This window comes from Phocoena sinus, chromosome 2 (genome assembly GCF_008692025.1).
Source record: "Phocoena sinus isolate mPhoSin1 chromosome 2, mPhoSin1.pri, whole genome shotgun sequence".
Lineage (NCBI taxonomy): Eukaryota > Metazoa > Chordata > Mammalia > Artiodactyla > Phocoenidae > Phocoena > Phocoena sinus.
The window spans coordinates 131,992,127-132,064,215 of NC_045764.1; the positions used below are offsets into that span (position 1 = coordinate 131,992,127).

At 41.0% G+C, this 72,089-nt stretch overlaps 1 protein-coding gene across 1 annotated transcript; it reads right to left on the reverse strand.

The window, feature by feature from the left end:
- Positions 1-1,304: 1,304 nt before the first annotated feature.
- Positions 1,305-53,075, reverse strand: GCH1 (GTP cyclohydrolase 1). Its single transcript, XM_032623733.1, has 6 exons — positions 52,611-53,075; positions 27,025-27,134; positions 16,507-16,562; positions 5,361-5,392; positions 4,240-4,324; positions 1,305-3,461 (listed from the first exon to the last, which is right to left on the reverse strand). The coding sequence occupies exons 1-6, from the start codon at positions 52,948-52,950 to the stop codon at positions 3,335-3,337; spliced, it is 750 nt and encodes a 249-aa protein (XP_032479624.1). The 5' UTR covers positions 52,951-53,075; the 3' UTR covers positions 1,305-3,334.
- Between the last annotated feature and the right edge of the window lie 19,014 nt (positions 53,076-72,089).

Genomic DNA, 72,089 nt, shown 5'->3' on the forward strand with positions numbered 1-72,089 from the left:
AGACAGATCCAAAAAAAATATGCTGCGATTTATGTCAAAGAGTGTTCTGCCTATGTTTTCCTCTAGGAGTTTTATAGTATCCAGTCTTACATTTAGGTCTTTAATCCATTTTGAGTTTATTTTTGTGTATGGTGTTACAGAATGGTCTAATTTCATTCTTTTACATGTAGCTGTCCAGTTTTCCCAGCACCACTTATTGAACAGATTGTCTTTTCTCTACTGTATATTCTTGCCTCCTTTGTCATAAATTAACTGAACATGAGTGCATGGGTTTATTTCTGGGCTCTCTATTCTGTTCCACTGATCTATTTCTGTTTTTGTGCCAGTAACATACTGTTTTGATTACTGTAGCTTTGTAGTGCAGTCCAAAGTCAGGGAGTGTGATTTCTCCAGCTCTGTTCTTCTTTCAGCCGATTCAATCTTTAGTGAAAAAACTCAGGAGCAGCAACTTGGGCTTATTGAGCAGCTCATTGTTTTATTGACACGTGTGAGTTGTGGTTTCAGGAATGTTTTAGGAATTCCCTGGTGGTCCAGTGGCTAGGACCCTGCACTTCCACTGCTGAAAGCATGGGTTCGATCCCTGGTTGAGGAACTAAGATCCCACAAGCTGTGTGGTGGGGCAAAAAAAAAAAAAAAAAAAGGAATGTTTCTTGCATTCCTAGTTTAGGTGATTAGGTTCACTACCTACAGGCTACGGGGTCCTTCAAAGAGCAGCAGGCCACTCCACTGGCCCCAGCACCTGGACAGGCTGACAATCAGTGACGGCTGGGGCCTCTGCCTAGGTGGAGCAGGGAATGGGAAGTCCACCCAATAGAGGGAATGATGCGGTCACCAGGCATGGACAGAAAAGAGGCAGCAAAACCTTTGCTCCTACTTGGAAGTTTTGCCCAGGCAGGCTCTTCCCTATAAAAGGGAGGGAAACTCTTCCACTCCCTGCATTGCCCAGCTCCCTGCCCCAGCCAGCTCTTCCCTCCTCAGCTGCTCCCACACAGAAAGCAGTGGAGTTCTCAGGAGCGGCAGTTATGCAAAGTTAGGCTTAGAACAAGGACGTGTGAGCCATTCAGATTCCTTACTCTTAACCCAGATCTGTCCTTCCCATTACTGCAATAGGGTGAGGACAGTAATACCCAAACTGAATACCAAAGGGAAACAGAGAGCCTGGGGTAAATTTATGTCTGGGATTTATATTCTAATAGCTTGATGGCTGAGAGAAGCCCTTACGAAGGGTATCTTTGCTGAAACAATGCAGTAAAAATAATTGAATTTATTGATTTATCTATAGCAGTGGTTCAAAAAGAAACTACTTTCACAAGAACAGTCATAACACTTTAATAATTTGAATAAAACCAACTTCAGGAACAATATACATACAATTTGAACAATTAAACTGAACAGTGTATTTAAATGCATCGAATTCTTAAAAATCCCCCAAATGAGTTCAAGCCCACGGATATGAAAAAGTAATTTTGAAGTACTACAGACCAGAGTAAAACAGACAAGGTAATTACTTTGCATTTATCAATACTCTAGACCAATACTGTGGATACTGTAGACCTTTATGAGAACACTTCTAAGGAATGTTAGAATAAACAGTCATTAAAAAGGAATACAATTGATCTCAGAAAGATGAATTAACAGCTAACAATTTCTTTGGTCCTCCAAGTCACAGGTGTAAAAACTTTAAAATACCAAACGTGAGCTGAATGTTTAATTCTATCTCTAAATGTTAAGCAGGATAATGTTTATATCAGGTTAGATTTTAAAAGGAGCTCAGAATCAACCACCACTCTACTTTAGAAACTCCAAGTGAAAAATATATATATATATAGGAACTAGAAGTAGGGAAGATTTAAAATTAAAAAAACAAAAAAAGTGCCATCTGGCCCTAGCATAAGCCAAATGGCATCAGAGTGGCAGAGACAGGACTACCAGAGTTACAGCAAGCATTGTAGTTAATCCTTGTTGGTAACAGGATAAATCTGAAGAGCACAGTGTCAACCAAATAAGAGACTTCTCCATGGAATAACTGTGTTTGTTTTTGCAGAGAGTTGGGTTTTTTTTCGTTTGTTTGTTTTAATTTGGCCCACACTGCCCCAGTGGAGGAAATTTTAAGATAATCATTAATAAGGCAGCAGCTTCCTGGACTAAAAGACCTATCCCACTTGAACAGTTACACAGAAGACAAGATCCACATGGATCACAAGGGAAACCAGAACACTGGCTTCCAGTAGCTTCCAATCACTCCAGATAATGACGGTGCATTTTTACAGACACCAACAATACAGCTTTCATTAGACATGGGACATAGTTCAAAGCAGTCCACAGTGCAATTCTGCATTCTCTCATATTCACGGAAGCTATGGTTCTGCAGACCTGAAAATGATGGACACTTTCAAAAGTTTCTGTAAATACTTAGAAAAATATTTGATAAGTTTAAAAAAAAAAGTTTTGAGGCATCTACAAGGAACTCACAAAGTAAGCTCCCAAGAAACGTGTAAAGGCAGAACTGTGAGAGCTAGTTATCTGCAAGGTCAGTACTAAGTCTTATAAAATAATGGCTTTTAAAAAAAAGGCAAAGGTATCTACACTCTAAATGGTGTGATATTCTCATCAAGGCAGAGAGTTAAATGTCTAAATCCCTGTATATTGACATGAGAATACACTCGTAAACAACTCCAGGAACTAATTCCCTGTACTTGAATTTTAAAAAGAATAGAAGGTAGAAATTGCTTTTTTAACTCACAGTGAAATTAAAAAACATAGATATTCCACCACCTTCCCTTGGTGACATATGTTACAACTGGAGAGTTAAAAAATAAATATATAAAAAATAAAGTATCACTGGCAGTTAAATAAACATGATTAAAGTGGAGCTGTTGGACTTTGAATTTGCAGAGCAATGCTGCACAGTGTACATAAATTATTTTAAGCACTACGCCATTTTTGTTTGGGGAGGATAAAATAAATATATTGGTCATGGTTTTCTCCCATTCCCAACACACCTGTGCTTCTGAATCAAATTACCATACTCTGAACAAAACACATGCATTCTTCTCCCTTCCCAGCACCCTCAGGTTACCTGAAAGGCAGTGGTTTTATGCAAGTAACTTACACTATTGGCAGTTGGCTTGAATGTTGCCACTAAAAGGTGGCAAGAAGAAAGTAGATTAATTACCCCTTTGTTAATTATCTTTATTTGACTTGCTTTAAATAATTATTAAATACAATTAGTGACAAGGGATAAGCAACAACTGGAAATGGAATGTACAAACAATTAAGACCAAATGATGCTACTAGCTGCACAATCTGTAAACCATGTGGCACGTGCTGAGGCTCAGCTCTTGATGAGAGTCAGAAACTCTTCCCGGGTCTTCGGGTCCTCGCGGAACACCCCCAGCATCGTGCTGGTCACGGTTCTGCTGTTCATTTTCTGTACCCCTCGCATTACCATACACATGTGTCTACAAAACAAGGCAACAAATGTGGCTTCAAGGAGTAGACAGTTGCTGGTTTGGTTTTTAAAATAAAAGCAGCCCGAAAGATTAAATCTGATTCAACTGAGTTCACAGTTACCAAGTATATCAAAATGTCGCTTCTTAGACAAATTTGGTCTAAACTTTTTTTTTTTTTTTTAAGTTCCTAAGCCTTACAGCTCTTATTCTTATCAGTGGTTGAGTCCTTAAGGCATCCAGTCGGAGGGGGAAAAATAGGATTTTCTTCCCGGGTGAAACTAATACAAAGTGTCTACAGAGATACACAACTTCTAGATAAAAAGAAATTCGGGATTCTCACTTGATCCATCTTCAGGACCGAGACAGCACTAAGCTAGCTTAGGTGTTCCGAGAAATACTGAGGCACGGTGGTCTCACCAGGCAGAATCCAGAGAACAGTGACCACAGTGGGTGAAGCTGGATGGCACCCACAGTGCACAGTTCACGCCATGACAAAAGGATGGGTGAAAACTGCCCACAAGATGTTCGCAATTCTCATAATTCATTCTAACTTAAAGAAGTGTCTTCAGTTGCCCTTTGTACCTATTCTTAAGTACAACTCTTTATTTTTCAAATGTGTCACAAAATATTGGGAAAACCCTGCTCTTAGCAACAAAGAGCTAAAGAAGAAATCAAGAGAAGACTGATTTGCACTGTTGTGCAAATTCCCTACACCTAAGTCTATGACCCTCTACACCTCCAGCCCAAAACACCACTGGGACATGATTAAAGGCAAACACGGACTTACGTCGCTTCAACCACTACCCCCACTCCAGCAGGTCGCAAGGCCTCTGTGATTGCTACAGCAATTTGTTTCGTAAGGCGCTCTTGAACTGTGGATGTGACAAGGAGCTCAGTTTAAGAGTCTGACACGAACAGAGACCTGGAAGCTTTTGTGGTCTCTAGAATATTTGAAATCTTAAAAAGCAAGACTTTGGTGAGGTTTAACAGCCAAGACACACCACCTTTTACCAGTTTGCTTGCTCTGCTGTCTGGGCCACAGGATGCCCCTGTTCAGTCCCCTCACCTGCAGTACAGGTGCCAAGGGGAACTAAGGAACCCCCAGTGCCCACCAGCACCACTGGAGGGAACAGATCAGAATGACGACTGTCTCTTTAGGTGTGCAGAAAGACTGACCAGATATTGATAACAAGCACCCCCGTGGAGGCAGAGTAAAGTAAATGAATAAACAGCTTGAAGCAGGGTTAACAAAGGAGCTACAGTCCAATTATTGAATTGTACTTAGAGCAATGTTGAAAATCAACGATTTAACCTAAATAACGTAGTTCCTGTGCTGAATAAACAACATCTTTGAAAACACTAAGTGTTCAGCACTGCCTCTATTTGAAAACCGACAAAATCCCCGAATACCAGAGCAGGAACTGGTTAAATCAAGCCACAGCGTAGCTGTACAATGGAATGCTGAACAGCCAGCAAAATGAATGAGATGGTTACATGTATGTGAAAAAATGTTTAAGATTTGGTAAGTGAAAAAGAAGGTGACACCAATTTTCAAATACTATAATAAAAGTAGATTGAGTTTTTAAATGTTGGTAAAATGTGAAGGAATGTGCAAATACAATGATTTGTTCTGGAGACTTGAAACACAGCAGACTTTCTGTTTTACATTCCTATAAAGTTTTCTTTTCTTTTTTCGGTCACACCACACGGCTTGGGGGAATCTTAGTTCCCTGAACAGGTATTGAACCCTGGCCACCGTAGCGAATGCACCGAGTCCTCACCACTGGACCGCCAGGGAATTCCCTTGATTTTTATAAGCCATATGTATTACACTTGTAATAAGAACAAAAAATACTTTTTCCTTAATAAAAAATGTTTTTCTGTAAATAAAGTAGTTTCAAAGTTTACCTTGTAATCTTCTACTATAGATTTCTACAATCCTAGAAAAGAAAGAATTGTTTTAGTTAATTATAAATTGTTTGAAGTGAAATTGGCAAGGCTTCCCCATAAGTCTAAAGAATAATTGCTTTATTGAAGTAATTGTAGGGTCTGGGCAGGAGATAAATGCTTATAGGAGGAGGATAGAAAGACACAAAAACTACAAGGAAATGAGAAGAGGGAGGGTCTAAAGGAGACCACCAACCATGACACAGTGGTACTTCCGTAAGTCCCCAAAGACAGAGAGAATTAAGTGTAACATTCACTTAGGAAAAACAACAATTAGAGGTGAGTAATTTTCAAGCTCCCATGTCATCAATTTTAGGTCACATCTCACGTGTTCTAATTAATCGTATTGTTTAATAAGAGCTTAAAGCTCAAGTTAAAAATAAAGACTGTTAATTAATAGCAGACAAATATCAACTATGTACCAACTAAACCTATTAGGATAATCAGATGAGAGCTAAACAGACCTCTTCAGACATCTCTTTATAATATAGGTCTATATAAGCACTCAGTAGGATTAACCACCCCCTCCAAATAAAAGCCCCTGATCTTAGCTCATAACACAATCTGTCAAGTGATGAATTTCCCCTTTCAACATCTTTTACTCTGGCTGTAAAATGGCTACAGAATTACACATTTGAGGATTGCAATTCACGTGAAGGGTCTTTTCTTTAAAATTTAGCATTTTAGTCATGAATTTGGACTCAATTTAAGGATCAGCTTACCTATGAGGTATGTTATGGCCCTTTCCCCCACTGTGCCACTCAGACAGAACTGATGACTTGCTTCTTTATACCTCCAACAGCCAATGAAGTCAGTCACAGGTGGGCTGCCTACCCTAACAGGAATGCCTCTAACATTTCACTGCCAGCCCGGGTGCCTGCCTGTTGCTGGCGACTGTGCCACACGAGGGTCATTCGTTACTGAGTGCCTACTGTGTATATGATTATGTGGCGAACAGGGCCCCTATGCTCAGTTTATCATTTCTTATTCCTAGTTTGTTTTTCTTTTTCAAGTAAAGAATAGGTGTCGGATTTCTGTCTTCTCAGCATTAAAGATAATCACATAGTGTATGAAGGCCATTCAAGATGACTGCTGTCTTGCTCTCTCTACATCCCCTGCTTGATGAGTCCCTGCTTCACTCACATGACTATCCAATCCTCTTCATTATAGGGCTTAATCAGTAACTGCCTCCATGCTTGCCCCCTGTCCCAGCCGCTGGTTTCCCTGGTAACTGATGAACCAACCTGATGTCAATTCCCCCTATAAATGGTAGCCTCCTTCTCCCCCGGGTAGTGAAGGTTGTTGCCGCGCACGGTGAGGTGTTGCTCCAGGACCTGGCTTTGGACTAGTAAGATCCTTTTCTCCACTAAACCGCTGATGTCTCTGTCACTGTTTCGGGGCTCGTTCTTCAGTCTTGAGGCTGGGCTATCAATCATAAGGCCTGCAGGCCTTCGAGGCGCAGCCCAATAATTGCTGAGCCAGCCAGGAGGCCGAGGAAACTCCCGTGAATGCAGAGATGTCGGGAAATACAGGTGAGGAACGGAAAGTTGTGGGGGGGGGGCGGCGGGAATCGCGAGGTGGCTGTCCACTAGCCACGTGGGGCCCTGTGGCAGCTGACTGCCATGAGAGATGCCTTCTTCTTCCATTACACTGATGAGAGCCTGTTATCCTCAGAGTCTCTTTCCAATTTAAAAGTAGCAGCCCCGGGCTTCCGCGGTGGCGCAGTGGTTGAGAGTCCGCCTGCCGATGCAGAGGACACGGGTTCGTGCCCCAGTCTGGGAAGATCCCACATGCCGCGGAGCGGCTGGGCCCGTGAGCCATGGCCGCTGAGCCTGCGCGTCCGGAGCCTGTGCTCCGCAACGGGAGAGGCCACAACAGTGAGAGGCCCGCATACCAAAAAAAAAAAAAAAAAAAAAGTACCAGCCCCACACTCATAGCTCATCTGACTGCACTGGGCTGGCTGGTGAACACAGACAAAACTCAAGGACCTGGAATATCTAGAATATATAAGCATACCCCAACTCACCATCCCTAAACAATTACAGACACAGGCTTTAGGGACAGGGGCAGGCTTGTGAGTTGGACGTGCCCAGTTACCTGGGAGGATTTGGTTGGGGTCTGTGGCAACGGCAAACTAATATGAGTACCCATGGGCTTCTGGTCCCAGCTGTGGAAGGGGGCGGAGCAACCATATAGTGTCATGGAACAACAGCCATACGCAGTCTACAGTGCATTACAGTAGGTGGAAGATGCTACAAAAGGCCTACCCGAGTCATCGAGCAATGCACAAAACCGTGATTTGGGGTCTAGAACAGCTGCTTGTGACATACAGGACCCTCGTGGACATCGACAGTGACCAAGGAATCCACTTTGCCAGCTACGAAGTTCAGGAATGGGCTGATAGAAATGACACACTGGCATTTTCACCTGCCCTACAACCTCACTGCTGCCGGCTAATTGAAAGGCTGAATGGACTACCTAACAACTGAGATGGGAAACCAGCTCTCTCAATGCATGGGCCAGGAGGCCAACTCAAGCCCTACAAACTATAACTGAACATCCCAGGATCAGCGGTCCCAGTGTCTACGTCATGTTCACCCAGAGGTAACTAGTCAACACCATCTGAGTTCAGCTGTTGACCACAGAAGGACAATAACTTGCTTTTGCCCTTATCATAGGATCTAACCCCAAGGGGAACACATTATAAAATGGCCCTGGAACTGACAGTAAGTCCCAGGTGGTTTGGGTTTGCCGCCCCATTGGGGAATAGGATTAGAAAGGGACTTAGCGATTTCACCTGTCTCCTACCCAGCCCAACTGAAGACTGCTGAGGTAATCAATCTGGGCCCCTACTGGAGAAAGGCGGCGTTATATTAACCCTGTGGTCGGTTGTTACAGCACCCCTCCAATACTAGGCATGGCTGTGGGGACTGAGGGTGGACACGCGATGTGGTCCTGCAGGCCAGGACAAAACCCGCGTTATCCCAGGATGCTGCTATTGCTTACGTTTTGCTTAATGGTCATGACCTCCCCTGTATTGTGCCTGTTAAACATCTTATATATTTTGTCCCTTGCCTGAGGGGAGGGAATCTGTTCCAGGGCTGGGTGGCAACAGTGGGCTCGCCGCAAAATGAGTCTGATTGCTGGGTCTATGGTGAGATGCCGTTGTCCTCCTCCTCTGGACTTCCATGGTAAATGGACCTGCTAAGCGCCTTGCTTTCTCTTGCTACTCTTTAGCTGCTGCTGTCTGTACTGCATTTGTGGTATCTGGTTGCAGTGCCCCTCGACATACCTGACCCCAGGGACACTGCGTAAGAGGGGTGGACCAAGATTGTAAGGGTCGTGCAGGGCATGTAAGGGTAGAGGGTATGGTCAGGCCACTCACGATGGCTGTCCTCTTGCTTGATCAGTCCCTGCTTCACTCACATGACTACCCAATCCTCCTAGTTATAGGGCTTCATCAGTTACCGCCTTTGTGCTTGCCCCCTGCCCTAGCCGCTAGTTTCCCTGGTAACTCATGAGCCAACCTGACATCAATTTCCCCTATAAGTGGTAGCCTTCTACCCCGAGTAGAGAAGGTTGTTGCCGAGCACGGTGAGGTGTCGCTCCAGGACCTTTCTTCGGACTAGGAAGTTCCCTCTGTCCACTAAACTGTTGATGTTTCTAGGTTCTTTCTTCAGTTTTGAGGCTGGGCAACTACAGGGCTTGCAGGCCTGTAAGGTGCAGCCCAACATATAGCTTCACTGAATTAAAAAAAAAAAAACACTTTATTTTGCCCTCATCTGTCAACTTGCTGAGAGGTAATTATTGGGAAAAGAATTCTAGTTTGACACCAACATTTATCTGCCTTTCAATACTGCCACAGGCAAATCAACGGTCAGTCTAGTTGCTGTTACCCTGTAGGTAACACTTTTCTGTGTGGCTGCTTTTATGGTATTTGAGTATGTGCACTCTTGCCTATGTTGTGTCTAGATGGGGGTTTAATTTCATTTTCACTATTTGGCATCCATTAGGCTTCCTGAATCTGAAGACTGATAGGCTGCATATGCTCTAGAAACATCTCAGCTATTAACTTCTCTAACACTACACCTACCCCATTGCCTCTTACCCGCAGGAATCTCAATGAATGGCATATTATACCTTCTTATTCTTCCATGTCTTACACTCTCATTCATACTTCCCACCTGTCTGTGTTGTATTCCATGTAGTTTCTTCAGACCTTTCTTTGGGTTAACTCATTTTCAGCTGTGCCAAATCTGTTTGAGTGTACTGGACTTCGGATTCCATTACCACATCTCTTTTTCCTACAAGTTATATTTGGTTCCTTTTCCAATCTGTCTAGTTAATTCTGAAAGTTTCTTGCCCCTTTGTCAAACTTTCAGTACTCTTTTTTTTTAAATTTTTTTTAGGAGTTTATTAACTTATTGATTTTTGCTGTGCTGGGTCTTCGTTTCTGTGCCAGGGCTATCTCTAGTTGTGGCAAGTGGGGGCCACTCTTCATCACGGTGCGCAGGCCTCTATCGCGGCCTCTCTTGTTGCGGAGCACAGGCTCCAGATGCGCAGGCTCAGTAGTTGTGGCTCACAGGCCTAGCTGCTCCGTTACATGTGGGATCCTCCCAGACCAGGGCTCGAACCCGTGTCCCCTGCATTAGCAGGCAGATTCTCAACCACTGCGCCACCAGGGAAGCCCCCTCAGTACTCTTATTTTTCTAGCACACTTGTATATTCTGTCCCTGATAACTCTGGTATCTGCCCTATTTGACCAATTGTTTTAAGCTGAATCTGGCTCATGGTGACTTTCTTTTACTTTCAGTGAACACATGCTCTTAGGAACATTTGTCGGAATTCTTTGAAGCCTGGATAAAAGTATCCAAACATGCACTTGTTTCTGCTAGGTGCTAGAAGGCTACCTCCTTAGTGACATCTTAAATAATTGCCTTGGGTTTTTTGAGGACCACACAGGTAATCTGAATTCTGACCCACACCTAAGTGACTATGTGCCTAGGGGTGGTTCTTCCTGCTCTCCCCAGAATATTTAGGGGAAAATAGGGAGGACAAAACCCTGATTTTGGCCCCAGTGCTGGGTAATTCCTGTGGATTCTTACAATAACTGCTTCATATTTCCCCCAATGTGTGAAATGTTAATACACATTATATCTTAGTATGCTACACCAAGATATCATTACAATCTAGTTTACCATACTCTTGGAATCAGTAGTTCTCAAATTTTAATGTAACCTGTTTTTGTATTCTTGAAGTAAAGCTCCTTGGATGATGAAAACAGTACCTGTAGCCTACTGAAGTAGGTTTTTTGATATTTAGGATTTTTATGACTACTCATAATTGAGGGTAGTCTATAATTAACAGCTTTATCAGGCTTTGTTATCAGGGACAGACAGCTTCATCTAATTAATTGTATAGCTTTTCAGGTTTTTCCATGCTCTTGAATTACTTACACAACATGAAAACTAGTGGTTACTTAGAAGTTTGAAAGAATGCCTAGTAAATTGACTGGGTCCAGCCCCTTCCCCTCCACTGCTCTCCCAACATTAATTTTACTTTTTCTAATGGTTACTAGCTGATCCAGGTTTTCTAATGCTTGCTTCATTCCTGTCCATCTTTTTCCTTAACCTGTTTATTAAAGTTTTTAAACCATATTCTTAGTTACATAACCCCTCATTTCTAAATAGAATTATTCTCTCAGACTTATAAGCAACCTATGATAGATTTTCATACTTTAAGCTTGTCACCATTGAGTAAGATGTTAGCTGTGGGCTTGTCATATATAGCCTTTATTACACAGGCAATGAGGTAGGTTGTCTTTCTAATCTGAGTTTTTATCATGAATGGATATTGAATTTTGTCAAATGCTTTTCTACATCTAATGAGAGATGATTTTATCATTCATTTTGTTCGTATGGTGTATCACATTGATTGGTTTGCAAATGTTGAACCATCCTTGCACTCCTGGAATAAATCCCACTTGATCATAGTGTGTGATCCTCTTAATGAATTACTGATTTCAGTTTGCTAATATATTGTGGATTTTTGCATCTATATTAATCAGGGGTATCGGCTTGTAATTTTCTTCTTGTAGTGGCCTTGTCTGGTTTGGTATCAGGATAATGTCTTGAACAGAGTTTGGAAGGGTTCCTCTTAAATCTTTTGGAAGAGTTTGGGGAGGGTTGGTGTTAGTTCCAAAGAATGGCTTTGCAGTAAAGACTGTATATAATTTATATAGTGTTAGCATCATGATTTTTTATCATGTCTAAGGAATTTAAAAAATTTTTGACTTCTAAATAGTTGGGTTTTTAATCTTGAATTTCTAGTTTTCTTGTTACACAACAGCCTTTTCAATTTTTTTAAGTTTAAGCTTACCTTTTGGCCAAAATTCTATTACTCTGCTGTGTATATCTTTTTTGTCCACTTCATAGACTGAGAGGTAATTAGTGTTCCTACTCCTTTCAGGTTTGTCAGTTTCTCTATGCATTTTAGCCAGTTCATGTTTTATTTTGAACTCATTTGATGAAGATTCGTGACCACTTTTATTATACAACCTTCTCAAAATAAGAGGATTCACTTTATCCCCTTTGATAAATTTTGCCTTGATTTTTATTAACATTTTATTATTTTAAAAGGGGGACATGGTTGGATACTAGATTTAACCCAGTGGACAGCTTATTTAAATAGCCTACTTACTGGTCTTATAACATCTGTGCTCGATCCTCTGTTTTCTCTTGCATTATTATGCTTTCTCTCCTCTTCCTCCTCTGGCAACTGGGAAAGTAATCTGGTGATACTTTTGCAGGAAGAACCCGTGGATGGTATAATTTAACCCTTGCAAACCTTCAAAGTGTTTCTGATGCCTTCACATAACTTGACAAGCTAGACTTGACACTGGGCTGCAAATTCTCAAGTGTGGCTAGAGCAAAAAGTGAAAGAAGAGCAGCCAGATCACAGTGGGACTTGTCAGCTAAGGTAAGAAGCCTGAACTTTATTAATGCTGCCCCTTCGCAGGTCCATAGCTTTTGTCAAATCCACACTTGAGAAAGAACATCCTAGCAGCATATGAGAGCAGATTTAGGGATCCTAAGAGATGAGAGGACGGGAGTTAGGAGTTTAACACATGACCCAGGAGGAACATGAAGGCCCAGAGAGTGGCAGCGAGGATAGCAAGAAGGCAGCGTGGTGATGATGTGAGGGAAGTGGAGGTGTTACAGGGGGTCAGTGAGCATACAACAGCAATGGATGGATTCCCTCTTACTCTTTGCCCCAAAGTACATTTCCAGATGAAGCAAAGATCTAAATATAAAAATAAAGCCATAAAAATAACCCCAAAATACATGAGTTTATGGTTACGTAGGTTTTAAACTTCATGAAAAATACTACTAGAAAACAGACAAATGACAAGCCTGGACAAATTATTTGTAGCTTTAATATTCAGAGAGCTCATACAGATCAGTAATAAAAAGACAACCCAATGGAAAAATTAGCAAAGACTAAGAGCAGGAAGTTCCTGAAAAAAATCAGCCTCACCCAATTAAATGCAAATTAAAACAACAGGTACCATTTTTTACTTACCTGTTTGGGTTTCACACTCTTCAATGTTTGCCAGTGTTGGCAAAAGGGTAGAGAAACACACACCTTTAATCTATTATTAGAGTATAGTTCAGTATGATCTTTTCTGGAGAGCAATTTGGTAATATCAAAAAGTTAGCTACCCTTAACCCAGCAAATCCGACTCCAATCTTACAGACTCAGAGTAAGGAAATAGATACGACGTGTTCACCAAAGTTCTTCTTTTTCCCATTTTTGACAGTAGTCTCAAACTGTAGGCTATACTTATATCAAGGACTGGTTAAATGAATTATATTAAAGAAATACTATGTAGCCATTAAAAGGAACTTTTTTAGACTAAAAGACGTCCAAGGAATTTCAAGGTACTTTAAGTTTTTAAAAAAAGTAGTATAGAATATAGGATATGATCCCCTTTCGCCTTGTTTAGCTAGTAGTTTTGAGGCTACATGTTTGTGTTTGCACTGAAATCTTCCAGAAGGATAGTGAAAGATCTCTAGTGGGGAATGGAAATAGGAAAGAAAAGTTTTCCCTCTACTCACTCACTTCTATTTAAGTTTAACTGGTATGTTACTTTTATAGCATAGAGAAACAAGAAAATGTTCCCTTTGTAATCTAATGTTCCCTTTGTGATCTAATCTACCCTTGTTCACTATCTCCCAGTCACCTCTGCCTAAATCTCTTGTATCAATCAACCTGCTCCCCATCCACTGGGAGATGCCTTGCTCCTACCCTCTCATTTGCCTTTGTTTATGCATTAACTATACCTACAGGAATTTCTCTTCTGTTCAGAATTCTGTTCAGCCCTCTACCTCTGGGTCTCCTCAGTCCTGCCTGGCCACAGCCATCTTGGCTTCTCTGAACTCAGACCTCCTAACCAGGCACGTCTGTGGCACCTGCTGCCGAGTACTGTCCACTCTCCTTGAGGGCAGTGGCTCTGTCCTACTTTCCTCTAGCAGCCATGATAACTGGCACATTGTCCTTTCACAGTAGGTGCCCAACAGTTGAACCATGGCTACCTGAGGCACTCCAATTCTATATTCAAGATTTAATTGTGTTCACTCAGTTTTCTAATTCAAGAAAATGAATACATGTTCAATGGATTTTCAGCAACAGAAGGAATTTCTATTCAAACTAAATTTACTCTAGAATTCTACTAGAGTTAAACCAGATCAACTCACTTTTGGCATTTTCTTGTTACTTAAAGCTTTACTGTTTGATATTTGACTTCCCTGGCACTGAAAGGTCATTCGTTTAAAGGCAAGCATATAACAAACTTCACATACAAGATTAAAATGAGCAGTGAAGTTTTGCTAAGACATTTAACCTTATTTATTCCTCTTCATTCCCTAAATATTCCAACTTCTTATAAGGAATAAGCAGTTGGATAATATCTTAGTCTCCTGTTTCATTTAATAGACCCTTTATTCAAAATTTTTACAAAATATCTGAGTTCAGTTCTTTGGTTTACCGCTCCATTTTTTTTCTTACATTTTAATCCTATTAGTGTAAGGACAAATCCCCATGCTAATAATTAACTCCTTTGTATTGTTCATAAAAGCTTAATTATTGGAGAGCTTTTCTTTTCACTAGGAAAGGAAATAACCAAAGGCTATTCCCTTCTATCCCCAAGTCACCACTTTTTCCAAGATCTCACTAGATTACTCTCGAATCCATTTCTCTAAAGTGTTACCCACGGCCTACATAGTGTGGTCTTCTAGAGAAGACTGCTTACATCAAGACCATGGCCGAGTGTGGTCTGCCAAGCTTTTTATAATATGAAGACTGTCTATGCTACACCTTTCACACGTGGGCAGTCTGATACAGGCAGGAGCAGTGCCAGGATTTCTATATAAGGTGGAGGATTAGCCATCTTGCTGGAAGAGGGGGAACCAGGGGAGTGAGCCTACAGCTGTGTTTGCACAGCAAGCCTGCTGATCTTAGACTATGTATTATAAAACAGTAAGAATAACCAATTATAATAAAGACACTTGTATTCAGCTGATATAACTTTATCGCTTGGGAGTAAGTTATTGGAGAGGAGGTTGCTAATAGAAATTATAATAAGGTTGATTACCCCCAACACCACCAATACTATTTTTCAGCCACTGCTTGGCACTGCCATTGGGTGCAGATCACTAAAGGCACCAACATGTTTGCGTTTGTATTAAGAGCCTGACTGCAGTGAAGCAATTATATTTATGATGTAAGAACATCCTTTCATGCTACCAAGTAGTCCTGTCTGGTAGTGAGATTGCCAAGTAGGAATGAAACTAGGGAAACTAGTCAGAAACTAGGGAAGTTAAATTTCTCTCTTCTACCTACTTTCTCCTTAATCCCTAGAAGAAATGAGTAAGAAAGTGGAAGTGAAAACAACGTAAAACAAACAGCTGTGGAGAGCAGGCATCAGATTGCAGGGGCGGTGTTTACAGAGTCCAACACAGAATTGAAAAAGATCTGGACCACCATTTCAGGATTGTCTAAGTGGAGAAGAAGCAGGAACATATCAGAGCCACAGATGTCAGTTGGTCACAAAGGTATGTTTATTCCAATTTTGATATGGTCACTTTCACCTCAGTCAAGTTATCCAAACCTAGCTTGGTTTATTTTTAGAAGGAGGGGGACTCTTGATGGCATTTCATTACCTACTCCTTCATTTTAACTCTCCTTTAACACATACACCTCCCAATATTTCCCCATCACCCACAACTCGCTAACTCTATACAAGGAAACTACACAAAAGGGTATTTAGGTCTAGTCCCCAATATTTTATTGTCCCTATCAGAGGTATATGAACACTGACCCTCAACTTGACTTCTAGTTAAACACAGGAGACCATGCTTGTATATATCACCACTCTTTCCTAAAACTCAAAAATGGTAGCAAAGGCCAGAACCCACAGGATAAAGAATGAAAAAAGACTGTAGCAGAAAGAGAAAGAGAGAGTTAGTATTGTCTCAGAATAGAGCTGAGGGGGGGAAAAAAGCTGAAAAAGCCGAGGAAGGCATGGTCTTGGGTCTGTAGGAGCAACGGAGCCAGACGTGAACCAACTGGCCCTACAGGATGCAGAGATGTGTGGAGGTACCCAAGTGGAAGGCAGGGTTGAGGCCCCCACTTCAAAGAGCAGTGCAGTTAGACCTCTGTGCCGGTTTCCTCTCCCCCGCAGTTAGCTAAACCACCCTTAAAGAATGGGGACTGAACTGAATGCACCCTCAGGTCCTCTCCAGTCAGCGAAGGCTCTACTGAGAGAAGTGTGAGGTAAGGCTTCAAAGGATGTGCAGGAGGGAGGTGGAGAAGGCAGGCAGGCAATAGGGGAGCGAGAAGGAAAGGGCATTTGTGTTTTCAGGTCCTCTTAGTCTGTCTTAGACTATACATATTGTCTATATATTGTCTCTGCAACTATAAAGTAAGTTGGAATGTACCTTACAAGTTAGATCCACATTGATCGAGAGACAAAGCCTGATAAGATTCTCACCATGTAGGGGCAGGTCCTATAAACCTGTCCTCTTATTCACTACACAGTCATACTTACCTAGCAAGTTTGCTGAGGCCAAGAACTTGCTTGTTAGGAAGATAACCGATATGGACCTTCAGAGAAGAGACAGAAATCATGAACTAAGCGAAAACACAGTACTTCTTTGTGACGAAAGGAAACATAATACAGTATACTTACAGTGTGGTTCAACACAATGCAAACATTTTTAAAACATCTAGAAGCTTTAAGACATAGAAAATGAAGCACTTACATAAGCAGTTTAAAAATCACATAAATTAAGTAAAAGGAAAATAAGAATGACTTAATAAAATGACAAATTTGAAGTATAGTTGTGGTATTTCCTGGTGAAGTTAAGCTCTTGATACAATTCTTAAAATCTTTCCTCTGTTGAGGGGAAACTTTCTCGGGAAAATGCTCATTATCCCACAGCAACATTAAAATGTAGCTAAGAAAACCTCCTTTAAATGGCTGAAACTGTAAGTATAAATACTGCCATTCTACACATCATGGTGGCCTTAAAAACCTTGCCCTGTTGCACAGAAAGAGGGTCTCTGTGCTCATTGTCATCCTGGGCAGTCCCATTTCTAAGCTGCTAGAGAACACCATCCTCCTGACAGGAAGAAAAGGACACGGCTACAAGCTGTGACTCAGAAAAAATCTGGATCCTAAGGCCTCAGTTCTTGTAGGGCTTACTATAAGGCAAAGCCATTTCTATAATCTTAAAAAGCACTGATTAATATCTAATATGAAAAAGTTACATGTCTTTCAGCCAAGTGTTAAGTATGAGAGATTAGTTCTCCAAAAAGATTAATAAATGGTCACTTTTAGGCAATCAATTTACCTAATAGAAAATGATCAGCTCATTTGCATCATGGTTTGCCAGCATTTGTTGCATTTGTTCACCTAATATTTACTGTACACTTGAATAATCCAGGAGTAATTCGTGTTTTTTCCATCTATCAGGCACTATGCTTTGGGAGTCTGAGAATACCAATTCATTGCCTTCCTGCTCAGCAGAAGGACACAGTTATATAGCACCTGAACATTGGGTATGTCAAAGAAAAATTAGAGTTGAAACTTTCCCATAGAACCAAGGTACAGAAGTACCACTTGAAATTTATACACTTATATACAGAGCTATAATTTATTTGTTTATACTATTTTTAGTCTTCCCAAAGATCCTGTCATTTAAATGGTCACTTTTTATTTTTTTTGGCCACGCCGTGTGGCTTGTGTGATCTTTGCTCCTTGACCAGGGATCGAACCTGGGCCCTTCGCAGTGAAAGCGTGGAGTCCTAACCACTGGACCACCAGGGAATTCCTGTAAATGGCCACTTTAGGCAATCATCACTGAACAGTATGTTTAAAAACCGAGTTAGTAAGAACACAGACACAGAAGTAATCAGAGCAGAAGGTAGGAGGATATAGTGGAGAGAGGCTGAGTACAGGGCTCAAGTTCCTGGGTCTGACCCCAGCCAAGTCACTAACTCCCTATGTCCTCTTGGACAATTCAGCTTCCTGGGCCTGGTATTCTCACTTAAAATAAAAGGTAGCCATGAGCTCAAAGGTTCCCTCATTTCTGAAAATACATAGCCCTGCTGTCACGGCCCAGCATCATTAGTTGTGTGACTACCAGACCATATATGCCTCCTCATGTGATGGAATACGGAATCGTCAGCACCCCGATGAACTACTCTTGTCAAATATGTTTAATCTTAAACTTAGGAAGTTTTAGATCTAATCCAGTTTATAGAAAAATGCAGAGATTGAATGGAGCAAATCCAGAAACTGAGACACTCTACAGAGCAACTGGCCTAGTTTCTCCGGTAAAGAACGTCATTGGGGTGGGGATGGAGGTGGGGCTGGCAGAGGAGACTATTGTAGATTAAGAGACTTAAGATGCATAACAACCAAATGCAATGCGAGTGCAAATGTGTAACCCTTATTTGGATTCTGGTTTAAACCAACAAGACAGCTGAGACACCTGGAAACATGTAAATATCAGTTATTAGATGCTATTTAGGAATTACTGTTACTTTTGTCTATGGTAGTGCTACTGAGGATAAGTAAAACTATTTTAGAGATAGGTATTAATGATTAGTAATGAAGAGTCGTGTTGTCTATATCATACTTCAATATATTGAAGGATTTACTGCCAACTTTTTAGGTTGATAATCAAATCAGTTATGTTTCTTAAAAAAATCCTTATCTTTTAGAGAAATATGCTGGAAGAAATTATAGAAAAAAAATGTTATCTAGGATTTGCTTCAAAATAGTCCAGTGGGGACATATATAGAACAAGATTAGTCCTTTACTGATAACTGTTGAAACTGGTTGATGGGAACATGGAACGTTATATACTAATATACCTATTCTTAGATATGTTTGAAATTTTCTGTAATGATATGTTTGAAATTTTCTGTAATAAAAGGTTTTAAAAAGAGATACCACTACATACACATCAGAATACTAAACTTAAAAAGACTGAAAGTGCCAAGTGTTGATGAGGATGTGAAGTGACTAGGACTCAGCAGCACAAGCACCTGGATTCCTGCAGTCATCACACCCTGGCCCCCTGCACCAGCCCCCTCCACATCACAGCCTAGAGCTAGGCCTGGGATGAACACAACGGAGAAAGGGTCATGGCCTTGGGCTGCTGCTGACACCTGTGTGGGCGGTGCCTGGGTTCACTGTGACCATGTGGGCTTCACCTGCTTCAGCAGCCACATGCTTTGAGACAGGGCATGCATTCAAGGAACATGGAGCCTTACTGAACCTGACCCTCTGGGCTTCTGCTCCAACAACTGGGGAGCACACCCCACCCCGTGTGTGACAGCCACAGAGCAAAGAGGAGGCCCCACCCAACATCCAGCTCAGGCTCTGGACATGCCACCAATCACATCCGCTATCAGGAGGATGACGGCCAGTACACTTTGAGGAAAGACGTGGCTGGCATGCATACCAAAAACAGCCCTTGCATCAAAAATACTGGACTCACACAGTCTACGCAGCGACACTCCCACATTAAAACACCCCTTCAAGACCACAGTAGATTAACTTTATGAATTTAGGAGAAACAGTTAAGTAAAATGAAAAGGCAGAGGAACTATTCCCAATTAAAAGGACAAGAGAAATCCCCTGAAAGAACTAATAATGAAACAGGCTTTACCAGCCAACTAGACCCCAAGTTTAAAATATAGGTAATAAAAATGCTAAAGGATTATAGATAGAAATGCAGATCACTATAATGGAACTAGAAACTATAGAGGAACCAATCAAAATTAGGTAACTCAATTCCCAAGATAAAAAACAATCTAGAAGCAATAAAACAGAACAAATAAGTGATCTGAGAGATAGAATAATGGAAATCATCCAATCAGAACAGCAGATGGAGAGACAAACAAAAAAAAAGAAAGCACCATATGAGAACTATGGGATAATAAAAAGGGTGCCAACCCACTCGTAATGGGTTTCAGATGGAGAAAAGAGAGAAGATCAAAAATGTATCAGAAATTATGGCTTAAAACTTTCCATACCTAAAGAATGAAATACATTCAGGTACAGGAAGGATAGAGGGTTCCAAACAAGATGAACACAAACAGACCCAGACCAAGATATATCATAATTAAAGTGGCAAAAGTTAATGTAAGGATTCTAAAGGCAACAAGAGAAAAACAGTCAGTTACAAGGGAACCCCCCATAAGGCTAGCAGCAGATTTCGCTGCAGAAACTTTACATGCCAGAAGGGAGTGGCATGATATATTCAAAGTCCTGAAAGGGAAAACCCTGCAACTCTACCCAGCAAGAATGTAATTTAGAATAGGAGAGATAAAGAACTTCTCGGACAAGCAAAAACTAAAAGAATTCAGCAATACTAGACCTACCCTTAAAGAAATATTGAAAGGTTTTCTCTAAATAGCAGAGAAGCAAGAATCTATAGGGGGACTTCCCTGGTGGCACAGTGGTTAAGAATCCACCTGCCAGTGCAGGGGACACGGATTCGAGCTCTGGTCTGGGAGAAATCCCACATGCCGCGGAGCAGCTAAGCCCGTGCGTCATAACTTCTGAGCCTGTGCTCTAGAGCCCATGAACCACAACTACTGAAGCCTGCGCGCCTAGAGCCCATGCTCTGCAACAAAGAGAAGCCACCGCAATGAGAACCCCGCACACTGCAACGAGGAGTAGCCCCCGCTCACCGCAACTAGAGAAAGCCTGTGTGCAGCAATGAAGACCCAATGCAGCCAAAATTAAATTAATTTTTAAAAATGTTCTCAATTAAAAAAAAAGAATCTATAGGATAGGGAAAAATCACAATAGGAAAGCAAATATATGGAACTTCCCTGGTGGTCCAGTGGTTAAGAATCCACCTTCCAATGCAAGGGATGTGGGTTCGATCCCTGGTCAGGGAACTAAGATCCCACATGCCACAGGGCAACTGAGCCCATGCTCCACAACTAATGAGCCTGTGTGCTGCAGCTACAGAGCTTATGCGCTCTGGAGACTGTGTGCCACAACTACAGAGAAGCCCAAGTGCCGCAATGAAGAGCCTGCATGCTGCAATGAAAGATCCCACATGCTACAACTAACACCTGATGCAGCCAAAAATAAAATATAAAAAAAAGAAAAGCAAATATATAAAAGGACTGAAGATCACTTAAATAAGCCAGTACATAGATTAAAAAACAATAACTGAATCACTGTGCTGTACACCTGAAACTAAGATGACATTGTAAATAATGTTTACACTATTTACACTGCAAAAAAATCAAAAAAATTTGATTTTGCAATTATAACTACAATTAACAGCAAAAGAATAAACATGAAGATGTAAAATGGGACATCAAAGCCATAAAATATGGGAAAGGAGAGTATAAAAATGTAGATCTTTTAGAACATGTTCAAACTTATATGACTATCAGTTTAAAGCAAGTAGATATAGTTATGGGTCAACATACTTGAAAACCAGGATAACCACAAATCAAAAACACATGACAGATTCACAACAACCAAAAAGAAAGGAACTCAAGCATAATATAAAAAAGAACCATCAAACCACAAAGGAAAAACAAAAAGAGAGGAACAAAGAAGAACTACAAAATCAACTGGAAAACAAGGTTTCAAATGGCAATAAGTACATACCGATCAATAATTACTTTAAATGTCAATGGACTAAATGCTCCCATCAAAAGACATAGAGTGGCAGACTGAATAAAAAGAAACTAAAATGCGCTGCCTACAAGAGATTTACTTCAGGGCAAGATACACACACAGATTGAAAGTGAAGGGATGAAAAGAGATATTTCATCCAAATAGAAATGACAAGAAAACAGAGGTAGCAATATTCATACTGGACAAAATAGACTTTAAAACAGAGTCCATAAAGAAAGACAAGGACATTATATAATAAAGGGATCAATACAAGAAGAGGATATTATACTCATTAACATATATGCACCCATTTTGGAATACCTAAATATATAAAAATACTAACAAAGGGAGAAAGTGACAGGAAAACAATAATAGTAGGAGACTTTTAACACCTCACTGACATCAATGTATAGATCCTCCAGACAGAAAATCAATAAGGCAACAGAGGTCCTAAAATGACACTAGACCAGTTGGCCTTAACTGATATCTATTAGAAAAAAAATTCTTTTCAAGCACACATGGAACATTCCCTAGAAGAGACCATATACTAGGTCATAAAACAAACCTCAACAAATTTAAGAGGACAGAAATTATTTCAAGCATCTTTTTTGACCACAATGATATGACATGAGAAATCAACCACAAAGAAAAACAGGAAAAAACAACAAAAAAACACATGGAGACTAAATAATATGCTACTAAAAACCCAATAGGTCAATGATGAAATCAAAGAAGAAATCAGAAAATACCTTGTGACAAACAACAATAAAAACACAACCTTACAAAAATCTATGGAATGCAGCAAAAGCAGTTCTAAGAGAGAAGTTCATAGCAATACAGGATTTCCTCAAATAAGAAAAATCTCAAACAACCTAACCTATCACCTAAAGAATTAGAAAAAGAAGAACAAACAAAACCCAAAGTAAGCAGAAGGAAGGAAATCATTAAGATCAGGAAAAAAATAAATAAAATAGAGATTTTTTAAAAATAGAAAAGATCAATAAAACCAGGAGCTGGTTTTTTAAAAAGATAAAATAGACAAACTTCTAGCCAGGCTCACCAAGAAGAAAAGAGAGAGGACCCAAATATACAAGAAGTGAAAGAGGAGAAATAACAACCAATACTGCAGAAATACCAAAAATAAAAAATAAAAATAACATAAGACGATACTATAAACAGTTGTATACCAACAAATTGGACAACTGGAAGAAAAGAACAAGTTTCTAGAAACCAATGGCCTGCCAAAACTGAGTCAAGAAGAAAGATACTTTGAACAGACCAATTACTAGAAGTGAAACAGAATTTGTAATAAAAAAATTTAAAAACAAAACCTCCCTGCAAACAAAAGTCCAGGACTTGATGGCTTCACTGGGGAAATTCTACCAAACATACAAAGAACTTCCACCTATCCTTCCCAAACTATTCCAAAAGACTGAAGAGGACGAAACACTCTCAAATTCATTCTAGGAAGCCACCGTCACCCTAATACCAAAACCAAAGACACTACAAATAAAAGAAAATTACAGGCTAATATCTTTGATGAATATAGATGCAAAAATCCTCAACAAAATGTTGGCAAACTGAATCCAATAATATATAAAAAGGATCATACACCATGATCAAGTTGGATTCATTCCAGAGTTGCAAGGATGGTTCAACATACAAATTAATGTGATACACCGCGTTAAGAAAAGGAAAGACAAAAACCACATGATTATCTCAATAGATGCAGAAAAATTATTTGATAAAATTCAACATCCACTCATGACAAAAACTCTCACCAAAGTGGATATAGAGGGAACATATCTCAACATAATAAAAGCCATTTATGACAAACCCACAGCCAATATAATACTCAACAGTGTAAAGCTTAAAGCCTTCCTATTAAATTCAGGAACAAGACAATGATGCCCACTCTCACCACTCCTATTCAACATAGTATTGGAAGTCCGAGCCACAGCAATCAGATAAGAAAAAGAGAAGGTACCCAAATTGGAAGTAAAGAGGTAAACTGTCACTATTTTCAGATGACACAGTTCTCTATATAGAGAACGCTAATGACTCCACACAAAAACTATCAGAATAAAAGAAATCAGCAAGGTAGCAGGATACAAGACTAATATACAGAAATCTGTTGCATTTATTTACACTAACAATGAAATATCAGAAAGAGAAAGTTTAAAAATTCTGTTTAAAATCACATCCAATTAAAAAAAAAAAACAACCTAGGAATACATTTAACCAAGGAGGTGAAAGACCTATAGGCTAAAAACTATAAAACATTGATAAACTAAGTAAATTGAAGATGATTCAAAGAAATGGAAAGATATCTCATCCTCTTGGATTAGAAGAATTTATATTGTTAAAATGGCCATACTACTCCACAAGCAATCTACAGATTTAATGCAATCCCTATCAAAATACCCATGACATTTTCCACAGAACTGGAACAAGTAATACTAAAATTTATATGGAGCCACAAAAGACATAGAATTGCCAAAGCAATCCTGAGGGAAAAGAGCAAAGCTGGAGGCATAACTCTCCCAGACTTCAGACAATACTACAAAGCTACAGTAATCAAAACAGCATAGTATTGGCACAAAAACAGACACAAAGGTCAATGGAACAGGATAGAAAGCCCAGAAATAAACCCATGTACTTATGGTCAATTAATCTATGACAAAGGAGGCAAGAATATACAATGGAGAAAAGACAATCTCTTCAAAAAGTGGTGTTGGGAAAGCTGGACAGCTACATGTATATCAATGAAATTAGAACACTCCCTCACACTGTACACAAAAATAAACTCAAAATAGTTTAAAGACCTAAATATAAGACACAAACCATAAAACTCCTAGAAGAGAACATAGGCAAAACATTCCCTGACATAAGTCATAGCAATATTTTCTTAGATCAGTCTCCCAATGCAAAAGAAATAAAAGCAAAAATAAACAAATGGGACTTAATCAAACTTACAAGCATTTGCACAGCAAAGAATACCATTGACAAAACAAAAAGACAACCTACCTAATGGGAGAAAATGTTTGCAAACGATGTGACCGACAAGGGGTTAATATCCAAAATATACAAGCAAGTCATACAACTCAATACTGAAAAAAGAAACCCAATCAAAAAATGGGCAGAAGGTCTAAACAGACGTTTCTCCAAAGAAGACACACAGATGGGCTAACAGGCACATGAACAATGTTCAACATATTATTAGAGAAATGAAAATCAAAACCACAATGAGGTATCACTTCACATTGATCAGAATGACCATCATCAAAAAGTCTACAAATAATAAACGCTGGAGAGGGTGTGGGGAAAAGGGAACCCTCTTACATTGTTGGTGGGAATGTAAATTGTTGCAGCCACTATGGAGGTTCCTTCAAAAACTAGAGTTACCATATGATCCAGCAGTCCCAATCCTGGACATATATCCAGAAAAGATTAAAACTCTAACTCAAAAAAATACATGCACCACAATGTTCAGAGCAGCACTATTTACAATAGCCAAGACACAGAAACAACCCAAGTGTCTATCAACAGACAATTGGTTTAAGAAGATATGGTATATGTATACAATGGACTATGACTCAGCCATAAAAAAGAATAAAGTATTGCCATTTGCAGCAACGTGGGGTGACCTAGAGAATACAATACTAAGTGAAGTAAGTCAGACAGAGAGAGACAAATATCATATGATATCACTTATATGTGGAACCTTAAAAATAATACACATGTATGTATAGACAAAACAGAAACAGACTAATAGACATAGAAAACAAACTTATGGTTACCAAAGGGGAAAGGGATAAATTAGGATACAAACTACTATACATAAAATACATAGGTAATAAGGATTTATTGTATAGCACAGGGAACTATATTCTATATCTTATAATAATCCAGAGTGGAAAATAACCTGAAAAAAAAAATACACACACACACATACAGCTGAATCACTTTACTGTACACCTGAGGCTAATACAATATTGTAAATCAACTAAAATTTAAAAATAAATTAGTGAGTTCCCTGGTGGCCTAGTGATCAGGATTCTGGGCTTTCACTGCTGTGGCCCAGGTTCAATCCCTGGTCAGGGAACCGAGATCCCACATGCTGTGTGGCTCGGTAAATAAATAAATAATAAATAAATAAATTCTTTCAGAAAATTAAAAAATAAATAAAAATTTTAAAAAGAAATATATGCATCTGTGCACCAAAAGAATGCTGATAGCAGTATTGTTTGTAATAGCCAAAAACAAAAAAACCACCAACAACAACAACCAAAAAACCCAAACAGAGAGAGAGAGAGGAAACAATACAAATGTCCTCCAAGAACAGAATAAATTGTGGTATGTTTGTACAATGGAATTATATATAGCAATGAAAATATAATGACAGGCAATAACATAACATCAATGACTCTTTCAATATGGAACAAAAGAAGCTAAACACAAAAGAGTACATTCCATAGACCCCACCTATTTATATATAGTAATTGAAAAACCAGCAAAACGAATCAATCTATAATGTTACAAATCCATATACTGGTTACCTGTGGGGACAAGATGGGTTAGGGATTAACAAGGGGCACAAGGTGAGCTTCTAGGACACTGATAATGTTCTAGTTCTTGATCTGTGAGGTAGTAGGAAGTACCCTAATGATTTGTGCATTTTTCTACGTTTCACTTCTATAAAAAATGAAAAAATACTTTAACAAAAAAATATGAAGCAAATGTTAACACATTAAATTTAGGTGATGGGTGTTTAGATATTCATACCACTATTTCCTGTAAGTCTTCCATTTGAAAATTATTAATAAAAAGTCAAAATAAAATAAAATTATATGGGGGGAGGGAAGAGAAAAGGAGAACTCTCGGTAACCCACATGTTCTCAAAAGTATGTTTAACTACAGCAAACTAGATAACATTATCTAGCTCACAGATTCATTTTTCCTAAAATAGAAAGGGTTGGAAACAAATTAAACCCACTAATACTATAACCTCTGCCACAAGACATTCTGCAATCATTACTGCTCATGTCATATTATACAAAAGTATATCTTGGATCAAGTCAAAATAAAGGGCAAAGGTTTTCAGAGCCTGCAGCAGCTACCTAAAAAAAAAAAAAAAAGATGGTCTTTAATCTCATTATTTTAACCTATTAACATGGTATTTACTGTGAAATGCTTGCCCAGAGGGCCTTCTGCTACTTTGTTTTTATTTTGTTAATTTCCAGCTATTAGATTAGTAGGGTTGATAAAGAGTAAATGTTTATGTGTAATTCTAAATATCTGGGATATTAGGAATTAGCAGGTGACAATTTAAAATATAATTATCCTAACTTTAAAACTGTCATTGTGCTTTTAAACACTGTTAGAAGACAACACAGAAAAACTTACCTTTCCAACAAACGGAACTAGATGATGTTCACACATGGAAAACATGTCTATGTCCTTCACAATCACCATCTCATCGTGATCTTCATCAAATATAGCATCATTTAGGACATCTGAAATCAGAGGCTTGCTTTAGTAACGTTTCCAATTTTATAGTAAGATAAAGAATAGAAAAGCTAACACCCTGTAGGTACATGTAAATTGACAGTCAACATAAGAATGTTAATCCTAACTAAAATATTAATGGCATGCAAATTAAAACTAGTTATTTTTCTCCCACCACATTAGCAAAGTCTTTTTCTTTAAATGGTGGGGAAAATCCTTATGATGTGGTATTACATAAACAATGCAGGATTACCAATGTATCTGTAGCATAGGAGAGGAAGGGAAAAAGAGGGAGGGAAGAAAGGAGATAGATTATGCAAAACAAAAGAGTGGGTATTTCTGGTGATAGGAATGGTCTACTTGCACTTTCTTCCTTACATTTTCCTGTACCTAACACTTTCTCTATAACAAATGTGTAGAAAACTGTATCTGAGAAAAGACCAATTCTTACCTCTCTGATTGCTGAAGCTAGATCCAGATACCCATAAACTTGACCTCTGTTATTACCACCCCAAATAATTTTCTATTCTTATAAAATTTTCTAGTTATTGTATGCAAGCATCAGACTCATTCTAAACAGTTGCCTTCCTCCTCCCTTCCTAAGGAAATCAATTCTATAGTTTTTATGTGTGTGCCTGTCCAGGTTGGCTTTGGGTGATGAACAGTGTCTTGTTTAACCCGTGGACTCTGTCATATAGGGCCAGGCTTACAACAGACATTTAGAAACAAAAACTTTATTTTTAAAAACTGCACTCATATCTGAACAGCTTGGCAGACTAGATACCTTCAAGTCATCTAGGTATGTGATTTCAAGGATTTGGGGATACCCAATCTACACAGTATGAGACAGAAGGGAGGAGACGAACAGAGCTTTGTAGCCACATACTGCTATTTCCCCTTGGAAAGGCAGGCTGCTGAGTGAGTCACAGGGAAGATGTGCAAATGTCCACCCACACAGCCTGACCTTCAGTGGCTCCGTTGCTACCAGAAGAGAGGCTCACAGATATTGAGTTATCATTTAACCACAGTTGTCATCCCCCGATTTAGGCTATTCAGAGACATATTTGACTGTGTAATACAGCAGTTATTAGTGTGGTAAACAAAAGTGAACATGTGGGGTTTGGACACAGAGATAAACACGACACCCTGGTTAAGAGAGGCTAAAAAAATCCAGGGAGGAAAAGGCTCAGGGCCATTCTTTAAGTAAATACTCCTCCAAAAGCAGTTTTCTCTTCTGAATACTCTGTCCTAACCTTCAGTCCTATTTTTGAAAGAAGTCCAAAAATAGATCCTCAGTGCTCCCCGAAGTATCTTGGAGTTCTCCATGATTTTAATGTAACGTTACTGCCATGTATAGCTGACTAAATAAAATCTTTAGTCACACAAGGAATCTTCCTGAAAGTAAAAACAAAAAAATTTTTCTTAAAGAACAAAAGAGAATTGTCAAATATAGGAAGTGTTCATTTGTCTTCTCTGGCAAAAAATGAGAGCATCCCCATTCTAAGCTCTGACAACAACCATATGGCACGTGTTAAATGCTGGCCCTCAAGTTAGGCTTATGTTAGCATCTGGCTCCACTGCTAACTGCAGAACCTTGGGCAAGGCACTCTGTGCCTCAATCTTCTCAGCTATAAAATGGGCATGAAAAAAGTATCTACTTCAGAGAGGTATCCTGAGGATTAAATGAGATAAGCCACTTGTGTTTAGAAATATGCAGGTGGGGTATGCGATAGATAATATTATTACTATTACTATAATTAAGATTAAGAGAGCTGCTAAGCTATGTTCCCATGCACATTGACGTACACCAGAATTTAAAAAGCAATAATTTGCTTCTAAGGAACAGACTGCAGAAAAGGAAAAGTAATAAATTTACTATGGAGAAACCTGGCAGACACTACTTTAATCAAATAATTAAGGTTAACTTTACCAGTAATAAGACATACTGATATCCTGTAGCTCCTGACATAAGACCATGAGAAGGGCACATCACCTCTGTGGAATTCTTCCCCAAAATCTGTAACTGCAGTCTAATCACCACACAAACTGAGGGACATTCTACAAAATATCTAAAGAAGAACTCTTTTTAAAAAGACATGGAGGGAATTTCCTGGTGGTCCAGCGACTAGGACTCCACATTCTCACTGCTGTGGGCCTGGGTTCAATCCCTGGTCGGGGAGCTCAGTTCCCACAGGCCACGCGGCGTGGCCAAAAAAATAAATAAATAATTCAAAAATAGACATGGAAAGACTAAGGAACTGTCCACGCCAGAGGAGACTAAAGACACATGACAAGTAAAAGCAACAGAAAAACTAAAATCCAAATAAAGCCTGTAGTTTCGTTCATAGTGTTGATGATTGCACCATGGCCATGGGAGATGTTAGCATTAGAGGAAGCTTGGGAAAGGGTATATAGAGAATCTCTCTTACTATTTTTATCATTATTCTGTAAGTCTAAAATTATTTCAGAATAAAAACTTCTAAACAACACAACAGAGGGGCTTCCCTGGTGGCGCAGTGGTTAAGAATCCGCCTGCCATGGGCTTCCCTGGTGGCTCAGTGGTTGAGAGTCCGCCTGCCGATATAGGGGACACGGGTTCGTGCCCTGGTCCGGGAAGATCCCACATGCCGCGGAGCGGCTAGGCCCGTGAGCCATGGCCGCTGAGCCTGCGCGTCCGGAGCCTGTGCTCCGCAACGGGAGAGGCCACAACAGTGAGAGGCCCGCGTACCACACACACAAAAAAGAATCCGCCTGTCAATGTGGGGGACACAGGTTCAAGCCCTGGTCCAGGAGGATCCCACGTGCCGCGGAGCAACTAAGCCCGTGCGCCACAACTACTGAGCCTGCGCTCTAGAACCCACAAGCCACAACTACTGAAGCCCGTGCACCTAGAGCCCATGCTCCACAACAAGAGAAGCCACCACAATGAGAAGCCCGCACGGCGCAACAAAGAGTAGCCCCCGCTCGCCGCAACTAGAGAAAGCCTGTGCACAGCAACAAAGACCCAATGCAGCCAATAAATAAATAAATTTTTAAAAAATAAATTAATTAAAAAAACACACACAACAGAACAATGCCCATCAACTGGAATATATAAGCAATGGAGCACTACTCAGCAATAAGATGGGATAAAATAATGATTCATGTACTAAGATGGTTGAACCTCCAAAGAATTATACTAAGTAAAAGAAGTCAAAGACCTGCACACACGAAAAACTATGTGAGATTCCAGGAAAAGCAAATATAGTGATAGAAAGCAGACAGAAAGTTTACCCAGAGACCACAGAGGATTGGCTGCAAAAAGATATGAAGACATTTTTTTTTGGTTGATGGAAACCGTCTAAACCTTCGTTGTACTGGTGGCTATGAGTTTGTCAAAATTAAAATTGTGCACATAAAGTTGGTAAATTTTATTGAATATAACTTACACCTTAATAGAGCTAACTTTAAAAAAAACTGTGGCATAAGGGACTTCCCTGGCAGTCCACTGGTTAAGGCTTCCACTGCCAGGGCCACTGGTTCTATCCCTGGTTGGAGAAGTAAGATCCTGTGTGCCGCACAGTGTGGCCAAAAAAAACAAGGAAAGTTTAAAAGTTGTGGTATATTACGAAATCTTTTGTGTAAAAGTCGAAAGGAGATACGAACATATACACACATATATATGCTTATCTTCAAAAGGAAACACTAGAAGAATAAATCTAAAAGCAAATAAAAATGATTACCCATAAAGGACTAAAAGAACAGGCAAAAAGGGATATGATAAAATGAGACATCTTTAAATAAAATTTGTTACATAATTTTGACTTTGAAATCATGTAAATGTTTTACATACTCAAAACTAAACTAAAAAGAAAACAACTAGCGACCCCATACGTTGTGATGCTTTGTGCGATAATGGAGCATTGATGCTTTGCCTCTATCCTATTTCATTAAAATGGATCCAGACTATAAACTTGACCCAGCCTAATCATTTTTCTTCAGTAATGAAGTCTTGCTGCTATATTTATTTATGTTTTGCTCCAACATATCTGAAAGCTACCATCTGTGGCTAATAAGAACAAAATACTATCATGGATTGTTTTAATTTCCTGTCTGTTATCAGCAGCAAGGAGGTAACCCTGGAAACAAGGATTTATGGTATTCTATTTCCCACTGTTGGTCATAACCAAAAAAAGAAACCAAAGCCACCTCCAAAAGTTGAAGGCCTATCTATAACAACACCACACACAAAAAGTACAAAAGTATACCTTTCTCATGTCATTAATGACTAAGCAATGACAACAAACAACCCTGCTGAGCAGCCACCCATCAAGCATTTTGTCCCTTCCTGAAAGTGCATTAAGGCAGGCCCACGAATGACCCAAAGTATTTAAGCACCCTCTGAAGCAGAAGTTCTGACTCCCCCAGTGAGCTTGTTAAAACACAAATCCCTGGACCCCACCCCCAGAGCATCCGATTTAGGAGGTTTGGGTGAGCCTGATAATTTGCATTTTTAACAAGTTTCCAGAAGATGCTAATGCTCCTGGTCTGGGAACCACACTTTGAGAGCCGCTGTTTTGAGGTATTCCGTGTTCTGTGCTGCCACATAGAATCTTTACATCTTGAAAATGCTCCTACTGATACATCATATATATTAAGGAACACAGACCTGTTTCTGCTGGGGTAAAAGGAAACTCCTAGGGGAAATTCCACACAAAAGGAAAATTATATCTAAGGAACTTTCTTTTGCATGAGTGTTAACAGTAATTAGCACTATCCTGGATGTTTTGTGATCAGCACCAAAAATTAGAGATCTCTGAGGAAGTCAGAATTGCACAGATGATCCATCTTCCTGGAGGACAGCATTTAGACAATGGAAGAAGACCTGGAATGCTGAACATGTGTCCATCCTAAGGGACAGGAAAGAGAGAATGGGGTCTGCTTACTGGTTTTCAAATTAAGGGAGAACAAGACGCAGAGAGTGAGACCTAACAAGGCATCAGGCCTCTTCGCTCTTGGCTGGAATTAAATCAACTCGAGGGGCTAACAAAGATAAGCCCACCTGATTTAGTGGAGAAAGATCTGAATCACTGGCCCAAACCCTCTAACATGAGAGCTGCCTCAACCAGCATAGAGTACTTACTTCATTGTACTTCCTGGTACCACTTATCTGTGTTGATTTCTCCCAACCTTGGAGGTAAGTGTTGTTGCTGAAGGCTTTGGAGTTTCCACACAATACCCTACACACCATGCAGAGCCAGAGCTAAACAGAGATCTTCCATTTTATCTAATTAATATCTCAGTCTTTACCCTGTGATTTACTTCCTTAAACTAGAAGACTCCAAAGAAACTCATGTGGCCAAGGGAACATAAGAATTCTCATTGCAACATTATTGGTAATAACAAATATTAGGAATTTAAATGTGCATCAGAAGAACAATTATACATCTTACTTAGAAAAGCACTAAAACCATTAACTAAGGTATCTCTCTTCCTTGTGAGTAGCAGTAACCTTCGACCAAGATGTGTGCTTGATTATCCTTTGTCAAAATCACATATGTACTGACCTCCGCGCTTACCGCTTCAGAACAGTTCTCAAAGTTCTCTGAGAGACTGTCTCTCAGGTTATAATCCTCAGGTTGGCTCAAATAAAATTTTCCATTTCTTACTTAGATTGACTATTGATTAATTATTTTCATTGACAAGAGTATGTCCATTTAAATGAAGTAGAAACAATACTACCTGTTGTTTGTGGACACACACATAAAATGAAAGTAAAAACATAGGCATGAGAGTAAGAGATCAAATTCAGGACAGTGGTTAACTCTGCACAGGGAGGCTAGCAGGATCAGAAAGAGATAACTATGAACTTTATTTGTATTTTTTAAAGCAATTATAGCAAAATATTAAGGTTTGCTAAAATTGGATGAATGTTGGCTAAATTAGTTCTTTATACCTTTTCTTGTATATTTGAGATATTTCATTAATAAAAAAAAGATTTTTTAAACTGAGGAGTTCATACACATGCTGGTGTTTTGTTTTTTTCCTGAAAGAAAAGCAAGCAACTGAGGTTACCCTTGCACAAGACTGGGGCTAGAGAAGGATTCCACAGGAAAGACACAGCCTGCTTCACGCAATGCTGCAAACGCCTTCAGAAACCTCCCTAAATCACGCTCTGCAATTAAAACAAAGGCTTCTGCCCTGAGTGTGGCACTGAAACTTTTTGCTTTCTACCTCCTGTTTGAAAAGTTTGTCCTATGAGTACGAGCAACATTAAAACAAATTAAAAGAGAAAAGAAAATCACTATCTCTGCTTTCATTTCCATCATGGTAATACACCTCTTGTTAGTACTCCTACAGGCACAGCGTTTTGCATTTAACAAGACAGAGCTAACATTTGTAAACTGGCCAAAATAAGCATGAACCCGAATATTCCACAGACTGACATAATGACAGAAACTAAGATGACTTTAGACAACCATTCGCACCATCTGCTGAAGTAGGCAGAGCTGCTGCACAGCTCTGATATGCTCCATGAACGTACTTCATAAACTGCAAGTTTGTCAGCAGGAAAGATCCAGTGCATTGCAAAGAAAGTCAAAGTTCGGTTACTTGGGAAATTTTCCTTCCTGCCATCCTTGGCAGAGATAAATTCCCATGTTGCATCTAAGCAACTAAAATATAGCTAAGACAACATGAATGGACCTTGAGGGCATCACGCTAAGTGAAATAAGTCAGACGGAGAAAGACAAACAGTGTACGATCTCACATGTGGAATCTAAAAAAGCTGAACCTGTAGAAACAGAGTATAATGGTTACAAGAAGCTGGGAGGGTGGAGGAAATGGGAAGAGGTTCGTCAAAGAGTACAAACTTCAAGTTAGAAGATGAATAAATTCTAGGGATTTAACACATAGCTTTTTAATTATAATTAACAATACTGTATTAAATATTTGAAAGTTGCTAAGAGAGTAGATCTTAAAAGGGTGGTAATCATATTGCAACATATAAGTGTATCAAATCAATACATTGCACATCTTAAATTTATACAATGTTACATATCAATTATATCTTAATAAAGCTGGGGAAAAAATACGTAGCCAAGGCTATGGAAATAAATGTGCTAGCTGCCCTCAAAAGAGTATTGATATGCATGTTTCAGCAAATACAGTAGCAGTATGCTTTTCCCATCCTCTCAGCAGCCATTTTTATGAACACAACATCTCTCCCTGAGAGACAAGTTTCATATATGAAGTTAATTAAGACCTTTTCCTTGGGCTTCCCTGGTGGCGCAGTGGTTGAGAGCCTGCCTGCTGATGCAGGGGACACGGGTTCGTGCCCCGGTCTGGGAAGATCCCACATGCCGCGGAGCGGCTGAGCTTGCGCGTCCGGAGCCTGTGCTCCGCAACAGTGAGAGGCCCGCGTACCGCAAAAAAAAAAAAAAAAAAAAAAAAAAGACCTTTTCCTTGATCACAACAGTAATGTTTGTTACAGTTTATCTGTAAGACATTAAAACACTGAAATGAGAAAATGGAAGCACATAAAATCTCTCTACCCACAATTACTTAACTGGCTCTTAGGGAACCACAGGCACAGTAGTTCAAGAAGTAGTATGGTAAAGTAGAAGGAATGAGTTAAAAGAGTCCAGAGACCCGAGTTCTCTTTCAAGCTCTGTGCAGACTGTGCCCTGGGTGGCAGGGTCCTCACAAGTAAGAGGATGGTTTTGAAAAAGGAATTCAACATGACTCCCAGGTTCCTAGTTTGCACAACTCTGCGAGTGTTGGAAATCAATGCCAAATTACAACAGAATTACCCTCCCACTCCACTGGTCAGCTTCTGAGATGTGCACAACAACGGCTAGTGGCTTTCTGTACTGAGGAAGAGAAAAGCACCTGTTTTAAACTATTCAGATTTATTCATGGATAAAACCGAAGGTTCCCAATCATATACACTATTAACTCTCAAAGTTACCTAAGCCAAAGAACTCTCATTCTGGTCACAGTTTAACTACTCTGAAAATCTGTGGTAAAAGTTTCTTATTTGTGGAAAATAAGATCCTTAAAAGGCTGTTTAAAGAAAGAAACACAGTTATTCAAGGAATCATTAAAAAAAATACACACCTGTCAAATTTAGTTTTTTAATTGGATAATTCTGTATACCTTTCACAATCCAGCTGTTTAACTGAAAATGGAATTTACAAAACAGATGGTGGTAACAAGGTCTGGTGTGCAGCAGTTCTAGAGAAAGAGCACACCAATCTGATAAACTATCCATTTGCTTCAAAGCCTTTAATAGGCTCATCCCTTATCATCCTACTTTCACTTATGCCATGAGATTTCACACTGACGGATGTTATGGAACCATTTGTAATGCTATCCGACAAATAAGTACCAGCAGGGTGTGCAAGTCTCTATCATTCATGACAAATGATTAAGGGACAAGGGATCATCTTTTAGAACAGTGGCTCCCCAATACAGCCAATCATAGGGAGCCTTGGAAAATACAGCTTCCCAAGCCACCCTGATAAAGCCTGATTCACTGGGTGTCGGGGTGATCCCAGGATTACGTCTTTTAAAAACCCAAATGATTCCGATAACCAGTCAAGCTGGGAGCGTAGGATTTTAAGGGGTGAAAAAGGATGAAGGTTGAAAATGGACCCACTACTGGCTCTAACTTGCTGTTCAGCAAGGCCAAACAGTGGGCAATATAATTCTTCTCCATAAACCCTCACTACAGTCACCAAGTCACAGGGTGACAACTTGCACGGAACACTGTGAGCTCTGCACAGGAGGCCTGGAAGAGAGACTGAGGTTGGAGGTGGTGGGGTGAGTGACCAGGAGAGACAAAGGGAAGAAGCTGGAGCCACCTTCAGAGCAGGTGGCAGAGAGGGCCACATGGCCCAGCAAAAAATGAGGAAGGAGGACCTCACACAAGAAAGTTGTACCCATCTCCCAGGAAAAATATCAGCCATTTAAGAAACCAATGGGCCCCCACAGCCAATGCACTAGAAACCAGTTTCAAAGGTAACATGATCATGTTTTCATAGAAATCCTGTACTAATTTCCAAGCTGGACACAAATATATCAGACTGTGACCTCAAGAACCTTAAGATATGAGGAAATAAGAAGTCTATGTGTAAAAATATTTGGATAATGACTATAGCTAAACTACAAAAGCAACAGTTTACAAAAAGGGAAAATTATGGGCCAGGAGAAGAAATACAGCTAAATTGAAGATAAAGATTTGAGCCAGGCCTTAAGGATGGATACGAGGAAAGGAAGAGAGGGTTCTCTAGAGGGCGTGAGGAAAGGAGGTACTATATGAGATGAAATACAGAGGTGAGAAACAATAAAAGGAGAGGTACACTGCCTGGATGGGTCATGCACTGGGCAGAAACCAAATTCCCTTCTGTTTTAGAGCATTTTTCAAGTTAAAATTTACATTTAGTTCATAACCTCTTTCAAGTCCTGCCACTCTCTGCATTGGTCAAAAGTTATTATCCTCATTTGACAGATGAGGAAACTGATGCTGTGCCTGCTGAAGAAGAGCCAACTGCTGGTTTGAGGGCTGGATTTTGACCCCTGTCCTCTGACTTCCAGATGAGAGCCTGATCACCAGCCACCGGAAGTCTGAACCTGGTGAGCCCAGTGGCTGGAAAGCCAAATCAGGAGTTGCTGCAGCCATGAGGTGACAAGGCCTAGAACAGCAAAGGAAATGAAGAGAGCAAATCCGATTCTTTAAAAGAAAAATAAAATATCAATAGTTACGTATACGGAGGCTGAAGGAGAAGACAGGGTCAAGCTAACCGCCAGCCCCAGGAGAGCAGCTAGAAAGAGTGGCCTGATAACAACCATCTGCTAGAGCCCAGAGCTGGTGCACCTCAGTCACAAAATACTGTTTAGCCAACTATTTATTTGGTTTATATGCAGGAAAATTCAGTAATTTAATGCTACTTTGACCTTTACTTTCCGAAATCAAACTGGAACAGTTTCAGGGGAAAGGAGAATCACATTAAATCTTCAAACGAATAAAAAGGCTTTTTTTTTTTAAAAAAAGGAACTTCTCTATGGAAGTTTATCCTAGGAAACCAGTAAAAGATAGCTTTGCAAACCAGCTAGAGTCTTACAATCTTCAGGATCTAAACATTGTGTCTCTCCTCATCATGATGTTGCATGAAGAAAACAGCATTCCCAAGAAAAAGGTTCTCCCTGAGTTTAATCAAGGCTTTAGACCTAACTTCCAGTTCCCAGGAATATGAGGGATAGAGAAACAGATTAAATGAAAGCAAGAAGAAAAGAATCACACAAATCTCAAAGGTGGAGTATCTTACAGGAGAGCTGACAATCTCTGATAAATCAGGGGGAGGAGGGTAGTAGGAACTTTTCTAGATTTAAACCTAATGATCAAATGCAAACGTATGGATACTGAGTGGGTCCTAGTTTGAACAAATCGTGAGTGAAAGACATTTGGGACAACTGGGGAAATCTGAATGTAGATCAGGTACTAAATGATAAGAAGGAATTACTGGTTAGTATAGGATAGTATAAACGGTTAAGAAGAAAAACACCTTCAAGGGTGACATTTCACCTCTAAATACACATCTCTGATTTGCTCTCAGTACAAGAACGGACCATACCAATATGACAAAATGTTAATTTTGAATCTAGGTAGTAGGTATACAGCTGTCCCTCATACAATTTTGTCTACTTTTGTGTTTGGAAATTTTACATAATAAAAATTAAAAGTAAAATAAAATGTCATGATTCTAACAGAATATCAGTTTTATTGGCATTACTGTTTAACCAACGAATCCAACAATTCCTCTTCTAACTGATAAAAAGCTTTATTAATAGACTGAAACCTCAAGTGCTAGTATGACTAGCAACTACTTGGAGAAGTGTCTACAATACTCCTGAGGGGAAATTCTTTAAATAAATGTTTTGTCCAAGCAAAGGGGCTATAGGTTAGAAGATCACCAACCCTAAAGAGCATATCGATGAAGAACCTTTTAAAAAATCTGCGTCACAAGAAAAATAAGAGAGACCTGTTACCGTAGAAACCATCTGTGTGGCTTGAATGTTTCAAAGGAAAACAGCACCTCTAGCAACAAAAGAAGCCTAAGGTCCTTGCTAGGACCTCACCTGTCAGCTGCTGGAAGTCAACAGAGTGAGCAAAGAGAGAATGCCAACAAGCGTGCCCATACTACAGAGACCTTGGCGAGACAATCCAACTCTAGTCTAACTGCCTTTCCCCGCAGACCAGATCCACAATAGTCTTGAAAGTGACTTGTGCAGGGTCATAAACTCGTTAGTGCAGATGCTGTGACTAGTCCAGAGTAGTTGTTCTTCCCATTATACCAGGATGAGTCTTTGTTAACACTAAAATGGTTTGAGAAACACCCAATGGACCCTTAGCATCAATATTATATCAGTGAACATTTCTAACATGCTAAATATGTAGCTAAAAGACTTGTCGCCCTCTTATAAACTACTTCACTTGTAAAGGGCTACCCTTGAAAAGGCTCAGTTTATTGTGCTGGAGGGGTATAGAAAGAAAGAGGTAGATATTAAAATGAGAGAAAAAAACAGCATGGGCTAAGCTTGGCCTCCACTGAGGCAAATCCTGAAGGCGCTGGAGGCTGTCAGCTAACTGCACCTTACCCTTGTGGCCGAAAGGCAAATTGTTTCTGATGGGCAGCCAGAGTGGCACTCCTCCACAGTTGCCTGTGCATTAACAGAAGCACTTATATCTTGAAGGCGTGGTCAGCTAGAGAGCTGTGATCTACAGCAGCTCTACCTTAAAGCGGTCTGGAGTTCTGCAGAGTCCTCGCCGAGTTAGCAGCCTCTCAGTTGAACTCCAGCACCCAGTACCTTCATCACTGCTCATGAACATCTTACTGCGAGTGCATAAACTATACCATCGGTGTAATTGTATTTTAAGCTATTTTAGTGACAAATCCCTTGTTTGGGACATTTGTCAATGGCCTCCGTTGAACTGGGCTCTGATTCCTATTTAGAATAAAAACGAATACATGTATGATCATGCCTCACACCAGTAGCCATGAACTTCACTGAAACAGCATCTGGACCAACCAGATCTCAAAAAATGTCAACCCAGCAACTGACAATTTCCTCACCTAAACCTGGAGGTTTGTTCACAGAACTCTAGAGAGGCAAAAGGTGTTGATTGGTGGAGGTGGCAGGGGGGAGGATTCTCATGGTTAGCAGCCAAAACAAAAACAAAAAAAGAGGAACAGTTAGAGGAAGAGAGCAGGCATAAGGGCCAAATATTGCAGAACAAGCCTCATGTAGGACTTCTGCCTCAGTCTCCAGCTCCAGTGTGAGAAGGAGACAGAGTGGATTTTCAAAACAGCCTATGCACTAAGCTATGCACTAAACTAAAATGCTCACTTGCCCTCGTGAGGAGGTGGTGATGGAAGAGAATTTAAAAATGCAGGCAAGAGGCTGGAACACAACGAAACATTACAGCCGTGGTGAGGAAAGACAGGAGGAAATCAGTCAAGTGTTTCTGGAAGGGAGAGATCTATCTACTCGATGTCTGTAAAATCACTCTGGCACTGATGGATGGAAGCAGGACAAGCCAGGAGGCAAGACAGCCAGTAAAGAAGTGAGAGATGACTAAGAGTCAGAGCAAGAGAAGGTAAGAGAGTCTAGAGATATTCAGGAAGTATGAGAGTCAGGACCTGGGGCACGAGTAACCAAGGGGATTAATGAGAAGGAAGAATTGCAAGAGGAAATGAACGACCAGATTATAAAGCCTGGACAAGCAACATGTGTTCAGGTAAAGTTGTTCATTAGAAGGGCTGACTGGTCAAAATGGACTTTAGAGACATCAGAGAAAGAAGCCAACCCTAATGCCTTCCCATGCTGATCTTTAAAAAGTTTAAAATAAACCTGCTTTGAAAGCTTCATTTAATTTTAACTCTGTGGTGCAGAAAACTATGAATATTAGTGTATTCCTTTTATTCCAGAACACCTAAGAGAGTAATCTTCTCTTACCTATCATGGACTATTTGTTTAAAAAAAAAAATTCAAAATGAATTTCCTTCTAGGTTCAGCTCAAAATCTACCTCCTCCATAGTCATCTGTGGTTTCAAGTCTCTGCCATAAGAACCCACCTTCCTTCTGACCACACAGGACCCCACTTGCTCCTCTCTACAGGAACTTAGTGCTGGTCCCGGCTAGCACAGACCAGAGGCTCCCTGAGGGCCAAGCCAATGCCAACCAGTTTTGCTTCCCTTTTAACAGTTAGCTCAGGGTCATTCACAGGCCTGATGTTTGATAAATAAATATGCACACAGTTAATATATCTTCAATTCTAAAGATTTCTTAAAATAAGAAAATAAAATACTTACAAATTTAAGGACATACAACATTCTACAGATGAGTTACTGGCTCAAACAAGGACCAAACGGTACTTTTCTAACTTTAAAACGATGCTCTTAACACGGACAAACCTTGAAGACATTATGCTAAGTGAAATAAGCCAGACACAAAGGACAAAATGATATGATTCCACTCATACGAGGTCCCTAGAATACGCAAATGCAGAAAGTAAAACAGAGTTTACCAAGGGCTGAGAGAAAAGGGGACCAGGGAGTTATTGGTTGATGAATATGGTTTCAGTTTGGGATAACGAAAATGTTCTGGAAATAGACTGAGGTGATGGTCGCACAGCAATGCGAATGTACTTAATGCCACTGAACTATATACTTAAAAATGGTAAACTTTATGTCGTGTATGCTTTAAAGCAAACAAATAAAAAAAAGAATATACAACATTCAAGTGTATACACTTCAACACAGTTGCAAACATGCTGTAGCTAAATTTTTTTGCAATTATTCACAAATTCCCCTGATTAAAAATTTCATGAGCTATCTTAAAGTCAGGATGTTAAGAAATGCCTCAAACTAAAACTACTTGGCTGTTTGCTAGAACTCAAGAAGAAAAACAGAATGCCTATGGATTACACTGCTCACATCTTAAATGGATCTTCATATGAAAATGTAACATAGGCACTTAAAACCTGAGGGGGCACGGTGTCCACTGGAACATGAGCACTGTCATCACACACCTGGGTTTTGCTCTGTGCCCTCTGGCAAGTGACCAGAGGCCTCTCAGTTTCCAACTCTATAATGAGTACAGCCTCCAAGTTGACAGGAGGATCATATGAGATCACACGCATACAACCTGGCCCACTTCCCAGGGTTTGGGTGCCCCATACTCTTCTCTCCAACACCTAACACTTTCATTCACCAACAACCAGCACATTGCTGCCTTGATACACACCAAGGGGAAGCTCACATGATCCTACCAGTCAGGAAAAAATACCTCAAAAAATTTCTTATTTTCTGTAATTTGTTATATTACTCCCTAAAGTCCTACAATCTGGCTTCTGAGCACATTAAGCTATTGAAACTACTAACAACACCTTCAAATAAAATCTCAGTACTCACTGCTAACACAGACAAAATGTCTATAACACTTCATACATGCTGGGCATTTCTCTCAGCACTTTATATGTACTAACTCACTTAATCCTCACAATAACCCTATAAGATGGATGATTACTATTAACTGCCCCATTTTACAGATGAAGCAATTAAGGCACAGCTGGTCAGTAACAGGATTTGAAGCCAGGCAATCTGACTCAAGTCTACTATGTCTTGGAACCTTTTCCTTCTGTTCCACGTTCCTTTTAAAACCATTTTCTGCCAACACTTACACTCCTGGATCTCCTGCCTCTCACATCTCCCTTTCGGGCAGTCTCTGCTGGTTCTTCTCTCACTCTCCTTAGTGTCGGAATGCTGACATCTCCTCTTCTCACTCCTTTGAGGAGCTCAGGCACTCTCCAAGCTTAACTCTCAGATTTACACCGATAATTCACAAATTTGAATTTCTAGCCTTAAACCACCATGCCATCTCTTGGCCTGTTTAAGTCACTCCCTTTTCCTCTGCACAAATGCAAATTCTAACCACCCTCATCTCAAAATCTGGTCCAGTTGCTTCTGGTGCATAACAAAACATCCCAGAATTTAGTGGTGTACAACTATTTTATTATGTCCTGGGATTCCGCGGGTCAGGAATTCAGACAAGGCACAGGAGAGATGACTGGCCTCTGGCCCACAATGTCTGGGGCTCAGTGGGGATGACTAGTTGGCTGGGGACTGGAATCACCTGGAGGAGTCTTTACTCACATGTCTAGTGTTTGGTGCTAGCTGTTGGGTGGGACCCCAGCTAAAGCCATCGGCCGGAACACCCAGTTGTGGCCTCGCCATGTGGCAGAGCTTCCTCACAGCATGGCAGCCTCAGAGTAACTGGACTTTTTACATGGTGGCTCAGGGCTCCAGAGTATCCCACATTCTTAGAACACTTTCCAGTTAATCCAACCCCATAGTTCTTCCTCATCACAAAAGAAGGAATACATTAAGCATCAGGTGCTTTTCGCATACCTTCTTAATTCTTGTAAGAGCCCAGGCAAAGCAGGTATTACCATTTTTTATAAAAAGAGAAAGATGAAAATTAAGTTTGGAGACATGCCAGTAATTATACAGATAGTTAAGGGACAAGGTCACATTCAAACTCAGTCTCTTTCTTTACACTATATGGATCACAATGAAGATCAGGCTTGCAAATATATACATCTAACTATTTTTCTCTAATTCCAGGGTAAAGGTTTTCAGTAACCAGATTTTTCTCATTAGCTAGCCCTTAAAAAGTTGTATTTCCTTTGCTCCTAGATTTGAAACAACTTTGTCACAATGTTTTTAATTTATCTATCTGAAAATACATGTACATACTTCAAAAATAACAAACTGAAAATATAGTGAAAAGTCTTGCTTCTACTGTGGTCTGCCATCTGCCCAGTTCATATCCCTGATTAACATATAACCACTTGTGTATCCTCCAATTCTTAATGTCAATATAAACATTTTATTGTCCCCCCCCCAACATAACTCCTCTGCATCATTTAGCCATTCTAAGGGACTAGACATATAGGATGGTTCTTTTCATGGCTGCAGTGACTAACCTTGAGCATATGTCATTTCGTGTATGCAATTCCCAGAGGCAGGATTTTCAAATAGGATATGTGTATTTGTATTTAATAGATGTTGCCAAATTATCCTCCATAAAGATAGCTTACACTCTCAACAGTAATATTTGTTTCCCTATAACTTCCATAATGTAATGCAGTATCAAGTTTCTAGACTTTGGCCAATCAAACAAGGAAAAAGTATATCTTTGGGTGGTCTGTATGCATTTCTCTTATTGAAGGTGAGGTCAAGCATCTTTCCATGTATTTAAAAGTCATTTGTATTTCCTTTCCTGTGAATTGTCTGCTTACATGTCTTGCCAATTTTTCAATTGTGTTTTTGGCCTTTCTCTCACATTAATTTCTAGCATCTCTTTTATATTAGTATGATTATCCTGTTGTCTACAAAATGAATTGTAAATATTTCTTCCCAGTTTGTCATTTCTGTTGGTATTTGACCTGTAAAAGTTCTTAGTTTTTATATAAAGTAACAATTATTTTCTTTTATGGCTTCTAGATTGAGGCATAATTAGGTCAATCTCCAGTGCAGAATTAAAGAAATATATTAGAGAAATTAACAACCTTATATATCTTTAAGCTTTATTTAAAATACTTTTAAACTTACTGAATAGTTGCAAAGATGGCCTAAAGAGTTCCCATATATCTTCTTTATAGAAGAACTCCAGTTAATAAATTCAGAAGGAATTAAAGAACCAAACATCATTATTTTTCAACTTCTAAAAAATACTGGATCTGGGCAATCACCAATGGCTTCTAAAGTCAAGTGAAATGCTGGTGAAAAGCTCTGTAATGGACAACTTTGGCTGATAACACTTAAAGCTAATCGATTATAACATCACAAAAAGACAACTAGATATTTAACTGCTTACCGATGGAAGCACATGCCACCACCTATGAAGTATTCTTGACTAAATTTAAGAGTTATTTGGTGGGGGTGAGAGTGGGGAGAAGCAGGAAGGCAAGCGTCTAAATCTAACTGCTAGTATATAAAGCAACACAGGAGCTAAAGGAACATGTTAAATTAAATTGTGAGAAAAATAACGAGCAGAACCCAGAATGTGGGAAATTCTATAGGACAAATGACCCTGTTTCTTCAACAAATTGTTAGGGGATAAAAAAGAATACCAAACTAACAAATTTTTTAAAAACTTGAAGACATTTATCAAATATAATATGTGAATCTTGTCTGAATCCTTACTCAAACAAACCAATTTGTAAAGAGATACCTGTGAGAAAAATCAAAGAAATGTAAATATTGGTTAGATATTTTCTATTAAGGAATTGCTGTTGATTTCAAGTATGATAATATTTTTAAGTCTCTATTTTCAAGATATAGTAAAGTATTTATCAATGAAGTGACATATCTAGGATTTGCTTTAAAATAATTCAGTGGGGGAAGGTGTGTGACAAGAGGAACGAAGCAAAACCTATGTTTATGTTAAAGGTTGGGTGATGGGCACATAAAAACTCATTATACTATTCTAATTTTGTGTACATTTGAACACCTCTACAATAATTTAAAAACTGCAATCCTGACAGATTTTCTAGAGATTCTTCCCCATGAGAATTTTGATGTGCCAGGGAAACACCCCAGTTGTTTCAATTGATACCTTGGAATAATATGTTGACTGGATATAGAAGAAGCCATCTCGCCAAAAAGGTGAGTTTCTACAGGCACAGGACTCTATGAAGGACACAAAGATGTCTAAAGGATGACCTCTGACCTAGAATAGAAGTGTTCAGGAGATCCAGTAGAAATAACTTCCATGGCTTTTCCATAAAGCTAATCCCCTACGTTTTTCTTTAGTGTATAAAAAAGCCAGCATTTATTGAGCACCTATGCACAGAGCACTGTGGTAGAAGAAAGACAAGTGTTAAGAAAGGGTCCTTGTCTTTTTTTCTTTTCAATATTTATTTATTTGTCTGTGCCAGGTCTTAGTTGCTGCACACGGAATCTTAGTTGCGGCCTGTGGGATCTTTAGCTGCAGCATGCAGGCTCTTAGCTGTGGCATGCGGGATCTAGTACCCTGACCAGGGATCGAACCCAGGCCCCCTGCATTGGGAGCACGGAGTCTTAACCACTGGACCACCAGGGAAGTCCCAAGAAGGTGTCCTTGTCTTTAAGAAATTAATTCAAACATTCATCAAGTCATCTACATGTGCTGGGCAATTTGCTAGGCATTCAAAGGTGAGTACAGACAGTCCCTCTTCTAAAAAACTGTGACTGAGGCTATAACAGAACCAAATTCTAGTGAGTAAATGTCCTCTCAATCTTGAGTAGAACAAATTTACCTTGATTCAGACAATCTTTGATTAACCCCAATCTAAATTATCCCTCCATCTAATTGCCCTAAACTCAGTAGAGAATGTATAACCACAGGGAACATATTCATTACATAAGCTGGACTTATGAATTGTTCATATAATCTAGGATTCATAACCTAGGATTCATCAAAGATTAGATAGTTGCCCTCTCCTGGCAAATTTTATTACTGCAGCCTGACTCAACCAAATACTGGACTCAAATAGAGGTATATGAGTCAGTGGGGGAATGCCCAGGCATAGAAGAGTTTCTAGAGCTGGACAAAGAAAACAGCAGAGGGTTTCCCTGCTGGCGCAGTGGTTAAGAATCCGCCTGCCAATGCAGAGGACACGGGTTCAAGCCCTGGTCTGGGAAGATCCCACACGCCGCGGAGCAACTAAGCCCGTGTGCCACAACTACTGAGCCTGCTCTCTAGAGCCCACGAGCCACAACCACCGAAGCCCATGTGCCTAGAGCCTGTGCTCCACAACAAGGGAAGCCGTCGCAATGAGAAGCCCACGGACTGCAATGAAGAGTAGCCCCCACCCTCTGCAACGAGAGAAAGCCTGCACGCAGCAACGAAGACCCAACACAGCCAAAAATAAATAAAATAAAATAAAAAAGAAAACAGCAGAGAAGATACGAAAAGGGAAGGGGAGGGGAGCTGATTCAAATAAATCAGTAAAATATTATGATTAAAATTAAATAGACTATGAGAGATTATGATGATTCTCATTCTCTATCCTCCCAGTGCTGCTACTTTTCAGATATGATCTTGTGCAAGTTCTCTCTGTGCCCCAGTTTCCTTATCCCTAAAAACACGGCTAATATTACCTACCCCGTAGGGTTATTGTGAGGATCAGTGAGGCAATACATGTAAAGAACTCACAACTGTGCTCAGCACATAGTAATCAGGAGTGTTCGGTGTTATTCAGATGTCAGCTCAAGCATCCACACTTCCCATCTCCTAGCATAGATCAAGTTCCTTTGGTAAAGGCTCTCACTGAGCTGTGTTCTTTTTATCACTAGATTTCTCCATCTATAATCACACTCATTCATGTGATTCTGATGAACATCTGTTTCAGTCTAATAGACTGTCTGTTCCATGAGGGAAGGAACCATATCTGGTTTTGCTGAGCCTGTTTCCCAGCATTCAGCGCAGTGGTTGGCACTCAGTGAATAAATTAAATGAAATTATAAAGTTCCCAGTCAGTCTTATGAATAATAGCATTTAACACTGGTATAGGTTAAACTGTGTTGAAGGTTAAGTTGAAGTCCTAAAGCTCAGTACCCCGGAAAGTGGCCTTGGAAATAGAGTAACTGCAAACGTAATTAGCTAAATTAAGATAAGGCATACAGGTGTAAAGTGGATTCACTCCTATGTGACTGATGTCCTTAAAAGAGGGAAATTTGGACACCGACAGAAGCAGAGATGGAAGTAATGCAGTTGCAAGCTAAGGAACACCAAGGATTGACAGCTACCACCAGAAGCTGGGAAGAGGCAAGGAAGGACCACACTCCCCTCCCCATTCCCTGTGATTTTCAGAGGGAGTATTGTTCCACCGATACCTTGATTTCAGACTTCTAGTCTCCAGAACTGTGAGACAATAGATTTCTGTTGTTTAAAGAGTCCAGTCTGTGGTACTTTCTTTTTTTTTTGTTTTTGCGGTACGCGGGCCTCTCACTGTTGTAGCCTCTCCCGTTGCGGAGCACAGGCTCCAGACGCGCAGGCTCAGTGGCCATGGCTCACCAGCCCAGACACTCCGCGGCACGTGGAATCTTCCCCGTCCGGGGCAGGAACCCGTGTCCCCTGCATCGGCAGGCGGACTCTCAACCACTGCGCCACCAGGGAAGCCCCATGTGGTACTTTCTTCTAGTAGTCCAGTGAAACTAAAACAAGTACCAATTTGTTTAGTATTTCAAAGTTATGTGTAGGACTTTTCCTCCCAGGCCAGAAAAAAATGTTAACAGATAATACTTTTTTTTTTTTTTTTTTTTTGCGGTACGCGGGCCTCTCACTGTTGTGGCCTCTCCCGTTGCGGAGCACAGGCTCCGGACGCGCAGGCTCAGCGGCCATGGCTCACGGGCCCAGCCACTCCGCGGCATGTGGGATCTTCCCGGACCGGGACACGAACCCGTGTCCCCTGCATCGTTAGGCGGACTCTCAACCACTGCGCCACCAGGGAAGCCCCTGATAATACATTTTTAAAAGAAACTAGTAAGACTAGATTTTCTCCTCCATTCTCAATGACTCTTAACAGCTTTAATCAACTTTGACTACTCCCAAGTTCCAGTCATAAACTTCAATGGTCTTGTTATTTTTTCTTCTTTATTCATAGTACCTTTTCTGGCAATACACAGAACTAAGTCCTATGTAAGAAGTATTCATTAACAAAATGAAAATGAAGCTTATTAGTGAATCAAGATTTAAATGAACTATACACATCTAAAGTAGCACCTCTTAATAATGAGATTAACTTTTCTACAGCCTACTTTAAAACATGGGACATAAACTTACCTTTTGCCCACAATATGGGAGGCTATGATAAATAAGTATTATCACATCTTAGAAGTTGTTACAATTCTTAGTTCATCATGGCAGTCTGATTTGGTAAATCACAGATGTTCATGATTCAAAAAGAAAAACCTTTTGTGAGTGCTGGCACGTTTCAGTATGAAGTGGCTAAGACTCATTTTTGTGTAAATAAACCATCTAATTGCCTCGCTTTAGCTTTAGAGAATAGTTGTCATCTTGTAGTGAACATGGTTGAGGCAGGGTGGGGAAACAGTCATGAAGTCCATCTCTGGGACTTCCCATGTGGCGCAGTGGTTAAGAATCCCCCACCAATGCAGGTGACATGGGTTCGATCCCTGGTTTAGGAAGATCCCACATGCCGCAGAGCAACTAAGCCCGTGCACCACAACTACTGAGCCCGTGTGACACAACTACCGAAGCCCACGTGCCTAGAGCCCGTGCTCCGCAACAAGAGAAGCCACCGCAATGAAGCCTGCACGCTGCAATGAAGAGTAGCCCCCGCTTGCCGCAACTAAAGCCCGCACACGGCAACGAAGACCCAACACAGCGAAAAATAAATTTAAAAAATAAAATAAATTTATAAGAAGTCCATCACCTGTGATACCATCTCCTCTTCCTGCATTATATACAGGCTCACAGGCTTCCCAAATTTGGGACACTGTCAACTTGATTTATGAAAACTGCCTTGGCATCCTGGATAAGACAAGCTAAAACCTACTTCAACTAGAAATGTGACAGAAGACTCAAGACTCCTGTGTACTCCCATAAACTTATAAAAAGGACAACTGATGAGACAAGTTACATTCACTTAACCTTTGATGGATAATACTATCTAAGAGGTTGTTCCTATTTATACCCAGGAGAGGACAGGGAAAGAGAAGGGTCAGACACAAGAACATGAAGATCAAAGACCTCAGGCAACAGCAGACCCTCCAATTTAATTAGGATTCTGAATTTTAAAAATAGTGGAAATACAGGAAATATATAGAAAAGAAGATCTCATCAAAGGTTCTCTGAATATGTAAGAGAACTAGGATAGGGTTAAATTGAAATGGGATAGCAACAGATAAAGATGAGCTGGTCCAAGGATCACCCTGTGATGCTATTCAAAGGACAGCCATTCCTGGGAGAGGTGATCGTGTCTTCTTCCAGCCCTCCCTCCACTACAAGCTACAGCCCAGTGGTGAACAGTAACCAGGAGACTTGCACAACCTTGACAGAGCCCCATTACAGGTGACCACAGATGCACCCATAATGAGGTACATACTGGAAAGTAAAGAAAGTTGTACCATGCAAGGGTCATGAAAATACACTGCAGTGCAGGGAGAACCGACAAATTCCCCAAACATCAGAAATTAGCATCAATTCACTCAAGAGGAGCTAAAAAAAATAATTTGGGGAATGTAAAGTACCAACTTATTTTTTTTTTTTTTTTTTTTTTTTTTTTATGCGTTACGCGGGCCTCTCACTGTTGTGGCCTCTCCCGCTGCGGAGGACAGGCTCCGGACGCGCAGGCTCAGCGGCCATGGCCCACGGGCCCAGCCGCTCCGCGGCACGCGGGATCCTCCCAGACCGGGGCACGAACCCGCGTCCCCCGCATCGGCAGGCGGACTCTCAACCACTGCGCCACCAGGGAAGCCCTAGTACCAACTTATTTTATTTATTTTATGTTTTAAAAAACTTAAGTCAACACTAGTAACAAGTAATTAATATACAGAGATATAAAAGATGTTAAGTATCTTATCTACAAGCATAGAAAAGTGACAGTTTCAAAGAAGTTTGCTTCTATCCAAAATAATCTATAGTGGTCATTGACTTATACTCTCTAAAGAAATAAAAATTAGGGATTGGGTAGGAGTGTTTTCTCTATTACTTACTTCTGTATTTTCTATAGATTTAAAGTATCCTTCCTTCTCCCACCCAGGTTGGTCCAAGGCCTGGACCACCACCATTTCAGGTTCACTCCTTTAAGTTCAGCATCATCCTTGTCACCCTCTCCTCTCTGTCTTCTATTTATGTACCTCTAAGAAATTAATATTAAGCCCTTAAGTGTGATCCTCTAGACAGAGGCTTTCAAACTTTTGACCACAACAAATACAAGAAATACTACATTCTACAACCGGAGCCAGTACATACCAGAAAAAAATCATACCTATAAAACCTACTTGTAAGCTTCTCAAAACATTTACCCTTACTACATATGATAGACTGATTTTCTCCATTCTACTCCACCTTATTTTAATGCTGGTGACCCAAGTATTAGGTCCAAACTCAGTGTGAAATGCTTAGTAGAGAAGATACACTGACATATCTCACCAAGTAGCAGCAGAAGGAAGCAGGTAAGAGTTCTGCATTCAGGCTGCCTAGATTCCAACACCAGCTCCACCACCTGAAGCTGTCAACCTCTCTGCCTCAGGTTCCTTATCATGGGGTAAAAGAACAGTGTTTACCTCAAAAGTGAGGATTAACCAAAGACCATCCACAAAAAGCACTTAGAGCATAAAAAGTATTCAATGAATGGCTATGAATAATTCTTAAATGGTCTGTGACATTTTCACTGTCGTAAAATACATATAACACTCATCATCTTAACCATTTTAAAATGTGCAACTCAGTGGCATTTAGCACATTCACCATGTGTGCAACCATCACCACTCTCCAGTCCTAGAACATTTTCATCATGCCAAAAGGAAACCTGGAACCCATTAAGCAGTCACTCCCCATTCCACCCTCTCCCCCAGGTCCCCTTGGGTAGGGAGATGATTAGAGTCCCCCTAATCTGATTTCTGTTCCTAGGTCCATGGACTTTTTAAATAATAAATTAACACTTGACTAGAACTGTCTTCTAAGGTAGAATGAAGTGTTCTTTGCAGTCATTAGTCCTATGGCTCATGAGACAAACTTCTGCTAATCATTTCTTAAGTAAACCTTTTGAGACACTTTAGGTCTCAAAAGTCAGGAGGACCTCCCCTACTCTCAAGGTCAGAAATCCCTCTCTCCTGTGAATTCTATTAGGGCGATTCCCAAAGCCTGACCAAGTGCGGTGGACATTTTCAGTGTCCACAAGAGGCAGACTGAGCAAGGCCCTAAGAAGATGTTTGTTCATTACATTCGTGGAATATCACCAAATGGTAGAATATTCACCAAATGAAGAATGTTTATTCTTCAGTCTTCGCATTTTAAAATTCTGTATTTGAGGCTCCAAACTTTTACCAACAAAGGTTTAAAAAGTAAACTTGGACACAGAACTAGATATCCATTTCTTGGCTTTAAGATGTAGTGTCATTTCCTTTATGTGCCTCACCCCTCTCACACTGATTTCTCACCCTTCCTTTGGGGTGGGGGAGACTGGGCAAAAATAACTGTTTTTCCCAGAATCTATTCAGGAAGTCTCCAGAAACTTGATTGGGGAAATAATCTGAGCAGGGAGGTTACCTTGCAAAGCAGCACTGTTAATTCTTTGAGAAATGGTGAAGGCAGAAGGCTTCTTAGGCCAAAGGAATAAATGTCACCAAGAGGTACAGAAGATGTGGACTGGAAAACAACGCCCTTGGTCCGAGCTGTGCAAGTCAGATCTTTTTTAACTTTTTTTTTTTTTTTAATTAGTGACCAACATCGCTCACCCAGCAATTAGGCAGCGAAGTTCTCAATCGTTTTCCACCGCCACCCCGCGCCCCCTACTTCGGGCCTCCTGGGCAAAAGCCTGACCCTCCTCAGGCGCCGAAAGCACTGGACCAACCCGGCTCCTTTGGGATGCGTGGGTGGGAAGTGGGTGATAGAGAGACTCCGGGTCCCACAGCCCAGCGAAACTCCCAGACTCCCAGGAAGTCGCTTTCCTGCTTTGGGGTTTGGAGAGTGGGGGAGAAAAGGCGGAGAAGGCTTTAAGCAGCAAACTAACCCCCCAAAAACCTCACACTTCAAACTCCAGGAAAGCCCATGCCCAGAACTATGCCAAATTCTGGCAAAGTCCTGTGCTGGAGTGAACTGGATGTGAACAAAAGAGAATTACGACTTTCGGAACACCCGGGTACCCTGGCAAGTCAGCGAGAGTGAGGGTCCCCGAGTTTGCAGCAAATAATCACCCCCGGCTTCAGACACACAAAGCCAAGGCTTCACCCCAGACCTACCAAAAATGAGACCTCCAGAGCAGAGATGACCTAGGAAGCCGTCACTTCCACGAGCCCAGGTGCACGTTCCTCGGGCATCCGGCCCTGGGCGCTCAGGCGACAAGGGCTCCAGGCTCCCACCCGGGGGCGGGGGTAAGGGACGTGGGGAGGCTCTGTGACTGCGGTCCCGCCAACCCGAGGCTGGAGGAGAGGGCCGCGTGCAGCGAGCGGGGAGGACCCCGCGAGGGCCGCTTCAACTAGTCCCCGGGTGGAGAGGCCGCTGACTCCCACCGCGGCCGAAATGCGTCCCACGCAGGGCCCTCTCCTTGGCCGGACGGCTGGGCCAGGGCCGAGGGCGGGGTTCGGAAAGTGACAGCACTCGGCTTCCTCCGCCAAGAGTGAGCAACTCCGGGAACTAACTGGAGCCGGCGCGCGCTTCCTGCAGCCACCTCCCCAGTGACCGGCACGCCGGCCGGCGGGCGCACTGACCTGAGATGGTCTCCTGGTAGCCCTTGGTGAAGAACTGCATGGCCGTGGCCGCCCTCCAGGGCGTCTTGCGCAGCCCCTGCCGCTGGGGGTCCTCGCCCAGCGAGCGCAGGATGGACGAGTAGGCGGCCGCCAGGTTGGGGAGGTTCAGCTCGTTGTCCTCCTCGTTGCGGGGCCGCTCACCCTTCCAGCCGTCCGCCGGCTGGACGCTCTTGCTCTCCGGCCGCGGCTGCTTCTCGGTGGGCGTACTGGGCCTGGGCCGCGGCGGCTCCCCCTCGGGTAACCCATTGCTGCACCGGGCGTCCCGCGGCTTCGCCTGCACCCGTCCCAGGCCCTTCTCCATAGACCTGCCGCTGCCGCCCCGGAGGGACCCTCGGACGCGTCAGGGGCTGCAACTGAACTTCGCCGGCGGGCAATGGACTGTGACCGCAATCACCTGAATAACGTAGGCCTCGGGCCAGGAGTAGGCTCCGAGCCCGGAACAGAAGAGACTGAGGAGTGCCGGAGCGCCTCCTTTTTATGGGCTGGCGGCTCGGCCGGCGCCGCGGGGCGTTTCCATTGGCCGAGGCTCCTGGCGTCATGGCGCTCACTCCGCCCCTTCGCCCTGCCCTCCGCCGTGTGCCCTGGAAGCCGGCCCCTGTGGCGCGGACCTTGTCCCAGTCCGTGGCGCGGACCTTCTCCGAGTCCGTGGCGCGGACCTTGTCCCAGTCCGTGGCGCGGACCTTGTCCGAGTCCCTCCCGCGCCAGGCGGGAGGATTGGGTTGGACCCCTCTGGCTATTGCCGGATGAACTGAATCCTAAAGGGGGCAGGTGTTCGGAGCTGGAACCTCGGCGAGGGGAGGCAAGGTCTGGGTGCCCCGTCAGCCCTCTCCTCTTAGGGCAAAGAGTACGCTGCATCAGAAGTGTTCTGGTCGCCTCGCCCTGTGAAAGATGAGCAAACAGGTGGCCTCGCCGGGGAAGAGACTGGGTTAAAATGTAGGTATGGAAACCAACTCATACTTTTAGGGCAAGAGAATAATATGAATTGAAACGATTGCGTTCGTTAGTTAAAAACATGTCCAACGCACCTGCCTCCAGCCGCTGTCAGGAGGAATGTTACACCAAGTGGTCCTTAAGTGAGTTCCTATATCTAGGAGGACGGTATCTGTGGTGGCCAGAACTTTGACCCTGCAGAAATTGGTTTGCGAGCGAAGAAAAATTAGGGGTCTCATTAAAAACCCATTTGCGTTTTGTGGAAACGCAACTGTGGAAATTTGGTGCTGATCGTTTTAAGAATGACATGCTAAGTGCCTTTCTCCTGATGCTGATAGAGATTGTGAAACGTTATTGATCAACTGGACTCTTAACCAGTGACATCTGCTTTGACTGTTTAAGATTTTTTAAATGGACTTTTTTTTCTGACTAGAGGGATTATTTCATAACACCAAAGGTGAGTTTTAAAACATGTATCAAATTAATATTTTATGATTTGCCCCAGAGAGTTTCTAATGCTGATTTTCTGACATATAAACACGTATTTAAAGGCTTAGGATCAGACAAACCAGGAGGGAAGCCCCTGGAATTATTCTATGCTAATAAAGTAGCTCAGTCATTATTAGTAGTAATTTGTATTTATTGGATGTCTGCTCCAGGCATATTCCTGTTCTAAACATTAAGGAAAGAAATATGGGAAATACCTAGCCTTCTAGGTACTTTTAATCTAAAGTAGAAGAATTATTGGTATAAGTGGGGTTTTTCAAAATAGTTATTGGATTTCTATATACAATAAATATCAAATTACATAGATCAAGAAATATGAACATCCCTTGGAAAGCCTCTTTGTCACAGTCCTACTATTTATTGTCAGTGTTCCAACCCGTCCCCATCGTCAAGGTCCTATAATATTTTTTCCCTCTAACTGCTCTGCCCACTGTCCAATGATACTTCCTGGTCAGAATTATCCACTGGATCTCAAACTATTTCAAGCTGGAGACAACATTAAAGGATGGCCTTGTATTTAACAAATGAAAATAAAGATACCAAGTAAAGTATTTTTAAAACAGAGGGATTCAATGGAGATGCTTTCCATGAGATTTTTTTTTTTTAGAGGCAATCATTTGCCTTCCTTTAAAAACACTTGTAAACATTAACTAATATATTTCCCAAAGCAATTTCTAATGAAATTTTACCCTAAAAATTAACATTTTCTTATAAACACTGCCACTAAGTCATTAGCATTTTTATTGCCAGTTACCAGTACAAGGTCTCTGGATTTGTTCTATATTTACTTGTAAATTGGAGGCAGTGTATTTCAGCCAAATGCCCAAAGGCAATACAAGGAAGCTTTAAAATCATGAACACTAGAAAAACAGTTTAACAGTGAAATGTAGGTAGTTGGCAGGGATGGTTATAAGTAGAAATGCGAGAAGAAGAGGGAATAAATTAAAAGAGGAGGGATATATCCCACAGAATTAATTAGCATAAAATGGTTCAGCAGTGAAACTATGAGCATTCACAACCAGGAATTACAACAGCATTCATGTTTTTAACCCAGTAAGGGGACTCATTTTCACCTTGGACCCAACCTGCGAGTTGCTTTCTATCAAAAAGCCAAGGAATTTTTTTTTTAAGTTCTCCCATTTCTAGGGCAGTAGCAAAACAGAGAAGCAGATAAGTGAGATACACAGCACCAAAGACTGAAAATACTGCAGGGCTACAGACATATGTAGTCACTTGCCAAGGGTAACAGGTAAACTAACATTAAGCATTTGGCAATGGTAATTGGAAAAAAGCAAATTTCTCTAAGTGTGCTTGATGAAGGTTCTTTATTTGAAATCCAAACGTTGGAGGAGATTCTGGATCAAGATTGGACATAGGGCTTCCCTGGTGGCGCAGTGGTTAAGAATCTGCCTGCCAATGCAGGGGACATGGGTTTGAGCCCTGGTCTGGGAAGATCCCACATGATGCAGGGCAACTAAGCCCGTGCACCACAACTACTGAGCCTGCGCTCCAGAGCCCGCGAGCCACAACTACTGAAGCCCGCGTGCCTAGAGCCTGTGCTCCGCAAGAAGAGAAGCCACCGCAATGAGAAGCCCGCACACTGCAACAAAGGGTAGCCCCCGCACTCAGCAACTACAGAAAACCAGCGTGCAGCAGCAAACACCCAATGCAGCCAAAAATTAAATAAATGAATAAATAAATAAATTAATAAAATAAAAATAAATAATTTAAATATTGGACATAGATAATAACAAGGTGGACACAGGAAAAGTGTCCTTGTTCCACTCCTAATTTCCAGAAGCTAGCCTGTGGAGTCAATGCAATCCTGAGATGTCTCACTAAATCCCCCAAATGTAGGGAGAAGCAAAGTGAATGGAAGCCCTCACGTTTCTTCTCTTCTGAATGAGGAGGAATGGAACAAGAGAGAAAATGGGAGAATGTGAACACTGAGCAGACTTTCTGAGATGGAAGGGAAGGCTCGAGGGCACCTCACTGAGTTGAGAAAACTATCCATAGCCCAAAGGTACCTCACAAGGGAAGAACAGACATACCCCAGGTAGTCACCTGTCCCTGGTAGAGGATCTTTAATACCATCTCGGAAGAAAGGGCAGATGCTAAAAGGGGGATGTTAATGGACAGTCCAGCCACCACAGCTGAATTCTTTCCTAATCGTCACGATCCCTCAGGGAAAACGAGATACAACACAACCTCCTCCAGCCCCAGACTGTAGCAGAGTGAGGGAAACAAACAGGCTTCCACTGTAATAGGAAACACAAAGAAGTCACCCTCAATAATATGAGGCAGGGACAGGAGGCAGAGAAGCAGCATGGCAACCATGCAAACATACTGTACAATGGCCAGATGGAACAAAACTAAACAAAGAAAGATAATAATGTAGCATATAAAAAGCACAACATCAAAAAATGCAACTGAAAACAAACTCACAGAATAGAAGAAAATTCTTCACAAATGTTTTGTTTGTTTGCTTGGTGTTGGACACCCGTTTAATGTGGACACTCAAGGCCTGGGCAGACTAGGGAGCATGCAGGAGTTGGGGAGGTGGGCAAGGCGGGTGGGTCACTGGCCCACACCTGGCCCCAAAAGGGGGTGCTGGAGGTGGGGGCTGACACAGGCACGCCAAGGGAAGTACCAGAGGGTGGCCTAGGCAGGCAGACCCCCAGGAGACCCATAGGCCAGCCCTGGAGAAGGTGTCTAAGCCAGAGGATGAGTGCTCAGGCCAGAGCCTGGCCCAGGGAGGCAGGGCTGGGGCATGGCTGGGGGCTCCCGAGCTTAGGGGCTGGCATCACTGGGGGCCTCCCCAGTTGGATTCAAGCAGCTCCTGGAGGCGGTCGTGGAGGTTGTCATTCTTCTCCTCCAGGTGGTCCAGACAGGAGTTGATCTGGTCCAACATGTTGTTAATGGCAGCGTATTCTGCTTCCCTGAAGTCATTGTCCCCACCTTCCACGCTTGCCTCCACCGGCATGCCCGGGTCCCCACTGGGGCCCAACATTGCAGCCTGGGGTGCTGCAAGGGCAGAAGGATGATGGAATGTGGCTATGGTCGCACTGACAGCTGGCGCAGGGTGGAAGATGGAGGCTCATAAATGTTTTCTGCTACAGAAAAACTTAATAAAAACATTGAGTTCAATAAGACAAAAACCAAGGGCTTCCCTAGTGGCGCAGTGGTTGAGAGTCCGCCTGCCGATGCAGGGGACACGGGTTTGTGCCCCGGTCCGGGAAGATCCCACATGCCGTGGAGCGGCTGGGCCCGTGAGCCATGGCCACTCAGCCTGCACGTCCGGAGGCTGTGCTCCGCAACGGGAGAGGCCACAGCAGTGAGAGGCCCACGTACCGCCAAAAAAAAAAAAATTACACAAAAACCAAGATAATAAAATGATAGAATTGAAAAAGGAGTTACAGATCTAAGGAAATAAAGGACCATCATTATTATGGGATTAATTAGAACCATGTACAAAATAGACACTGTTGAAAATGTAATTATTGACATGAAGAAAGGCATGGGAATGAATGCAGAATAAAAGACAAAGATGAAAGTTGTTAGAGAAGACAAGGATGATCTAGCATAAGAAAAATCAGTGTTTCTGAGGTAGAAAACCCAACAAATGAGAGAATGTAGTCAAAGATATAATATAAGCATATTTCTCTACCAGAAATAAACGTTTATATTTATGTTCAACTGATGTTTTCTTTTTTTTGAATTTTATTTTATTTATCTTTTTATACAGCAGGTCCTTATTGGTCATCCATTTTATACACATCAGTGTATACATGTCAATCCCAATCGCCCAATTCATCACACCACCACCCCCGTGCCCCCACAGCTTTCCCCCTTGGTGTCCATACATTTGTTCTCTACATCTGTGTCTCAATTTCTGCCCTGCAAACCGGTTCATCTGTACCATTTTTCTAGGTTCCACATATATACGTTAATATACAATATTTGTTTTTCTCATTCTGACTTACTTCACTCTGTATGACAGGCTCTAGATCCATCCACATCTTTACAAATGACCCAATTTAGTTCCTTCTTATGGCTGAGTAATATTCCATTATATATATATACCACATCTTCTTTATGCATTCATCTGTCGATGGGCATTTAGGTTGCTTCCATGACCTGGCTGTTGTAAATAGTGCTGCAATGAACATTGGGGTGCATGTGTCTTTTTGAATTATGGTTTTCTCTGGGTATATGCCCAGTAGTGGGATTGCTGGATCATATGGTAATTCTATTTTTAGATTTTTAAGGAACCTGCATACTGTTCTCCATAGTGGCTGTATCAATTTACATTCCCACCAACAGTGCAAGAGGGTTCCCTTTTCTACCACCCTCTCCAACATTTGTTGTTTGTAGATTTTCTGATGATGCCCATTCTAACCTGTCTGAGGTGATACATCATTGTAGTTTTGATTTGCATTTATCTAATAATTAGTGATGTTGAGCAGCTTTTCATGTGCTTCTTGGCCATCTGTATGTCTTTGGAGAAATGTCTATTTAGGTCTTCTGCCCATTTTTGGATTGGGTTGTTTGTTGTTTTAATATTGAGCTGCATAGGCTGTTTATATATTTTGGAGATTAATTCTTTGTCCATTGATTCATTTGCAAATATTTTCTCCCATTCTGAGGGTTGTCTTTTTGTCTTGTTTATGTTATCCTTTGCTGTGCAGAAGCTTTTAAGTTTCATTAGGTCCCATTTGTTTATTTTTGTTTTTATTTCCATTATTCTAGGAGGTGGATCAAAAAAGATCTTGCTGTGATTTATGTTAAAGAGTGCTCTTCCTATGTTTCCTCTAAGAGTTTTATAGTGTCCAGTCTTACATTTAGGTCTCAAATCCATTTTGAGTTTATTTTTGTGTATGGTGTTAGGGAGTGTTCTAATTTCATTCTTTTACATGTAGCTGTCCAGTTTTCCCAGCACCACTAATTGCAGAGGCTGTCTTTTCTCCATTGTATATCCTTGCCTCCTTTGTCATAGATTAGTTGACCATAGGTGCCTGGGTTTATCTCTGGGCTTTCTATCTTGTTCCATTGATCTATGTTCCTGTTTTTGTGCCAGTACCATATTCTCTTGATTACTGTACCTTTGTCGTATAGTCTGAAGTCAGGGAGCCTGATTCCTCCAGCTCTGTTTTTCGTTCTCAAGATTGCTTTGGCTATTAGGGGTCTTTTGTGTCTCCATACAAATTTTAAGATTTTTTGTTCTAGTTCTGTAAAAAATACCATTGGTAATTTGATAAGGATTTCATTGAATCTGTAGATTGCTTTGGGTAGTATAGTCATTTTCACAATATTGATTCTTCCAACCCAAGAACATGGTATACCTCTCCATCTGTAGCTATCATCTTTAATTTCTTTCATCAGTGTATTATACTTTTCTGCATACAGGTCTTTTGTCTCCCTAGGTAGGTTTATTCCTAGGTACTTTATTCTTTTTGTTGCAATGGTAAATGGGAGTGTTTCCTTAATTTCTCTCTCAGATTTTTCATCGTTAGTGTATAGGAATGCAAGAGATTTCTGTGCATTAATTTTGTATCCTGCAACTTCACCAAATTCATTGATTACTTCTAGTAGTTTTCTGGTGGCATCTTTAGGATTCTTCATGTATAGTATCATGTCATCTGCAAACAGTGACACTTTTACTTCTTCTTTTACAATTTGTATTCCTTTTATTTCTTTTTCTTCTCTGATTGCTGTGGCTAGGACTTCCAAAACTATGTTGAATGATAGAGGTAAGAGTGGACATCCTTGTCTTGCTCCTGATCTTAGAGGAAATGCTTTCAGTTTTTCACCATTGAGAATGATGTTTGCTGTGGGTTTCTCGTATATGGCCTTTATTATGTTGAGGTAGTTTCCCTCTATGCCCATTTTCTGGAGAGGTTTTATCATAAATGAGTGTTGAATTTTGTCAAAAGCTTTTTCTGCATCTATTGAGATGATCATATGGTTTTTATTCTTCAATTTGTTAATATGATTTATCACATTGATTGATTTACATATATTGAAGAATCCTTGCATCCCTGGGATAAATCCCACTTGATCATGGTGTGTGATCCTTTTAATGTGTTGTTGAATTCTGTTTGCTAGTATTTTGTTGAGGATTTTTGCATCTATATTCATCAGTGATATTGGTCTGTAATTTTCTTTTTTTGTAGTATCTTTGTCTGGTTTTGGTATCAGGGTGATGGTGGCCTAATAGAATGAGTTTGGGAGTGTTCCTTCCTCTGCAATTTTTAGGAAGAGTTTGAGAAGGATGGGTGTTAGCTCTTCTCTAAATATTTGATAGAATTCACCTGTGAAGCCATCTGGTCCTGGACTTTTGTTTGTTGGAAGATTTTTAATCACAGTTTCAATTTCAGTGCTTGTGATTGGTCTGTTCATATTTTCTATTTCTTCCTGGTTCAGTCTTGGAAACCTATACCTTTCTAAGAATTTGTCTATTTCTTCCAGGTTGTCCATTTTATTGGCATAGAGTTGCCTGTAGTAGTCTCTTAGGATGCTTTGTATTTCTGTGGTGTCTATTGTAACTTCTCCTTTTTCATTTCTAATTTTATTGATTTGAGTCCTCTCCCTCTTTTTTTTCTTTTTTTTTTTTTTTGTGGTACGTGGGCCTCTCGCTGTTGTGGCCTCTCCCGTTGTGGAGCACAGCCTCCGGACATGCAGGCTGAGCAGCCATGGCTTACGGGCCCAGCTGCTCTGCAGCATGTGGGATCTTCCCAGACCAGGGCACAAACCTGTGTCCCCTGCATTGGCAGGCAGACTCTCAACCACTGCACCACAAGGGAAGCCCTTCCTCTTTTTCTTGATAAGTCGGGCTAATGGTTTATCCATTTTGTTTATCTTCTCAAAGAACCAGCTTTTAGTTTTATTGATCTTTGCTATTGTTTTCTTTGTTTCTGTTTCATTTATTTCTGCTCTGATCTTTATGAATTCTTTCCTTCTGCTAACTTTCGGTTTTATTTTTTCTTCTTTCTCTTGTTCCTTTAGGTGTAAGGTCAGATTGTTTATTTGAGATTTTTCTTGTTTCTTGAGGTAGGCTTGTATAGCTATAAGCTTCCCTCTTAGAACTGCTTTTGCTGCATCCCATAGGTATTGGATCATCGTGTTTTCATTGTCATTTGTCTCTAGGTATTTTTTGATTTCCTCTTTGATTTCTTCAGTGATCTCTTGGTTATTTAGTAATGCATTGATTAGCCTCCATGTGTTTGTGTTTTTTACATTTTTTTCCCTGTAATTCATTTATAATCTCATAGTGTTGTGGTCAGAAAAGATGTTTGATATGATTTCAATTTTCTTAAATTTACTGAGGCTTGATTTGTGACCTAAGATGTGATCTATCCTGGAGAATGTTCCATGCGCACTTGAGAAGAAAGTGTAATCTGCTGTTTCTGGATGGAATGTCCTATAAATATCAATTAAATCTATCTGGTCTATTGTGTAATTTAAAGCTTGTGTTTCCCTATTTATTTTCATTTGGATGATCTGTCCATTGGTGTAAGTGAGGTGTTAAAGTCCCCCACTATTACTGTGTTACTGTTGATTTCCTCTTTTATAGCTCTTAGCTGTTGCCTTATGTATTGAGGTGCTCCTATGTTGGGTGCATATATATTTATAATTGTTATATCTTCTTCTTTGATTGATCCCATGATCGTTATGTAGTGTCCTTCCTTGTCTCTTGTAACATTCTTTATTTTAAAGTCTATTTTATCTGAAACAAGTATTGCTACTCCAGCTTTCTTTTGATTTCCATTTGCATGGAATATCTTTTTCCATCCCCTCACTTTCAGTCTGTATGTGTCCCTAGGTCTGAAGTGGGTCTCTTGTAGACAGCGTATGGATAGGTCTTGTTTTTGTATCCATTCAGCAAGCCTGTGTCTTTTGGTTGGAGCATTTAATCCATTCACGTTTAAGGTAATTATCGATAGGTATGTTCCTATGACCATTTTCTTAATTGTTTTGGGTTTGTTTTTGTAGGTCCTTTTCTTCTCTTGTGTTTCCCACTTTGAGAAGTTCCTTTAGCATTTGTTGTAGAGCTGCTTTGGTGGTGCTGAATTCTCTTAGCTTTGGCTTGTCTGTAAAGCTTTTGATTTCTCCATCAAATCTGAATGAGATCCTTGCCGGGTAGAGTAATCTTGGTTGTAGGTTCTTCCCTTTCATCACTTTAAGTATATCATGCCACTCCCTTCTGGCTTGTAGAGTTTCTGCTGAGAAATCAGCTGTTAACCTTATGGGAGTTCCCTTGTATGTTATTTGTCATTTTTCCCTTGCTGCTTTCAATAATTTTTCTTTGTCTTTAATTTTTGCCAGTTTGATTACTATGTGTCTCGGCGTGTTTCTCCTTGGGTTTATCCTGTATGGGATGTGCTTCCTGGACTTGGGTGGCTATTTCCTTTCCCATGTTAGGGAAGTTTTCGACTGTAATCTCTTCAAATATTTGCTTGGGTCCTTTCTCTCTCTCTTCTCCTTCTGGGACCCCTGTAATGCGAATGTTGTTGCGTTTAATGTTGTCCCAGAGGTCTCTTAGGCTGTCTTCATTTCTTTTCATTTTTTTTCTTTATTCTGTTCCACATCAGTGAATTCCACCATTCTGTCTTCCAGGGCACTTATCCGTTTTTCTGCCTCAGTTATTCTGCTATTGATTCCTTCTAGTGTAGTTTTCATTTCAGTTATTGTATTGGTCATCTCCGTTTGTTTGTCCTTTAATTCTTGTAGGTCTTTGTTAAACATTTCTTGCATCTTCTCGATCTTTGCCTCCATTCTTTATCCGAGGTCCTGGATCACCTTCACAATCATTATTCTGAATTCTTTTTCTGGAAGGTTGACTATCTCCACTTCATTTAGTTGTTTTTCTGGGGTTTTATCTTGTTCCTTCATCTGGTATATAGCCCTCTACCTTTTCATCTTGTCTATATTTCTGTGAATGTGGTTTTTGTTCCACAAACTGCAGGATTGTAGTTCTTCTTGCTTCTGCCGTCTGCCCTCTGGTGGATGAGGCTATCTAAGAGGCTTGTGCAAGTTTCCTGATGGGAGGGACTGGTGGTGGGTACAGCTGACTGTTGCTCTGGTGGGCAGAGCTCAGTAAAACTTTAATCTGTTTGACTGCTGATGGGTGGGGCTGGGTTCCCTCCCTGTTGGTTGTTTGCCCTGAGGCAGCCCAACACTGGAGCCTACCTGGGCTCTTTGATGGGGCTAATGGCGGACTCTGGGAGGGCTCACGCCAAGGAGTACTTCCCAGAACTTCTGCTGCCAGTGTCCTAGTCCCCACTGTGAGCCACAGCCACAGCCTGCCTCTGCAGGAGACCCTCCAACACTAGCAGGTTGGTCTGGTTCAATCTCCCCTCGGGTCACTGCTCCTTCCCCTGGGTCCCGATGTATACACCACTTTGTGTGTGCCCTCCAAGAGTGAAGTCTCTGTTTCCCCCAGTCCTGTTGAAGTCCTGCAGTCAAATCCCACTAGCCTTCAAAGTCTGATTCTCTAGGAATTCCTCCTCACATTGTCAGACCCCCAGGTTGGGAACCTGACGTGGGGCTCAGAACCTTCACTCCAGTGAGTGGACTTCTGTGGTATAAGTGTTCTCCAGTCTGTGAGTCACCCACCCAGCAGTTACGGGATTTGATTTTACTGTGTTTGCGCCCCTCCTGCCATCTCATTGTGGCTTTTCCTTTGTCTTTGGCTGTGGGGTATCTTTTTTGGTGAGTTCCAGTGTCTTCCGGTCGATGATTGTCCAGCTAGTTGTGATTCTGGTGTTCTCACAAGAGGGAGTGAGAGCACATCCTTCTACTCCACCATCTTGGTTCCTAATCTCAACTGATTTTCAAGAAGGGTGCCAAGACAATTCAATGGGGTAAAGAAGAGCCTTTTCAACAAATGGTACTGGGACAATTGTATATCCTTTTGCATGTAGCAAAAGAAATAAGTTGGGACTTCCATGGTGGCACAGTAGTTAAGAATCCACCTGCCAATGCAGGGGACATGGGTTCGAGCCCTGGTCCAGGAAGATCCCACATGCTGCGGAGCAACTAAGCCTGTGCACCACAACTACTGAACCTGCGCTCTAGAGCCCACGAGCCACAATTACTGAAGCCCACATGCCACAACTACTGAAGCCCATGGGCCTAGATTCTGCACAACACAACGAAGAGTAGCCCCCACTCACCACAACTAGAGAAAGCCCACACGCAGCAACAAAGACCCAACGCAGCCTAAAATAAGTTAATTAATTAATTAAATAAAAAAGGGAAAGAACTAAGTTGGATCTCTGTCTCATGCTACATACAAAAACCAGCTCAAAATAGATCAAAGACTAAATCCAAGAACAAAAATTACAAACCTTTTAGAAGAAAACATAGGCATTAATCTTCATAACCTTGGATTAGGCAATTAGATTTACTAGAAATGACACCAAAAGTGGAAGCAACAAAAGAAAAAAAAAAAAGATAAATTAGACTTCACCAAATTAAAAATTTTTGTGCTTCAAAGGACACTATCAAGAGAGGAAAAAAACAACCCACAGTTGGGAGAAAATATTTGCAAATCATATATCTGATATGGGACTAGTATCTAGACTATATAAGAACTCTTACTACTTAATAATAAAAGGACCAATAATCTAATTTTAAAATGGGCAAAGGATTTAGATAGACGTCTCTCCAGAGAAGATACACACATGGCCAATAAGCATGAGAAAAGATGCGTAACTTCATTAGCCATCAAGGAAACGTAAATTAGAGTATGACTGAATACTACCTCATACCCACTAGGATGGCTATATTCAAAAAGATAGGTAATAACAAGTATTTCTAAGAACTAAAGAAATTAGTATCCTTATACACTTCTGGTAGAAATATAAAATAGTCCAGCTACTTTAAAAAACAGTCTGGCAGTTCCTTAAATGGTTAAACATAGAGTTCCCATATAACCCAGCAATTCTACAGCAGGTATAAACCCAAGAGTAATAAAAACATATATCTATACAAAAACTTATACATGAATGCTTATAGCACCAGTATTCATAATATCCAAAAAGTGGAAACAACCCAAATGTTCATCAACTGATGAATGGATAAACAAAGTGTGATATATACATGCACTGGCATACTATTCAACCATAAAAATGAAGTACTGAATACTAACATAGCCTATAACATGGATAAATCTCTTTTTAATGTATTTATTTGGCTGCGTTGCATCTTTGTTGCTGCATGCTGGCAGCAACTCTTCATTGCAGTGTGTGGGCTTCTCATTGCAGTGGCTTCTCTTGTTGTGGAGCATGGACTCTAGGTGCACGGGCTCAGTAGTTGTGGCTCACGGGCTCTAGAGAACAGGTTCAGTAGTTGTGGTGCACAGGCTTAGTTGCTCCACGGCATGTGGGATCTTCCTGGACCAGGGATTGAACCCGTGTCCCCTGCACTGGCAGGCGGATTCTTAACCACTGTGCCACCAGGGAAGTCCCACATGAATGAATCTTGAAGACATTAGCCCAAGTGAAAAAAGTCACGTGCAAATCGTCACATACTGTGTGATACTATTACATGAAATGTTCAGAATAAGCAAATGTATAAAGATAGAAAGTAAATTAGTGGTTGCCATGGCCTAGGCAGAATGGGGAATAGGGAGTGACCACTAACAGGTATGGGGTTTCTTTTGGGGTAATAAACATTCTTTGGAATTAGATAGTGGTGACAGTTGTATAATTTTGTAAATATACTAAAAATCACTGAACTGTACACTTGAAAAGGATGAACTTTATGGTGTGTGAATTATATCTCAATAAAAAAAGTTAGTTCTCTTAAAAATACATTTGGCAAAAAATACATATATTTGATTGGCAAAAAGAAATTCGTTCGGGTTTTTCCATGTTTCCGAAAAACCCGAACAAACTTTTTGGCCAACCCAATAGCTTTCTAGAAAACACTGAGACAGAAGGCTTAACTTAACTCCAAGCTAGATAAAATTCAAGGATAAAGACAGCTTCAAGAATAGAGTGTTTTAAGCATCCAGGCGAAAACCAAGCCAAACCAAAACAACAAATTGCCTAAAAGAAAGGAGTTGGGAGTAAGGACATAGGCTACTCTCCAAATTTTCCACAGCAACATCCATTGCCAAAAAACAAACAAACAAAAATTTGGAGGAGACAGCTTTATAGCTTTAAGGAAAGTAAGCTATACTCAATGAAGAAAGCATTCAAGTTATGTGTGCACCATCTCAAAGATGTATGAACTCAGAAAGCACAACTCCTATAAGTTCCTTATTGAGAAAACCACTTGACATGAGATCTCGCTAATTGAGATAATCAAAATAAAGACTCAAGAGTGAAGAAATTATGGTAAACATTTAAGTATAAAACCAATTTAAAATATTTAAAATATTTAAATATGAAAACAGTGCTAAGTATAAAGCCAATACTAAATAACTTTGATAATCATCATTACAAACAGAAGAACACGAACAGTGTGAACCTGGACAACATAAGAATAAGAATACAACCAACCAAAACTAAGATTTGGAGAAAAGGAGATAGGCACAGTCTTCACCCTTCAGAAAAAGAAGTCAATAATATTCTTTAAACTGAAACACAGTAGTAAAAATATCTTCATGGAGTTTATAATTTCTTTTTTTTTTTTAACTTCAGAGATATTGTTAAAGAAATATTACTGGGGGAGTGAAGAAATTTTGTGTCAACTTGACTGGGCTAAGGGATGCCCAAATATCTGGTCAAACATTTCTAGGCATGTCTGGGAGGGTGTTTCCAGAAGAGATTAGCCTTTGAATTAGTGAACTGAGTAAAGAAGATTGCCCTCCCCAATGCAAGTGGGCATCATTCAACTCCTTGAGAGCCCAAATAGAACAAAAAGGCAGGGGGAAAGCAGATTCACTCTCTCAGCTTGAGCTGAGAGATCCATCTTCTCCTGCCCTGGGCCTCAATCATCAGTGAGTGCTTCTGGTTCCCCGGCTTTCCAACTCAGATCATGGCTTACACCATCAGTGCCCCCTCACTCCACCCCTGTTCCCAGGCCTTTGGACTCAGGCTGAATTACAGCACTGGCTTTCCTGGCCTTCCAGCTTGTAAATGGCAGATCATGGGACTTCTCATCCACCATGACCATGTGAGCCAATTCCTATAATAAATCTCCTCTTATATATATATTTATATCCTATTGGCTTTGTTTCTCTGGAGAATCCTTACTAATACAGATTTTTCCAAATAGATTCCTTCAGATTTGCTTCAGATCCCTTTTCTTCTATTAAATTCAAATAAAATGAATTTAAGTGTTTCTATTAAAAATAGTATTTCTGGGGCTTCCCTAGTGGCGCAGCGGTTGAGAGTCCACCTGCCGATGCAGGGAACACGGGTTCGTGACCCGGTCCGGGAGGATCCCATATGCCGCGGAGCGGCTGGGCCAGTGAGCCATGGCTGCTGAGTCTGCGTGTCCGGAACCTGTGCTCCGCAACAGGAGAGGCCACAACAGAGAGAGGCCCGCGTACCGCCAAAAAAAAAAAAAAAAAAAAAAATAGTATTTCTGGGGCTTCCCTGGTGGCGCAGTGGTTGAGAGTCCGCCTGCCGATGCAGGGGACACAGGTTTGTGGCCCGGTCCGGGAGGATCCCACATGCCGCAGAGCGGCTGGGCCAGTGAGCCATGGCTGCTGAGCCTGCGTGTCCGGAACCTGTGCTCCGCAACGGGAGAGGCCACAACAGAGAGAGGCCCGCGTACTGCAAAAAAAAAAAAAAAAAAAAAAAAAGTATTTCTGGTAGGATGCCATTTGGCAAAGGGTTTCAACCAGTTTGCAGTGAAGAATTAGAAATTCACATTGGGATGCCATTGCATGGTATTCATAGTTACTGATCCAATAAACTGTATTTGGTTCTCAGCCTGCTGGGTAGGTTCGGTTATAAATCACTTTAAAGTTCCAAGTACGTCGGAATTCCCTGGTGGTCCAGTGGTTAGGACTTTGCGCTTGGCCCGGTTCAATCCCTGGTTGGGGAACTAAGATCCTCCAAGCTGCAGCAGGACCGAAAAAAAAAAAAAGTCCCAAGTACAGAATAAGCCATGTGGAACCCCAACCGAAGATTGGATCCTGATGCCCACAGTGAGCAATCAGGTAAATGCCACTGATTTAAAACACTGAAGGTGGGCTTACCTGGTGGTGCAGTGGTTGAGAGTCCGCCTGCCGATGCAGGGGACACGGGTTCGTGCCCCGGTCCGGGAAGATCCCACATGCCACGGAGCGGCTGGGCCCATGAACCATGGCCGCTGAGCCTGCGCGTCCAGAGCCTGTGCTCCGCAACGGGAGAGGCCACAACAGTGAGAGGCCCGCGTACCGCCAAAAAAAAACAAAACACTGAAGGCTGTTTTAGCAATGATTCTTCTCTGGGTGTACCACGTGTTAATTGCAGCACAGGAAATATGGTCAGAGAGGACAAAATCCAAGCTTCTGTTTCCTGATGAGCTATAAAAAAAAGGTCAGGCAACACAAGCTGTCATGCCCTGAGGTGCCTTAGGTTGAATTCATAGGGAGAGCGGAATGTGAAGCATTCTTTAGTCTGCTTGATGATGGGGGCTGGGAGTGGAGCTTCAGTCCTGGGATCTCCTCCTCCACTTACTGCCCTGGTTCAGGACCACCTGCTCACCCACAGGTGTATTACAATACAGCAAGCCTCTTTCCATCCATATGCCATCTAACCTTGTCCATAACAGTAGGCACAGATAGAAGACTCCCTGGAGACAGTTTCCCCTATTCTATACTGGATCCCAAACCAGATGTGAACACTGAGATTGAGAATCCAAGCCAAGAAGGAGATATTTTAAATTTCATATAATTGTCCAAATGTTTTCACTTTGAGCCAAGTCACTCAGGATTTCAGTCAGTTCCAGAATCAGGTATTTGTCCTTTTTGGTCTATCACCTGCAATGTGCAAAATATTTGTGGTTTTAAAGATTAACAAAAATTAAGCTTGTAATCTACTCTGGCAGAGTTAAATTTCAGAGAGGGGCTCTACTGACATGGAGAAAGATTGCCCTCCTGATGCCATCAGGATTAGGTGTCATTCAACAAATATTCAGTGACCATCTGCTACATGCCAGGGTGTGTATAAGGCATAAAGGAGTACAACAGTGAACAAGAGAAACAAAAACTCCCTGCCTTCAAGGAGCTTCCATTCATTCATTCAACAAGGTCTTTGATATTGCTACCTCTAAGGCATATGTGATTTTTTTTTTTCATTGCTTTTGGAAGAATTCTAGAGACTTTATTGCCGCTTAAAAAGTAAAACTGGGGTCTTCCCTGGTGGCACGTGGTTAAGAATCCTCCTGCCAATGCAGGGGACACAGGTTCAATCCCTGGTCCGGGAAGATCCCACATGCCACGGAGCAGCTAAGCCCGTGGGCCACAACTACTGAGCCTACATTTTAGGGCCCATGAGCCACAACTACTGAGCCAACACACCAGAGCCCACGCTCCACAACAAGAGAAGCCACCACAATGAGAAGCCCGCACACTGCAATGAAGAGTAACCCCGGCTTGCCACAACTAGAGAAAGTCCAGGCACAGCAACGAAGGTCCAATGCAGCCAAAAATAAATAAATAAGTAAATAAATTTATTAAGAAAAAAAAAGTAAAACCGGGTAAGCTCACAAATTAGAAAAAATAAGGGCCATGTCATGTAGTGGTTAAGAAACAATTTGAGGTGTCACCCTCCCTGGGTTCGTGCCCTTGCCTCCATCGGTTATCAGCTTGTTGACCATGGGCACATTTCCTAACTTCTTTAAGCCTCAGTTTCCTCATCTGTAAAATGAGTATACTAATAATAGAATATCCTTCATAGGCTTGTTGTGGGAGTTTGAGATAATCTATGTAGAGAATTTAGCAACAGTACTAGAGACAGAACAATTGAGTGATAAATGTTAGCCATCGTTAATGGCAAGAGTGTTTAAAATACAAAAAGAATATTCTGATTATAGAAAGATCCCTTGGAAAATGAGTATTTAACTGCTAATTTACTTAAGGGAACCTAAGTACAGACCAGAAAAAACTTAGTGTTATCTCTTATTAACTGAAAACTAATCAGTTGAAATAAAATATTTCTGAAATTATAATGTAAATCCATAAGAATATGATTTGTTTCAAGCTTTTCAGTAATAGATTGTGTTAAGTGTATTGTAAATACTGTATTGTAAATACTGTGAGTTTGGTTTGTTTTTTTTTTTAAGCACAGTTGGTGCAACCCCCGATCATGGAAGTACAGAATTATACTTTAGACAATGCATTTTCCTTAATATTGTTTCCTAGTAAACACCTATTTGTTGAGTTCCCAACCAGGCATTGTGAAATGGCACAGTTCAATAAAAGGTTGTCAGACTCATGTATGATGAGAACACTGGGCTGGCGCTCTGTCATCTGAGACAAAGATGATCTGAACACTGACCAACATTTATCTGCAAAGAGTGCCATCTCCAACACAGCCGTGTCTGATGGCAAGGCTGTACATCCAGCCACATATTTCCACTGCTCATGCCTTCTCCCTGATCCCCTCTATCAATTAGTGTGGGAGTTATTTCTGGAGGATGCCTAGTTTATCCAGAGTAAAGGATTTGTTTGCTAGTCAGCAGATGCTTTCAAGTGGTAATTTAACTGTCGATGAAAAATAAATAAATGGTGTTGCAAATTCTGGATGATCTTAGCAATTCTTGGAAGCTCTGCGTTATTGAATGTATCTCCGTCTCGGTTGCCCGGGGAACTGCATTTTGATGTCGCACGTCAAGCAGCTCTTTCCTGAGTGTAATTGTAGTTTTTCTGATGCCGTGCTTAAAGCTGTTCAAATGTTTGGCTTCTGGCAAATATTTCCTAACATCATTCATGACAGTGATGGATCTGAAGCAATTTTTATACATTTTTAAATTCCACTAACTTGTTAAATAACCAGAGAAAGAATCCTACATAAATTGAAAACATCTTTATTACCAGAAGAGATGTCTGAGAAGATATAGGCGAATCTGTATTGATCTGACGTTTCCAAGACCATGGTTGGTCCTTTGCAGGATCAAATCTTAGAAGCCAGTCATGCATCTTCATATAGTGAGATGAAGCCCAGTACTGGGTGGACCATTGGTTTCTGGAAGTCACTGCTAGATGCCTACCCAATAGTCTTTCTCCCCTTCTATTTTTACCGAGATATCTCCAACTTAGTTCAGAGAGGCAGTGTGCCTGGACTTGGCTAAAAACACAAATTTTCCAAGTTTCCTGGAACTGCAATGATCACATATTCTGTCCAATGAGTTAGCCGTTGCTAAGTGGCACTTCTGGGAAAGGCCTTTGAAAGGGTGAAGATAGGTGCTCAGCCTATAGGTGCCTCCTGCCCTTCACGTTCTTTCTCTTGCTAGGAACGCAGAGGTCATGCAGAAGTGGATTAGCCATCTTGTGCCACAAGTACATGCTCAGGATAACTGAGCAGAAAGATACGAAGATCCTGAGTCCCCAGTGACACAGCAGAACCTCTGTTCCAGCCCTGGATCACCTCACCCCAGCTTGCCATTATTTGAGAAAAGGGAAACAATTTACTGAGCCACTGGCGTTTGAGTCCCTGTCATTAGAAGCCAAACACAGTTCCTAACCTGTAGTGGAATGCTGCAAGTAAAATGGGAAACTAAGTGTTTGACAGAGGGCTTTAAAGATCCACCTACTGGAGCCTGGAAGGCTAGTGGTCCCTGTTTCAGCAAGGCAAAGCATTTGGTCAGACTGTTCTCTGCTATACCTTTCTTGCAGTACGTCAGTCATCACTCTGATGGCAGAAGAGGAAGAGAGATGGGACGTTGTTCATTGATAGTATTGCCAAGTCATTCTAGACCAGGTCTGCCACACCCAGACCTCTTATTGGGTAAGAAGAATGATCCTTTATATTTTCTTTGCATTTTACGTTATAGAGTGCATTCTACTTAAGGCATATAAATGAGAGGAATAATTCCAAATACCCTGCGTGGTACCTGGCA

Excerpts from the sequence above, each read along its gene's own strand:
- GCH1 (XM_032623733.1), bottom strand. The coding sequence starts at position 52,950 with ATGGAGAAGGGCCTGGGACGGGTGCAGGCGAAGCCGCGGGACGCCCGG. Across the intron at positions 4,325-5,360 it reads CTATAGTAGAAGATTACAAG|TTCAAGAGCGCCTTACGAAA; the intron begins GTAAACTTTGAA and ends TCACATCCACAG. Across the intron at positions 3,462-4,239 it reads GGGGTAGTGGTTGAAGCGAC|ACACATGTGTATGGTAATGC; the intron begins GTAAGTCCGTGT and ends CTTGTTTTGTAG.